General features: G+C 39.5%; 2 protein-coding genes across 2 annotated transcripts; one reads left to right on the top strand and one right to left on the bottom strand.

The window, feature by feature from the left end:
- Nucleotides 1-8,385: 8,385 nt before the first annotated feature.
- On the top strand, nucleotides 8,386-25,686 carry rspo1 (R-spondin 1). Its single transcript, XM_038710864.1, has 6 exons — nucleotides 8,386-8,784; nucleotides 12,252-12,998; nucleotides 15,057-15,251; nucleotides 17,521-17,664; nucleotides 19,259-19,483; nucleotides 23,375-25,686. The coding sequence occupies exons 2-6, from the start codon at nucleotides 12,902-12,904 to the stop codon at nucleotides 23,596-23,598; spliced, it is 885 nt and encodes a 294-aa protein (XP_038566792.1). The 5' UTR covers nucleotides 8,386-8,784; nucleotides 12,252-12,901; the 3' UTR covers nucleotides 23,599-25,686.
- A 14,546-nt stretch (nucleotides 25,687-40,232) lies between these two features.
- Nucleotides 40,233-68,915, bottom strand: fhl3a (four and a half LIM domains 3a). Its single transcript, XM_038710862.1, has 6 exons — nucleotides 68,677-68,915; nucleotides 46,891-47,063; nucleotides 45,638-45,812; nucleotides 42,821-42,990; nucleotides 42,430-42,616; nucleotides 40,233-41,567 (listed from the first exon to the last, which is right to left on the bottom strand). The coding sequence occupies exons 2-6, from the start codon at nucleotides 47,044-47,046 to the stop codon at nucleotides 41,416-41,418; spliced, it is 840 nt and encodes a 279-aa protein (XP_038566790.1). The 5' UTR covers nucleotides 47,047-47,063; nucleotides 68,677-68,915; the 3' UTR covers nucleotides 40,233-41,415.
- Nucleotides 68,916-72,089: the final 3,174 nt, after the last annotated feature.

The raw sequence follows: 72,089 nt of genomic DNA, 5'->3' as shown, positions 1-72,089 counted from the left end.
TTTGCTGAAGCCCACCAGACTAAACAGGTTCAAATGATGTTGAGTAAGAACAAAGTGAGCATTGGTAAAGCTGGAGAAACACAGAGAAAGTCCAGCTCACTACCCGTTTCGTTATCATCCGATACATTTAGCTGTGCTGAAATTGCTGAGCCTCCGGTGAAAGATAGACAGATAGTAAAGATAGTTACTGAAAGCAGCAGGCGAGCTAATGCTGTAGCACGTCGGCTAAATGCAGTAAATGTACCGTGATCATGTAAGGAGAATGGATTAGTTCAACCTGCAGCTGATAAAACTATTTCTGTTACGTTGCAGTAGGGGTTTACCTGAGTTTCCAGTATATTGTGTGAAGCTATCTCCCTGCCTGTCTGTAGCCGCTGTCACTCTGCCTTTTTTCCGGGAGGATTGTGCTGATTTGCGGCTGGCTGCACTGAATGAAGTAACGTTACGGAGCCGGTGTTGATCTGCCTCTGAGACGGGAACACTGAAGTAACAGAGCCTGAAAATGTCTGAGTGAAAAGCCCCTGCATCTCCCGACACAACACGAACATACGTTTTGTTAAAAAAAAGCTGGCGGACTGCCAAGTAATTTTCAGGTGGCAGAGGTGTAGCTCTGCTGCTGGGCGCATGATGTAAACACGTAAGTGCAAGCCCCACCGGAAGCCATAGAGATTGCATAGCAGTTGGAAAAAAACTGCCTTTACATGATAGTCTATGAGAGCCATCCATCTTCATCCGCTTATCCGGGGTCAGGTCGCGGGGGCAGCAGTTCCAGTAGGGGACCCCAATCTTCTCTTTCCCCAGCCCTAAGTGGGGGATCCCGAGGCGTTCCCTGGCCAGTGTGGAGATATAATCTCTCCGCCTAGTCCTGGGTCTTCCCCGAGGCCTCCTCCCAGCTGGACGTGCCTGGAACAGGAGGCATAGGTGACCATAGGTGAGGGTAGGAACAAAAACTGACCGGTAGATCTTTTTGTCACGGTACGGTAAAGCGAGTACAATACTGCCCTCGCTGCTCCGATTCTCCAGCCAATCTCCCGCTTCAGTCTCCCCTCACTCGTGAACAAGACCCCGAGGTACTTGAACTCCTTCACTTGGGGTAAGGACTCATTCCCTACCTGGAGGTGGTACTCCACCGGTTTCCTGCTGAGAACAATGGCCACAGATTTAGAGATGTTAATCCTCATCCCAACCGCTTCACACTCTGCTGCGAACCAATCCAGTGAGAGCTGAAGTTTACGGACCGATGATGCCATCAGGACCACATCATCCGCAAAAAGCAGTGACGAGATCCCATGCCCACCGAACCACAACCCCTCCTCACCACGACTACGCCTTGATATCCTGTCCATGAATATCACAAACAGGACTGGTGACAAAGCGCAGCCCTGGCGAAGGCCAACCCTCGCCTGGGAAGAGTCCAAGTTACTGCTCAGTACTCGGACACAGCTCTCGCTTTGGATGTACAGGGATTGGTCATACGCCTTCTCCAGATCTACAAAGCACATGTAGACTGGATGGGCATACTCCCAAGCCCACTCCAGGATCCTTGTGAGAGTAAAGAGCTGGTCCGTTGTTCCACGACCAGGACAAAAACAGCATTGTTCCTCTTCGATCCAAGGTTCGACTATTGGCCAAACCCTCCGTTCCAGCACCTTGGAATAGACTATAGGCTGAGAAGTGTGATACTCCTGTAATTGGCACACACTCTCTGGTCCCCCTTTTTGAACAGGGGAACCACCACCCCAGTCTATGAGAGCGATTTTTTCAACCAGATTGAAATTGCCCCAAATATGCGGGACTCCGTGAAACATGAGTTGACGCTGATTAGACAACGATTTTCAGCTTTTCAACTGTCTGTCAAAAACAGTCACAACTAACTAACAGTGTGGTAGAAAGTGTGAGAAAATTCCCCTGCCTTTCCTTATTTGGTCATGAGTTGCCCGATCGCCCAAATGAACAAACTGCCCCCGCTCCAATGGTAAATAAACTTCTTTCCCTGTTGCAGTGAGAAGTATCTCCAGGGTATGGTCTGCACACCGTGACATCACTGTTGGGTGTGTTAATGGGTGCAATAGGTACACCTATAACCACACCCAGTTACATCCATCAGTGATGCTGTCCCATCAGATGTGAAACTTAAGAAAGAGCAGTGAAACATTGCTTTACAGCCTGGTATTAAGTTACTGTAACATTGTTTCAAAAAGGAAGACTATATATGAAAGTCAACACAGTAATAAAATACGGCCAGATATCATGTACTATATTACACATATACATATTTTAGAGCATATAGCCTATGAGTATCCAGCTACAGTATAAGGAAACTCCAGTTTTACGAAGTTTAAGAAGAGTATCTACATTGTCTGAGCTCCACATCTGGATACTTCAAACATCTGTCAAGCTATTTGCCTCATACATTTGCAGGCCTCTTTCACTCTCTGGCTCAGTGATGTTATGCCCCAAACCTTCATGACTTGACTGTCTTTCACCTGGTCAGAGCTAACATTGGCTAATAACCTGAAAATAAAATTATCTCTGCCGTAATTCAAATCATACGGACCCAGATCAAATTGCAGATGAGTATTTAGAATCCTTTGCAGTGAGTAAATTACATTTGTTTACTTTGGGGCTTTTCTCTCAGTTGAAATCTTAGAACATACAGCTCACCTGGTTCAAATTGTCTGAGAATAACACAAAATGTTTGTGACATCCAAGAAGAGGTTTCAAAGGGGAATTTAAAATAAATGAGTACGACTTCTCTTCTGACAAAAGAGGCTGTTACTTCCTAAATAAAAAAAAAACATCTATTGCATTTTGCATGCTAAGTCTGCCCGCTGTGTTTAAATAGTGACTAACATGTCAGAGCTGCAATACACAGTGCACTCATTCAAAATTACACTTATGAATTTGACATCTCTTCACTGAGGCAATGGTAAAGAGGGAATTTGCTGTACATTTAATCGATTCAAGATTGATTTAGGTGTGTACAGTGTGTAGTCTACCTTGTAAAGAGCAGTGAAGGATTAGCATCACACATTCTTTCAAAGTAACCAGATGCCTTGAATGTATAAAAATAAGGTGATATTCTGGTTGTTTATTTGAGGACCAATATGGCAAACACATGTTGGCAGCAGCTAACTCTCTGGGCACGTTGTTTTAAATGTGATCAATCTTTATTTTCAAGTAGTGGGAAGAGTTTCAAAGAAAAGGCTTCCCATAACATCTGAGCTACACATACATCTTCTATTCACTTGACAGGGTGGCTTTTATTTAAGTGTTCTCAATCATAATGTTGATGTTGAATAAATCGGAGTGATAAATTGCTGTGCACATGATGTTTATGACTATTCAGATGGCCATGAATGTATTGCAAAAATGGAAGAGCTCCCTTCTTTAGTAAACATGGCTTTGATAGGGTTTCAGAAGCAGCACAGCTACAGTAGAAACGGAGGTTCAACTAGAGTACTATTTTTGAAACAAAAGCCTTAACCATACACAAAATTCTACATTTTACAAATACTGCACACAGTTATTTATACACTTTTTAAATTTGACTGGGCCAGTCATCAGTTTAAAGACAGGGAAAGAAAACATTTTGTATCCAAACAAATGATGCAGTAACCCTTTGAGCCAATCACAATTAAACAAAATTTACCCACCCACACGACCACTACTCCATAACCAGTTGTACCAATTCTGTGAATGCTAGAATTGGTACAACTTCTTTCTTTCTTCTTTTCACTCTTTCATGAATTTGGAAGAATATTTTTCCATCTTTACCATTCAATACATACAATTCTACCTTTTTAGGGGCAAGGCCGCATAGTCTTTGGAGTTGTCAAGGGCAGCAAGGTCAGTCACAGCTGGGGGTGTTGACAGAAGGTCACTCTATATAATGATGTCAGACTAAATGGTGCGCTATATTCAATTTTTTTTGTATTCATTTGAATGGCCAGAATAACTTATATCTACTTTATTAACAGCAATTTAAAACAATTTGAGAATGTTTTACTCTAAAGCTGACAGCAAACTTGAACAACATACTGTACGTGAAAGCAGCCACAGCAAAACAGTCAACAACACGGAAATAATGTATAACAACTGCATGGAGATGAAGAGGGAGGTACCCTCCCTGGACATGGGTGGGAGATGTGACCATGACCAGTTCATGATAGCCCTGTGAGGAAACAGATGTTTCATAGAGGAAAGAATATGTAACGTGGATCTATCTGTCTGTCTATCCCTGTTAACAGACGCTGCAGTTTGCAGTGTAGATCATACATCAGGGAGCATGGTGGCCATGGCCTTCATGGCCTCCTTGAAATTCCTGCTATTGTCTTTACCTAAAATATTTGTTTCATATGTGCTATATGGGAATATTAATATTGCATTGATGAGTTGGATGCTTCCTTTTCTTCCTCTGGTGTGTCAAATTGCACCTGCTAATGAAAACTACAGTGAAAGTGCATTAAGATATTTGAATCACAAAAATGAGAGAACACACAACAACCAAAGACAAGACACCCAGATGTATGCTTTGGATGCATTGTACACATATCATTCCCTAGAACATGCAGATTTTCAGTTGATCCCAACATCCCTGAAGATGAATTGCCAATTTCTAGTCCTGTTAGTGGTATCCAGTAGTGTTCATAGATTTAGGGTTACAACGTGTAACCATCCATCCATCAACACTGTGACAGAAACAGTGTGTGATCTCCCAGTGTGGATTATTGTGTCTGCACTTCACCAGGACAGAGTAGACAAGAAGACTGGTGATACAATAAACAACAAGCACAAACAACAGTTCCGGATATTTTTCTTTGTTTACTTATAAAGTTACAATCGGGTTGCATAGCAATAATTATCCCACGTACGAAATTCCATGATCAAAGTTTTCTGTTGCCTGCTGTTTGTCAAACACAAACAATTCTAAAACCTGTGCACTTCTGACAATAATGTGATCATACTTGCCTGGAATTACAGACAGATCACAGCTCCAAACACTTTTTTTTTTTGACAAACCATATGTTTCATTCTGAATCCCATTATTGTTCAAATTAGCCAGTTATGAATTTAAGGTCTTAATAAGTAAAGGCTACAATTTGACGTATTGCTGATGATAATTTGGATTTCGTTTTGTAAAAATGATGTGCAGTGTTAAAGTTTTAGCCTGAACCTGAGTCTGTCCTTCCTCCATGAGTTTTATTCTAACACTTTTTTTCATTTTCATGTCATTTTTTGTAAAAATTCTAGCCAAAACTGTAGATATTTGGTTTTATTCTTTAAAAATAGAAAACACTACTCCAGTGTGAAATTTTTATTTTATCCAGACATTTTTATTAAGTAAAGCCGTTGCTGCCAAGAGGATGAAATTGCTATGAATGGCTCAGCTTTGATAATGAATAATACATTGGAAAGTACACACAGTACTTTCCTCATATTTTATAGTTCCCTGCCAATCATTCTTTTTCTGTCCTAATGGGTGTGTTATTGCTTAAGTTTGTGTGTACTCTGGATATATGATAATAGCCCAGGTTCATGAAGATTTCTGGGGAGATAATTGACTTTGGAGCAAGCCTCAGCTGTGGTTTTGTCAGGCATTACGAGAGAACTGAATGTGAAGAGCTTTTGGATGAGGAGTTTATGACACGTTACAGCACAGAACAGCACGCACACAAAATATGCAAAAACCCTGTTTAACTCAGCCATTGATGTCTGACACATCCTACAAGAATTGCCAAGTCTGAAATAATTTTTATGGGGTATGAAAATATGTGTTGGAAGAATTAACTGCCTTGAAAACAAAGCCAATCAAGTCAAGTTACCTCGGACAACAGCACAAAAAAAACCCAAGACAGAAAATTTGGACATATTTTTGGTTGGACACTTTTTTTAGCATTGATTTTATGGGCAATAATTCATAATACCAATACAATTATAAGAACTTATATTGTCTTTTAAATTGATGATATATCCCAAAATAATCAATAACCATAAATAGCTTTTTATAATTAAATAGAAGGGTGTCATGAAGCTTTTTAGCACTGTGTCCCTTGCAGAAAGAGTATTAATGAAGGTTTAAAAGACGTTCATGGAAGGTAAGGCTTCCAGAGTGTTTCAGAAGGGAATGAATTCCCTTATTGTGAGAATATTCTCTTGAGATTATCAGTATTTCAGAAGCAAATTAACATGTCTTATGTATGAACTTTGACATTATATTTCCCTTTTATATTCAAGAAAGACAGAATGAACAATTATCTTTTCTGATCCCATTTGAGGTTTGTTTTTACATATGTCTAGGAAGGGAAATCCAAACCTGTCATATACATGCTCAATCTATCATCTATTTTGCTTAGTTTAAAAACTGTATGATGTGAAGTTTAAATGATGACCGATTGCAATGTATGTTTTTAAAATCTGCTCTTTTTGATTTAAATTTTTTTGGTACAGTGGTATTATTATGTTTTTCTGACATTCTCACTGTTCTGCACAGTCACAATGTTGGAGTCATAAACCTATCATTAGTCATCATTAATCCCCGGGTCTCTCTTTAAACGGGCTGCTCTGCAGTCTACCCTGGAGGTATTACATTGTCCATAACTACTACCCTTGGCTTTTAGGTTATGAGAGAAATTATGACCTTAATAAAGTCGACTTTGCAATATTTGCATGCCTAAGCATCTTACAACTGATACAAAAAGACTGTCTGGCTCTGTTAAATGGCTCTCCTGGGCTGTCTCTTGGCAGGCAATGGACATCTTCATGACTTAATGGGCTGTCAAAGTGACTCCAAAATGCTTAAAGAATGAAGTCCAACTGTCCAGTTCAGAAGTGCCACTTGTCATTTACCTTCCTAATTTAAAATAGAGCATACACATAATGTATTGTGAGATTCCTTCTGTTGCTTCAATAGGAATCTTTGCATTCATCACTTTTAAAATTCAACAAAATAATATGGTTACCCAGACTGTTGATAAATATTTAGATCAGAATGTACCAGTTAGCCGGTAGAATAATGTAGCCAGGCATATCTTGAATTTTTACACCTGAACAAAAAAGACATACTGAAGCTGTGGGTATGCTCGACTAAGTCAGTTCAGATTTAAGGTATAGTATCATTTTTATTTTTTTAAGGCAGGCGTCAAACTGCATCACAAGCCATCATAAAGATGAAGTGATGATGTGCTATTTTCAGAGTTCTGGCTCTGTTTATTTCTTGGCGACTAGACAAAAAAACAAACAGCCTGCACTGTAACTTAATTCTCATGATAAATCCTTCAGCAGGGTAAGTGTAGCTGAATGTAGCTGGTGTTTATCCAGTAGTCCTTCTCATCGTAACGTTGTTGATAAATGTCACAATCTCAAAACAAAGAATGTTGCTCTACATGATCTCCAAGAATTGTTGTTTATGGCCCCCTATTATATAACAAGGAAATGGAGACTTTTCTAATATGTACTATATACTGTGCAAATATACTGATTATATGTTAACATGAACAGAAGCCCTAAAGGATTGTAATTTTTTGTTTGTTTTATTATGATTTCTGTTTCCTTTCTTTTTCCATCCAGCTCATCAATGCAATATCAATATTCCCATATAGCACATATGAACACATACAAGTAAAGTAGCAGCATGAATTCATTTTTGTTCCATCTCAGAATTATGCTGACAGAAACCTTTAGATAACCTTAAACATAAATACAACATTTCCATGGATGCTGTGTGTTCACTGAATAATCATATGGGTTCAAAAATCACAGATTTCAAAAATGAAATGTTTAAAAACCACTTATATAATAATAATAATATAATAACCTGATACTTGGTGTATGTGAAATAACTTGTTTGTTAAATTAAACCCCTCCACGTCTCTTCTTGTTCTTTGCTTTATACACTATATTGTCTTTGTACTTTGTAATTTCCACCATGCCGTGCCATGCCATGTGTTTCTGTTCTGTGTCTTCCCAGCCCAGAGTAGCCTCAATTTTTCAAGCTCTATGGTATTTACCTGGTTTAGCAGGTGCTTTTTTGATTTGTTGTTATACCAGAACTCAGAAAGTCCACCTGCATGTGCAGAATCAAGCATAGGCAGATGAGATGAAACAGGTGAAATGGAAGCCACTTTACTTCACTTAATTTATGTTCTATTTGCATTTTATTTAAGGTTCTATCAAGGATGAAGGCCCAATATATAAAGAACAATCGGTGTCAAATAATATCAAATGATACATTTTAATTGAATAAGGTATTAGTCATTAAACAGCAACACATATACAAGTCCACCGCAGGTTTTTCATCTCTCAGTGAGAATTTGAGGGGTGGGGCCTATAATGCCCGCTGTCCCTGGGTTTGGATGGAAATATCGCGGCTCTGTAAGTACTTGCCTGAGTAGGATGCATTTCGACGCTCCAAAGTGGATTTAAAAAGCTCGCAGGAGCTTCATTGCAAACAGCGGTCTGACTTAAGAAGCCCAAATAAAAAGTCTGAGTGACAAATGTCATCGGAATATGATTTTTTATGCATATAAGCGTTTACTCGAGGAATACAAATTTAATCCATTGCACCTTTTCTGTCTTGTGCATTCTCAGCAAAGCCTGCTAGGAAGTTGTGACAGATGTGAAAGAAATGAAATCATGTCTTTGAAAATGATGACAGAGGAAATTTGCATGGGGGTATCCTGTAGGAGGAGTTCTTTGTGACCAAACAAGGGATTCTTATAAAAAAGGAAATTGAGTCCCGACCACTCAATGAACAGCGCATTATTCGGGGACCCTGATGTGCAGGTGGGTTAATTCTTATTTCACACATAATTATTCGAATTTATTCATTCATGCTTTTTTTAAACGTTTTTTCTGACGGAGAATAATTATCCTAATATAGGGTTAAATTTTGTTATTGTGAATCTAGAAATGTGTTTATGTAAATGTTGTTGTACTGCAATATAATTTTAATATGTTAATTGCGAAGTATTATTATTGTTATTATTGTTATTATTATTTGTATGCCTGGAACGATCCTAATTCATTTTATTCAATAACTTATCAAATAATCAATCATTTAAACTTGAGACTGTAAGAACCCCATTATTTGCCATCATGGTGTAACTTGAAAATACATTTTAACTTACCAAATATTTAACAAAATGAGTGTAATAATACTGAGTTATTAAGTTTGGGACATCATATTTCATGACATATTTTATGACAGTTCTTTTAGTGGCTAAACTGAACTTTAGAATGTGATAGAGTTTATGTACAGTCTTTTCACTCACTAGGATTACATTCTACAGGGTCTGCACACACGCTCACACTCCACACTAGCTCCTAGTCATCCTCTATTTGAGCTATAAATGTCAGCCTCCCCGGCTTCAAAGTGACAGGCAGAAAAATAACAGGACAGTGAGGTGATGGCAGAGATGTTGAACTTAGGACAGGTGGTACCGTACTTGATTTTCCTTCTCCATGAAGAGCAACTTAATGCAAACAGATGTAATTGCAGCATGGTGCAAGAGCTTCTAAAGCAAAGCTGAACTATGCTCAACTGAGCTGTACAAGATCAAACCTCTGACTGCTGGAGCTGTGCAGCTTTAGTCCTACATGAAAACTTAAAATGAGAGAGTCTGTGGTGGTTTGATTGGAGGAAGGTGCAAATGTGTGTTTCAATTGCTGCCCATTTAACCACTCACTGCCTTAACTCTTTAAGTTGCAGAGAAGAGGATGTGATTACCTGAATGGTTGAGGCTTCTGTGGGGGCTGGTGGTGCAGCCAGAGTGTGTGTCTTCAAACTCTATAGATAGCTTAGGTGGACAGGCTACTTATCAACTACAGATTTAGATTAGAAGGTGTTTAGAGAATGGATTCATGCTCAAGGAAGATGATGATGACTCTAGCTCTGTTTTCTTTCACTAGCCTCAGTCAACACCTCCTTTCATCATCTCTTTATATTCTTCTCTTTCTGTTTTTATCATGGGCTTGGATAGCACCACTAGAACTTATGGCTTGGATGTACAAATCAGAAATGTTACGAATATCAAAATACATTGAACATGAAGGGTCACTATGACTGGGCAAAATCACCCATACATTCCTGTTGCTTTGTTCGCTGCACTCACGAGCAGCCAAATTTGGGGAGCAAAATGTGCTCATTTAAAAGCCAGAATTTACCACAAATTGTACTTTTGGAGTTCATGTGGCAGATGCAACTTAAAAATAATTTGAGGTTAGTGTGGGGCCACATGCAACTTACAATGAAAGTGTGCGCCATTTTTATCCTTTGCAGCAACTGTCCTCCCACAATCTTCTCAATTTGAGTGTGATTGAGGAATTTTGGCACATATTACAGTGTTGATGATCAGCTCTTAAATATATGTCAAAAAGCCATTAGGTTCAGTCACAGGCAGAAAGTTTATCGACAGGTTGCATTTGTAACTCTGAGCTCAGAGTTGTGGCACCTTCTCAAGTTCAATGCATTCCCAGTGTGGGAGCTCCCTTTCAGGGCTTGAATAATTGATAGATCAAACTTAGGACTTAAAAAGAAGGCAATTTAATCTCCTGACTATTTCATGAGCGGGTCTTAGTTTCATTGGCCTCAGCTCAATGTGGCTGATGGTGAGGAAAGGCACTCAGTTAAATGGATGAGGGAGCAGAGACAGAGAACTTTGGAAGCACACAGGTGCCACAGTAGCACCACAATTGCCTGGTGAGATGATGGCATGTTAAAAAAGGGCCTTATGACGAACAGTCAGTTTTCTCAGTAAGTTAACAATCCATGCTGTGTGTGAGAGCAGATACGGAAGGGCTGAGGTGGGCTTTTGGCAGGTCGCACAGAGTCGTGGGAGTGCTAGGTTATGAAAGAGTCTCTGGCACATGTCTTGAGTTACTCAGTGCTGGAAAGGTTGTGTTCTGAGTGATCCAGAGACTTAGCATGTCCCATTCTCCAATCATCACTCTCTCAAGTAACCAACAGGTGCTGCAGAAGAATGGCTGTGATACTCTTTTGGCTCTTTCCTGTAAATATGGCTTGAGCTGAGAGGTGTCAGTGACATTGTAAGTCATTAAGTGTTAAGAAGTAAATAATCTCCTGGTGAGGAAGAAAGTCTAGCGTGTTTCCCAATTAGGAGAGGATACAAGTACCCCAGTCCTCTGTTAGGTGAAAGCAATGCTATGGAATTGTAATGATTACAAAAATAACTTCCTTTTTTCTGAATATGAGTCTTGAGGATTTGTTGTGTGTGGTTGTGTTATTTTCTTGACTCATTCAGCAACAAAAGGCTTAGACAGATGCCTTTAATTAACCAGTGGCTTTATCCAACTCCATGTAGCTCAAGAAATTAAGTAATGTCACGTTAATGTTTCACAATATTAGACATTTTATAATAGACAAAGAGTGCAGTTTCTGATAAGACAAGGTGTCTTGTCATCGGGACTGGAAATCATTTTGGATTTATTTATACCCACTTGAACCAGTTAGAAATAAAATAAAAAATGGATGTGATATTTATCATTTTAAAGATAGTATGTTGTGTCCTCCTATTCACAATTCCTACCCTGGATGATCAGCTATTTTAGGTCAGTTCAGCTAAAAGAAATATGGTGAAATGATTTTGTCCCTTTTATTTATACTTTAACAAAGAATGTAATATTGCCTTTTGGTATGTTTAGACGCACCAAATGGCATTGTCCTTAGTATGATTCAGAGCCACAAGCAACTCAACAGCCAAATATGGTCCTATTTTTCTTTATTGAGCTGCGAGGGAGGACCTCCCATTGCTCAGATCCTAACATGTTCTGTGTGTCCTCTTCACACAAGAGCTGTAAATACAGGCAGCGTATGACACTATCTAAAAAAGATCTCTGCACCAAATATGACAAAAGCCTTCAGTGTGCTGCATTTCCAAGAGACTTGACTTAACTGTACTTTCAAAGGGTAAACATGCTCAACTCATCATTCAAGAAAAGATTAAAATGCTGTTTTTAGTTTCCTTATTCCACGACTGATCATTTGAATTAGCCAGTTATTAGTTTAGTTCTTCTGATTATAGAGATTCCTGATGTTAAGGAGTAAAAGTATGCATCGTACTTATATTTTACTACTATATTATATTATACAACTGACTGTAGCTTTACATATATCATACACATTACCCAAAATGCTGAAGTGTTCCTTTAATCTTAGTTTACATATATCTGTGATGACCCTTCCCCTCAAACTGTTCTCAATCTGTCTTCTCTGCCCCCTTTTTCCTCCGCAGGTCTAGGTACAAGCAAATGTGTTGTATCCAACTTATTTCAGTCCGCAAGCTGTTTTAGTGCCTCCTTAGAGCATCTTTAAAAAGACACATGCTTGTGAGCTCAGGCACTCGCGGACAGCCAACCCTCCTCAAACAGTGAGTTCCCTGCTTCCCTGCCAGCACACCCCAAGCTTCATGGGTTGAACCACCAGAAGTTCAACAATCTCTTCCCCATTCTGTCCTCCTCTTCGTCCTCCGTGCAACCCCTATCCCCCACCCACCCCACCACCCCACCTCCCTACCCCACCCCCACCCCACCCCCACCCCACCCCTTCCACCCTGCTCTGTCTACACCCTTTGCCATTTCTACTACCAGCTGATGGCTTGTTGTGCCTCGGGCTTGTTTGGACTTGCAACCACAGCATCACCCTCCACTACACAGACTTGCAGACGCAGCAGCCTCTAGAGTGAAAGATACCGAGAGACAGAGGGGGGGGAAGGAGACACAGACAGAGAAAGAGAGCAGTGTCACAGGAGAGAGGAGGGATCGTCCGTCCCAGCAGCAGAGGGATCCACCTGTCCCGCAGAGGAAGCCCCCACCCCCCCACCCCCCCCCTGATCCATCTGGTCGCAGGGGGGGACCCTGCGTGGCCGGGAAGGCAACAGGGACTATGCGTCAGGGACTGGTGGTACTGGCAATGGTCTTCCTCAGCTCCATGGGTCACAGCGATTCTCTCAAGCTCTCCAAGGCAAGAAGGCAGAGACGGGGTGAGTTCTCTTTCTCAGCTTGGTTTGATCTCCTTCTTCTGCCTTTCGTTTTTGTGGTCTGAGTCACACTGGTGGATGTCTTATAAACATTTAACAAGCAAAGTAAAGATAACATTTTGTTTATTTTCTCATCATTCCTGTTTGTTTTTCCTAGGCGAGTTATGTTAGGTTCAATGTTTCCCTGAATGGTTCTTCTTTCTTCCTCCTTTTAAGATTACGCCTCTCTCAGTTTATGTAAAACCTTTATGGGTATTAGGATTGTTTATAGAGGGGGCTTTGATGGATTCCTCCTCCAAGCCATCACTCTTTGTGTGTGTGTGTGTGTGTGTGTATGTCTCTCTCTCTCTCTGTCTCTCTCTCTCTCTCTCTCTCTCTCTCTCTCTGTGATCTGTGGGCACATAATGGAATGGGTACCTGACAGTTCTAAGCTTTCAATTGGACCATGTTGCCGGTGTTGTTGTAAGCATTTTTCTGACCTCACGTAACCATAGAGATGGTGCTCAGGCCGACTTGCAGTATATCTCTGGCCTCAGAGCCTCAGTGCTGGTGTTCCTGTCAGCTTTGAAATAATTCTTCCTTTACACACAAGGAGCTTTCAGCCAATGCCAGACTCAACCCCAACCTCTGTGAACCAGAACTCATATAATACCATGACTGGCCACAGTAACAGATGGTGTTATTGAAATCACACAAGCTGGAGAGAAAGAAAATCATGTTATTTGTGTGTTAAAAACTTTTGCTGTATATACACTCATGTAGATGCACAATGACCTCATATGCTGTCACAGTTTGTCATGTGCCATTTTAATGAGGACAGAAGGATTTGGGTCACTCACCATATACATCAGCGCCCTCTACAGCATCACAGTCCAGAGTCAGTTGAGGCAATGTCATCAGATTCAGTGTGTTCCTAGACCATCCCTCCTGGAAGGCAAATAGTTGACAACAGAGGGACTTGTTTTCTTCTCTGTGGCCTTTCTGTGGTCCCTCTCTGAATGAATTCAGTGTCATGCAAAGATCAAACTGAAACCATCAGAGAGGAGAGAAGTTCATATTGCTCTTCACGACAGCAAAAACTTTTTCACCCTACCAGAGTCTACAGTGGTTACTCCCCAGTGAAATTATTACTTTTTTTGTTATTAGTCATGGTGAGCACTAAAACCTGGCTTTAATTGCTGCATTTCAGGTTACTGTTACTCACATATGGGGTAGTCTGTTCATGGGAGAACCCTTTTAACACTTTTACCACCCGACTTATCTCCGGGAAGACTGCTGTGTCAGAGTATGTATATTTAGAGCGGATACAGAGGGGAATTTTAAATCAGCTCAGATGACTGGGGTTTTGTGTCTGAATGGCACCCAGAAAAAGGATGTGCACTTTGACACACTTTTCCTAGAAATTATTTATATTACTGCTTATGTGCCTTTTCCTTTTTGGAAGAAGAGGGAATTGGATTAATGACAGTCTGGGATTACAAGGAAGTGAAGTGTAAATGCATCTACAGCGCATTTTCAGACTTAGGGGGGGATACTTGCTGTTTGGTAAAACACCGGCAGTGTTCAATTCTCAGCCATGTCTGTCACCTTTGCAGTTTTCTGATGCCCAGATCATTTGTGACTGACCCCAGTGGCAGATGTGTGGGGTGCAAGTTGACTGATTTTGACTGGCTCTTGGTTGGCAGTCAGCCCCAATTACCCAGGTTTCTCCAAAAGAAAATCTGTAAAGGATCTCCGGCAAGAAGTTTGAAGTAAACAGTGAGTAATTGTTCAAACAAAGACATTTGGCCTGGCCTCCGGTTAGATTAAGCTGCAAACATTAACCCCTGCTTGCTGGAGTGATGAAGTGCAGGCAGGTTTTTGGCTGCATCTGTGGAGATGCCAGCAAAATGTTAAAGTTCCCTGATGTTCTCATAGGCAGAATGCTGACCAATGTCCTCATTCCTCATTAAAAAATCATATCTGGCTGGAAATGTCAGCGTCTTATGTGATGATACACCATGCTGTTCTGTTGCCTACCTCAACCTGACTTATCCTTTGTCTCTGTTTACGTTTCCACAGTTAGTACTGAGGGGCCACCATCTTGCCCCAAAGGCTGTGAAAGATGCTCTGAGTATAATGGCTGCATTAAATGCAAGCCCAAGCTCTTCATCTTCTTGGAGCGCAATGACATCCGTCAGATAGGCGTCTGCCTCGCCTCCTGCCCCATGGGATACTTTGGCATGAGGAACCCAGAAGGCAACAACAGATGCACCCGTGAGTTTTACTTTGTGTTGTACACTCTTGACCAAGGAACATTTCAAGTCCACAGTGCACCAACAGAATCAGTGGGCACATTAGATTTGTCGATATGCATTTGGACTCTTTCAAATACATGTAGGCTCGAGCTAAGTTGTTGGTAAAAGCCCACTCTGTAAAAATTCACACAACTGATGTCAAAGCAACCTTGCAAAAGTGTAAACGATCTGTTTAGTTTTTGGCTCATCGTCTCCTGTTAATGTACAATAATGATATTTGGAGGAACTGAGTATCCCTCTGCTTATCTTATATCTCCACTTTGCTACACTGCCAGTTTGTGTTTAAAAAAGATCCTCCTATGTCTTTTATGTCCTTTCACATTGCTTCATCTTTTTAACCAGTCTTTGATACTATTTTTCATGTTTGAGAGTGAATAAAATGTCTGTATCCCCTTATAATTGAAAGCACACTAACAAGATGCAAGTGTAATAAATAAATATACCACTTGATGAAATCCTTCTGTTGGTGCTACTTATCCCTGTGCAAACGTAGCCACTGGAGTAAAGTCAGTAGAATTTTGTATTGAAGGTATTCATTGGGTAAAGGCAGGTTTGGCTCATTTGGAATATGGGTGAAAGGGTGGTCACATTCACAGTACTTACCATACTTATGTAGTTGGTTCTGGTGGCACCAGTCCTGTACAGACGACAGACGACAGACTTTACCAGTCTCTGTCGTCTGTTTCCCCTTAGGCATGTGCAGAAAAAACAGGACAGAACAAACAGAACAAAATCCCAGCAAAAACATTTCTAATGCATTGTTGTTTCCTGTTTTTAAAGGATTTCTGTGTTTTATATTTGGCCTTCATGTGCAGGGTTCATGCCAGGCCACAATCCATGTTTATTATGCATTCACTTTTACACATATTTTATTCTAATACACCCTTACTACCTATCAAAATACAGTCTGTATTTATAGTCTCTGAAGTAGTTACGTAAAAGGTTTATTTGAATCTGAGCGTGTCTAGAATTACTACTGATTATTCTTTGCACAGTAAAAGATTTATTATCTCAATAATAATTCAAAGTATTTCCTCATGTGGCTTCAAGGTAGTTGTAGGTGTAGATGTTGGTGGGCAGCTACACCCACACATAAATAGATTTTATCTTTATCTGTATCTATATCTATAGATATAATTTTTCTTGTGAGGGTTGCAGCAATGCAAATGACACAATTTGAATTATTTCCAAAATTGTAATTTTCTTATCCAAATATTGGAAAACTTGCAACAAATTCAATCCCACGTGTTGCAGAATTCTTTCACTGTCCTGGTTCGTTGCAGAAAGGGCTGAATTTCCTATGCAAATTCTTTTCGGAGGCTCTCAGTGGCTAAGCTGGGTTACTATCCAATCATCAGACTTTATATTTGCCATCCCAGAATGTCTTGTTAGCAACATTTGTCTTACATTATAGGGCTGCAAACATCAGTGCTGTCAAATTTAGCTGTTTGTTTGGCTTAAAAATAGTAATTGGGAGCAGGAGGCAACATTAACAATATTAAGATCCCAGTGTGGATTCAGCCTTAGATCATATTCTGAACCTTGGCATCAGGCCAGCTGCAGAGTAGACATTCTTAGGTTTAGCACACATGCAATCAAGTCTAGATCTGAATGTGCCATATAGAAATAATGACAGGAATTTACAGATTTCCCTCTTTCTCTTCACTGTTTTTTTAAGGGGGTAAGGAATTGCCATTCAAGATGAAAGCAAAGCCTTTTGGAGTCTTTTAAGATCATTTTTATTATTTAAGATTTCTGGTCTTTATCCTCCTGTGTTTGCAATTACCCAAATTTCAAGAAGTTGTTTGTTTGACTGGAGAGTTAAAGATTTTAATGAGTGTGAGGTGTGGAGCAACTCACTCATGAGAAACCCACTGAAGCTTCACACCCGCTTTCCAAAAAACATGGCCTGTGGTGCATGTGTTTTTAAGAAAAGAGTGTTACTCCCCCTACATAGACCCCTTGTTGTTAAATCACTAATAAATCTCTCAGAGGAAATAAAATTCAAGTTCCTCTTGTCCTCTCTCTGGAGAACCATTTTCTTTTCTCCCTGCAAAAACAATGCAATGAATATTCTATTAAAAGAATAGAGGTTTCTAGTTCCACTAGAAATTTTCCAGAACAAGAACAAAAATTTGAAGTCAATAAAATGAAAACACCACATCACCAGAGTCAATGTGTTTTTAACTGATTATATCCTCTCTTTTTGTCTCCCCTGTGTCTTTCAGAATGTAAAATAGACAACTGTGAAGCGTGTTTTAATCGCAATTTTTGCACAAAATGTAAGGAGGGCATGTATTCACACAGTGGACGATGTTATGTCAGCTGCCCTCCAGACCAGCACACTGCCAATGAGACCATGGAGTGTGTCGGTGAGTGACCTTTAATCTTAACCGTTTACTCATTTCAAACTTTATCCATAGTATCTATTAGCGCTCCTGTAATGAATCTTAACATATTGTTTGAGTGCCTTTCACTTACTGAAGCAGCACAAAATGTGACCCACATGTTGACCCAACCATTATTATCACTTCATCTGAATAGCCATCTATGTTGTCTCACCTGGAAAACTGGAAGTAAAAATCACAAATTCTCTTGAACTTTCCCTTCTGTTCTTGTTCTCCTTACTTTTTGTTGTTGAAAATACTTCTGTCATAAGTTACAAACAACAGCATTAACAATGAAACCCAGGAATCTTGGCACACTGTGACCTAGAGGCTTGAACAGACTTTTTGGGATTAGTTGTTGTTTTAAGTTGACCCTGCTGGTCCACCAAGACTATAAATTTGAACATAAAAACTAGCCTTTGTCATGAGTGCAGTATGCATAAAGCAACATTATGTAACATGTGGCTTCTTGTGGAATTTGGCACCCCTAAAATTTCAGAGTGCAATTCACTGATGTTGTAAAAAGGACAGCTGTACACGTGTATTTGTTACAGTTACATTATGATCAAAAACTAACAAATCGCCAGCATTGCTAACACAGCCAAACATCAAGAAAGTGTGACAACACAAGACATAACAGTATTACTTACTAGTATAAGTGTGTATACAGAAAGAATGCCAGCTTGGTGTCTGTTTTGCAGCCTTTTATTTCAAAAATCTCTTGCCAACATCCAGCAGCCTCTTGCTTGGCCACTCTCTTTTTCTTTTCTCAGCTTCCTCCGTCAACATCCTCTGTTTATTCGCCTCTGCTAACGTTATGTTTATAGAGGCTGCTAAGCCCTGTTATGTTGCATGCTCGCCCGGCTGTGGCGCCGCTCTCCACCTGCAGCAGTATAAGGTTGCTTGAAACTTGGGTGGCAAGCTAGCCAACAAAGCCAGAAAGCAACTGACTCAAGAGCGCTTACAGTAACGTTTGCAGATGTCTGAGTGTGTTATCTAGTAATTTTGCTAACATCAACTTGAGATCTATAGCTAGTTGACAACTTTGCTAACACAGCAAAACATCAAACAAGAGATAGCAAGCCTGCTAATAAGTTATTATTTACTAGTCCAACAGAAAGAAGACCAGCTTGACATCTGTCCTCCATCTTTTCAGCTCTGATTCTTCTGATAGCTTACTGAAGAGTCGGTGTGCAGTAGCAAGTGCAGTAACTAGCGCAGCAAGCACAGAGTGGCAATGACAGAGTCTCCTTTCAACCTATTATAAGTCAGTGTACCATCAAAATGATGTTGTTATATTATATATATATATATATATATATATATATATATATATATATATAATACATAATGTTGCTTTAATATTCATATGATTTGTCAGTTTCATAGCAACTGTCTTCATCTGTCCCTCTAAAAAAGTGAAAAAACAAAACAAAAAGAAATTACTTTCGGATTTGTAAATTCTCATTTGTTGAAACTGCTGAGCTGTAAAAAAGCAGACAGGAAGTGACAAACGTGAAATGTTGGAGCCGTTGACCATTGAATCACTACCTTAGTCTCTGTCCCATTTTTTACTCAGGTCAGCGTACTGCAGAATGCGAACTTGGCGAGTGGAGCCAGTGGGGTTCCTGTATGAAGAAGAACAAAACATGTGGATTTAAGAAAGGCTCACAGTCTCGGTTTCGCGGGCCCCTTCCACAGGTCCACAGCTCAGACACCTCCCAGGCCTTTGCACCCCCACAGACCTGTGCTCCACAGACAGAGAGAAGGAAGTGTGTTGTGACCAAGGCGCCCTGTGTGAGAGGTAAATATAAACACATATAAAATTACATTAACAGATACATTGAAGAGGAAATTATTTATAGTAAGCACTTCTAATTTAAAGGTACAATAAATAATGGTTATAATCAGATGGCAGTACTCAGATTACGATGTACCATACTCCACTAGTCCATGTGCTTCATGAAATGTCTCTACCAGTTAATATGGTGACTGATGGAACCATTACGCAACATCCAAAGGCTTATATTCCCGCCAGTGTGTCTGTGACCCGCAGTGTGTTGATTGGGTTTGGTTTGGCTCAGTTCACAAAAGGATACAGAATCTCTTGACTTCTCAGCATGTAAACAATAAACTACATCTACGAGCCAAACAGATGAAGGGCGGGCATTACGCACTGCAAAGCTGGACATGGATCAGAGCTAGAAAGAGCTATTTGTTCTGAAGACCATTGAAGCATGAGGTTTACATGGCCATGACATGTTTGCTTGGGCTCTTATCATCCACACAGCAGCTTGTTCTCCTGCAGGTTAACAGTCATTCTCACCAGTAAATGGCCATTATCAACTTTCATAACAGCTTGTTAGTCGCGCTTGGCCTCATTTGCAGCTAAGGCTACTTAGCTGACAGATCAGCTAATTTGATAATGATGGATCTAACCAAGTGGTCCAGAGTTTATTGGATAAAAGTGCAACAAAATAGCAATGATCCTGCTTATTTGTTTGGTAAAAATTTTGTCCTTAGTAGTGAGGCAAATAATGAAAAAATTTACCAGCAGTGGTGCTGGGATGATAAACTTTATTAAACACAGAAATAAAACAGAGCTGTTTAACAGTTAATCCAAGCTAGGGTTGCAAAGGGATTATTGCTAATGAAGAGTCATTAGCAAATTTATTTGTCTCTAAATGTCACCATATACTAATACTGTTTTGCATAATGTGCATTATGCTAATCAAAGTTGGAAACTTACACTTATTTACAAGGACTAAGAGAACTGTAAACGAGCAATATTTAAAGCCTTTATTGGACGATGGCACGCTTAGGGGATTTCGGGCACAGCAGCAACATTGCATAACAATATTTGCACAGTGTTGGCAACTGTACAGATGTTGCAACATGTAACAGATGATATCCCTGGATATATGTGAGTAAACATGGAGGAGGCTTGCATATTCAGGCACCATCCTCTACTCTGAAACTACTCTTTTAGGGCATGTGACAGCATCATTTCAGAAATAAGAAGCAAATTTACTCTCTATGACACCTGAATCCTGTAGAGAATTTTAGCCTTGAGTTCAGAAGAATAATTAACAGTAAAATATTATAAACTACCCTATGAAAACTGCTATGTGTAGGTAGGTCATACCAGAAAGCCAAGGATAACGTCTGGTGTCACCTGACAAGTGATGAGTCATACAAGCTTTGTGGATTGTGAAACTGTTGATGTTAAGTAGATTTTAAGTTCAGTTTTTCCTCTATTTTGCTGCTAAATTCTTTTTTATGAGCTGCATAGGAATGATTTTTCCTCTGTGAGGTAATTCATGGGTAATGGTACCATGACTCCGGTAAACCAGTTCATGTGGGTAATCTCACTCACTGCAAAAAGAGCACAGCTGTGGATTAATCTGTGGGAGTTGGCTGGCAGGCTGGCTATATAAAACACAGGGGGCAGACATTGTATAACATTAGTGATTTAGTGGCCTGCAGATCTCACGCTTTGTGTTGATTTGGCTGCAATTTTTTTCCCCTTTTCCTGAAGCTCCACAAAAGGGTCTCACGCGAAAACAGAATTTTCTGGATGTGTTATTGCATTTGTCAGGCAAAATTGTTTAGCTTGGATGGGGAGGATGTACAATCAGGGCTGTCATAAACTGATGGAGTCCCCCCTCTCTTGGCTCCATTAGTGATTTGTTAGAGATGTAATTAAGTCCTTACACAGTAAGCACATCAGCTCAGATGCTGCAGAGTGTGTGTGAGGACCCGTTACTTCACTCAGGCTTCGCTCTCGTTCATTGTGCCTCATTGATATAAATTGAAACTATGACTGCTCAATATTAAATTCTTGTTTGAATGTACCTCATAAAACTTTAGAAATATGAATATTTATTTATGTTATTTCAGGACAACACATAAATGATGAACATTCTGGACATAAAATCGTCTTATATGAACTCACCAAATAACGTCAGTATTGTTTTCATGATTTTGGCACTAATGGCTCTTGAAGATGAGTTGTTTGCGCACTACTGTGTGGGATTGAGCCTTCTAGTTTTCAGTTGAGTCCAAAACAATTGTGACTCTGCATGGGTCTGCGGTGAATAAATGTTTTTGTGTTAGGTCTGTCCACATTCAACTACAACTCTACTTCATCACCGTATAATGATTTTCACTGGCGGTGTAGAAACATGTTTTTGATAGACTTTTCTTAACTTTGCACTTAAACCAAAGAATCAAAACTGTTTGTATGACAAGTTTGAAAATGCTGGTAGGGAAATAAACACAGACCTACAGTTATTACTGCATAGCAGTAGACAAACATGGTGGCGCCATAAACCCTGCTATTGTCAACTGCATAGTGAACACTGTCCAGCCCTTGGCATGTGTTCACTCATTTTCCAGGATGTGCAGAGACTCTTAATGCACAAGTTTATAACAAGCATCCTCCACCATAGCTACACTCTCTCAGATATACAAAACTGAATAATTTTGAGTGTTGCCTAAACCATAGCCATCTGACACTAGACCCAATGTCCATTTCCACTTTGTGTCAGTTCTTCATGTACTTATGGGCCATTATTGGGCCCTTGACAATGGTTAACTCATTAGGCCAGAGGTGATTTTAGAGTGATTTATGTGACAGAAAATTGTGTCACTTGACTGTCCTGAGTGCTCTTACAGTCTATACATGTGCTCCATTTTAAAATCAGCAGCAGAGCCAAGCTCTTTCCTCTCAGTGTGGACATTAACCACACTGTGATGGATGTTTGTATTTAGAGTGCAATTATACTCTTAAATGTGTGCCAGCTGTGAATCCTAATGCATGAGTACCAACCTGGGGAGTACTAAGTGATTAACTGTTGAAACAGAAAGTAACAAGCCTTAGAGTCTGCAGTCATTCTAGCAGCTCTGTGAGGCTTTACTTAGGCACAGCAGTGCTTTGAGCTAAATGCTAATGTCAGCATGTTAGAATGCTCACTGTGACAATGCTAACACACTGATGTTTAATAGGTATAAGGTCCAACATATTAATTTAAAGTCCACCATATTAATTTGGTGTATCAGAATGACTTTCACATTTAGCACTAAACACAAAGTTCAGTAAAGGCTGATGGAAAGGTCATTCATTTTTCAGGTATTTGGTCATAAACCAAAGTACTGGACACATTAGAATTATGACCCGATGGTGGCCCTTGAGCAAAGGTTAAGGCATCACCAATATATCACAAAGTTATTACGATTCTTCCTGAGGGGAACATGAATGTCTGTACCAACTTCCTAGGGAATCCATATAATAGTTGCCAAGATATTTTGCTCAATACAGCAAATGTGAACCTCATGGCAGTCCTACAGGAAAAGTCAGAGGATCACCAAAATTACTTGGATGTCTCTGCAAAATGTCACGGCAATTGATCCAACAGTTGTTTAGATATTTCATTCCAGACCAAAGTGGTGAACCGAATGACTAATATGGCTAAACATTGCGTCATGTTGGCACGTATGAATAATTCGAATGTGCTTGGTTTACACCTGTTTTGCCTGTATTAAAAACCACACAACCACAAGTCCTGATCCAAAACACGCCTCTAGCTAAGCAGAGGCACTTCTTCATACAACATCCGATGATGACATCTTTCAAGAGTTTATTTGAGACATAGTATAACCCATTAATCATCTTTTCGATGCATTCTCATTTCAGAGAGGAAGACTAAGGGAGACCGACAAGATGATCCTAACAGGAGGGACAGTGCACACGGGCGAGGACGAGACGGCAAAGATGGCAGTAGAGGTGGAGGAGGTGGAGGTGGAGGTGGAGGAGGTGGAGGAGGAGGAGGTGGAGGAGGAGGTGGAGAAGGGAAGAGGAGAAAAAGTCAGAGCAGGACCACCACTGTTTCCAGCATCACAACCAGCTCTGTCTCCTAAACTCCATCATCTGCTGGATGGGGCTGAGAGAAAAACAGACATGCCTCACCCAGCAGCATCTGCCATAGGCAAATATCAAAGTGATGAAGGAATGGATAAATGCTGCTATGCATTGTTGAAGATGCAAAGAGAACTGGAGGATTGCTGCAACGCAAAAGGCTCCTCCGAGCTTTTTGAATAGATGAACATATCTGGAAGATACTGGTGTCTTAGTGATACTCAGAAAGACTTGTTGATTTTCATTCCACTGTGAGAGATCACTGTTGGACTGCAAAGCCACATTGAAGATTGTGCTTCGACACAGTTCGTGTAATGAACCGACCTATGTCATTTCTTGAACTAAGAACAGATTCCTGTTTCAAATGCAGCATTAAAGCTGGATGTCTGATAATGAATGAAGGCTCTCTTCAGTCTCCTCTGGTCTATGATGTATTTTGTTCCAGTGCGATTGAAATCACAATCTGTTCTTCATTTGTTTTCATGTTTGTGAGAGGTGGCAGATGGATTTTCTCAACAGCCGCTGTATGTTATGTAAAGACAATGAATAGTATTAAGTCTTTGTACCTTTATATCATATTGTGAGATGAAACAAAGAGAAAGGCACTGGAAATCATTTGTGGTTGTTGAGGAAAGAAGGTCTTCGATATATTATTTTGACGAGGGGATCTATTACAAAACAAGCCTAAGAGAAGAGGTAGAGGAGGATTACTGGGTGCTCAGCTCATATCCTCCTCTGGTGTCTTGACACAAACTTTTGCCATTTGATAGCTTAGTTGTTTGTTTCAAATTAAACATTGGTGTTTGTATCAGAAAATAGCTCTGCACAGAAAATGAGGAATAAAAACATGAGTATTTGCTTGTGTGTGCCTTTGTGCATGCAAGTGTGTGTGTGTGTGTGTGTGTGTGTGTGTGTGTTGTCTCTACCAAAAGTGTGGGTGTTTCTGTACTTTGAATGCATGTCTGCACATAGAATCAAGTTGTTTGTCGATGGAACTTAGAAGTTTGTACACGTGTGTTAGTATTGGTCTCATAGATTTAAGGAATAGGGTCTGGAAAACAATATGAGGGAAATGTAAATGCACGGTGATATATCGAATATGCAGTAACTACAAGCCACTGATTATTATATAAGCCATCAAATCATCAGCTGCTCAGTAATCATGTCTGTTTGCAACAGGGTCTGAAGATTTTGCACAACTATAATGTTTCCTACTGCTCAAGTTGCAGAACAATCATAGCATTTTACACATTTATACTCCAAAAGCAGGCTTCATAACATTGCAGATACAGAGAAAAATGTTTTTCCTAGAATGTTTTCCATGGGTCTGTTTGCTTTACACAAATATTAGTTTCAGGAGAAGTTACACACTACATTATTCATTCATACTATGGATTGTGATACTGAATATGTCAAACTGTGTTTATCATCAAACATAAGAAGTATTAGTACCATCATGTATAGCTTATTCTGTGAAAGCTTAAATAAAGTTCAGATGAAGTTGATGAAACTTAATCCATACACTGATTTTGACATTAGCTTGTTTGATTTCAGTTAGAATGACTTTTGTATATTTCTCTGCAATTGATTCACCGTTTATTTATATAAAGTTCTCGTATGGTATTCTATACCAGTGGTACACTTTATGTCTTCATGTACAGTATGATACATTTTACACATAAGGACACATTTTATGAAGACTTTACTATGTTGTGGATAATTTTGTTATCCTATAACTCATTTTTCATATTTTTGGCTATATTTCTATCGGTTATCATAACATTGCTCTTGCTAAGTTAATAGCTGAGATCTGGAAAGTCAGTGAGCCTGATGGTGCAAGAAAGGAGTTATGCAATCATACAGGTTTTAAACAAACCCAATGGTTAGCCAGACTTTTTGAAAGAAAAATAACAAACAAAACAAAGGTAGACAATAAACTTTAGCTACTTATAAAATAGAGGACCACAATGGAAATAACCCTTCAGGCTTTATTGTGTTTTCACCCTCTGTGATTTTTGATGTACAGTATAATGACTGCAGTGCAGTGTTATGTGTTTTTCAAACATCCAATAAAATCATTAATTCAGTTAGTTACGCACTTTATTGTGGAAAATTGCCTTCACCACACAGTGTTAAAATAATGATAATAATACAGGAGAAGGATGACATCAAAGGGCAAGGGCACAGCATCAAACAAACTAATCTAAAATACATAAATACTGTAATTATGCAAATAAAGTGAAATTAAACAAAAGTACTATAAAATAAAATGGATTACATTTTAGATGCACTCATTTGCAGTTTTACCTCCAAATAAAGTAGTTTAGATAATCTGGATAAATTTCCAAGCCAGTCTGATTTGTTTCTCATGTTTTTGCAGATTTCATTGTAGCAATGTTACCATGTTTGCAGATGTCAGCAAATACTTAACAAGTAGTTGTAAAGTAGTACAGTTACATAACCAACAGAATAATAGCCAAAACCATCTAATGAAGACCCAAATTAACAGGAACGATCATAATAATTTAATAATTCATCTGTCATTGATTAAACACTAACAGTAATTATTCACAGACTAAGCAAACACATGACAAGAGAAGAAAGTCTCAGTCAGTCAAGACTATTATGACAACTTTGTGAGATATTTGACAGCAGGCCTGCCTTCGTAAATTTATGGGCACAGACAATCAATCAAAACCTCAAAGAATCACAAAAGAATCAAATGGGAGTATGATGCTATCTACCCCCAGTCAAGAGCTCTCAGTAGTTATAGTATGGCCTTCTTCAGGCTACAGGAGGCCATCTTGGGAGGTGGAAGAACCTAGATGGTGTGATTGTCCCGATCACCAGCCAAATGCTGGCGCCTGGGCAGAGGTCATAAAAGCAGAGACAGAAATAAAAACTAATGGTGTGTCATAGCCAGTAGGGAGGGGGTATACCATGCCTTGGCCCCACAACAAAACAGCCGTTTCTCATTACCAAAAGGGAGGGCAGGGGGAATGGTAGAGTATGCACGGTAAATTACACATTCATCGGTCTTCCTGACCATAAATTCTTACCCTGCCTCCCTCACCTCCCACTCTCTCTTTTTTTACTCTCTTGTTCCCAACTCCTGTGTTTTCCAAGAGAAATGAATGGTAAATCTTTGGAGTATATGGGTGACCTTGATTTGCCAAGATCCATAACACTGAATGATTTCATTACTTTAGTTTGGCCTTTAAATCAGAGCCCAGGGAGTGCATCGCGTCAATAGAGAACACCCAGTCCATGTCAGGTTGACTTGACTGTTAACAAAAGGGTACCAACAATATCCCAAAACCCAAAATCAGATACCACTGTCTAACTGAGTGGCAGTCTTTAAATACTAAGGTTACCACAAGACTACAACTAAATCTAATTAATTCATGTTTTCTAATGCTGTTCATTGTTTATGAGTCAAAATAATCTCAACTCAAAAGTTAAATTTACTAGCTTTTTCAGGCTTTGCATCTGCATTTTACAGTTTTCATCAGAGAATGGCGCTGGCTCAGGTGTTATTGTGTGACTTAAGTGTGGAACATCAACTGAAAGATGTTGTTGAAAGTTGTGAAAATAGTAAGTGGACATTTGAGTTGAGATGATCAAGTTTCAAGGTTGCCTTTATCATCTACCAAAAGAGAATATCGTCCAGGACATAACTGCTGCATAGAAAACAAAGAAAACATGGAAGGTAAATGCTGATTTTGTTCAGCAAAGCTTTGGCTACAACATCATTTTCCAGAAATTATGTACCACTTACTCAGGATAATCCACAGACCTCACTCTAAAGTTTTCAAGGATCTATTTCTTTTTAAATTTAGCAAATACTGGCAACTGTCTACAGCAAGGTCTGTGCATTATTTAAAGTAACAAGGACATGTTTCTGGAAAGACATGTTGCTGTTCAGATATACAAATGTCTAAATATGATAAATTATAATTCCATTTACCACCATTGACCTATATAAATGGAAAACTGTTATTTTTGGTTGACCTGACCTTTTAAAGTATTACTCTGATTTCAATTCATTGTTCCATTTTTTGAGTTCCTTTATAATGCACAGCATCAGTGACATAATTCTTGCAGAAATCTCCCTAAAATATTCATAGTCAAATAGTCATCAGCCAGGTGAAAAAGAGGTCTGGGGTACATGAGGCCACTGGAGTCTCTATTTGAGTCAGCAGTGACTGCCAGCAGCATCTACTGGACTCTTCCCTCCCAGTGTAGTGGCTTCCAGCTCTTTTAAGATTAGCCTTTGGAGATGTTCTGTCAGCAATCCCACTGATCCATGATAATTTCCATCTCTAAAGCTCCACAACCATCCTCTCTCTATGGCTCAACATCTGAGAGGTTGAATCTGGAAATCTACAAAGAGAAAATGTCCTCTTCGATTCTAAAATATTCCAAAGAATTGTACATCAACACTGACAGCCTGGCATGTTTGATCGGCAACAGACATCTGTAAAAGTAGGGCTGCTAAATCACAATAACGAAACTATTTCATGTTTTGACGAAGCCAGCACTCTTTGTGAGAAAAAGAAATCTACATCTGATGATAGTTTAAAGGTGTAGTAATGTCACTTGAAATGGAAATCATAAATGAGGTGTAGTGGCAATCTTTCTCAATGCACTGTACCACCACTATTAAGTAGTCCTCTTGGCTTTTAAGCTTGACACACAGGAACCTTCGGAGGCAGTAACTTCTGTTCAACAAAGTTACAAGACTCTCTGTATGTATGTATGTATGTATGGTCAAAAACTGTGTAGCTCCTTGGGCTGCTTAACCTAGTCTGCTTAAAGGGCGGTGACGTCATCACCTGAATACTTAAAGGACCATTATCAGTATCAATATGGCTCTTACATGAGGCATCAGGGTGGTGTAGTTAGTGCAAATTTGGAAAACTAGGGTTCAGTGTTCAATGCCAAATGTTCAATTGTCCTTGAGAGATTCACTGAATTTTTTTCACAATCATCTGTAGGGTTTGTAGCTGACTCTATGCTTGACGCTTACTGCAGAAAGAAATATAAACAGTAGGATTTCCCAGGGAGAAATAATGATGTATAAAGCAATTATTTTCATAATAAGCAAGTGGAAACCCAGGATATGCATGGGACATGCAGTTTGTTTAATGAGTCTTAATTGTTATAAAGAGTTTAATTTAACACAAATGTGCCTTAGGCTGAGGAAACGGTCAGAGACTCCTGGTACAGGAGAAGAAATGTGATACTTGGTATGTGCTGCCCCCTTTTGGAATTAATCAGTACTGCATGGGAGAAACCTAAAATGTCTAGCTGAGTTAAGGTGTTTTTATATCCCGTTGGGGACTTTAACCAAAATGCACACAAACCAATGGGGACACGTGTCACCGTGGGGACAAATATTAAGGTCCCCACAGGTAGAGACTGCTTTTTGAGTTACAATTAGGACAGTGTTAGTGTAAGGGTTAAGGTTAGGGGTTAGGAGTATAGTTGTGATGGTTGAGATTAGGGTAAGCATTATATTAATGAGATGGCCCCACAGGGATTGAGGAACAAATGTGTGTGTGCATGTGTGTGTGTGTGTGAGTGTGTGTGAGAGAGAGAGATAAAAAAGAGAAAAACTCTGAAATCGTTGTTGTTTTCAACAAATTTATAATAATAACACCCTTCTTTCATATGATATGTTTTTTTTTAAGAACTCGGGTCATTGCATGCAAATTGTAGTACTATTTATGTTTCAGCACAACTGCAAAAGATCTTTACATCAGTGTATCCAAATGGATTGGTTCACTGTGTAGGTAGAGATGTTCGTGGCAGAACTAGGTAACATTTCACCTCCATTTAATTTTATATTATTTACACAATAACATATAGATTATGGTGCATTTATGGTGGTATACAACTGCAATAACCACAAGAGGGAGTCATGAACACATTAAACACTTATCCAACAAATTAGCTTTTGTTTACTGATATATGGAGAGACAGGCATTGTCATCTGAAATTGATGTTTGGTTAGCTGTATTATTCATGAGATCATAGTAAATGTCATGTACAATTTGGACAAATCTTTTCCAGAGGCTTGCCAAGAGAGTTCGAAAAGTTTTTGGACAGGGACAAAGAGCCGCAAAGACAAAAACAATAAAAGAGGGGATAACAATGAATTCAACCATAACAAACTTTGTTGTTACAGTCCATCACTGTACTGGGAATGACCCGTATTTTATGCTTAGTCTCTATGTTTTACAAAGAATGTGTTTATCTATTTATTTTTCTTTTTTCCAGTACATCAATCAAATTTAGTCACAAACAAAACTGTTACAAAACGTTACATTTTTATGATGGCTTCTGCTGGTGTCCTTTTCTAGCCTGAACATCATTCTACACATGCCTTTAGAGGTTATGTAGAAATTTAGGAAATCTGTTTACCAAGATCTACTCTATTATTTCAGGATATTTACAACATTAATAAACTGGCCTCTTGACATTGCATGTCCAAGTAGAAATCCCTTCAAATGAGTGATATCAAATGTATAATCACTAGTTTACTAGTACTCACTGTTCTCTTTTGCAATCAAAATCCAACTTTTGTACAAGTTCTCTTTTTTACACTAAACTCAGATTCTGATCACTCCGCCACAAAGAGCTGGAGAAGCTTACCTGCTTTTTTTCCCATGCTAAATCTTCTTGATGTTTTGAATTACAGTCAATCATGGTCAATCCACTCCTCAAACATTCCAAACATCTCATTTACGAACAACTGTTCCAATGAGCTGCTCAGCTGCCCACAGCAAAGGACTGTAGTTACACCGGGATGCTCAAAGATGGAAAGCAATGTAACTGCAGGAATATTATCCTATTTTGAGATCATTAAATAAAACAAGCATGCTCAGCAAACTGCTATTTTACCCTTTACCCTTAATTAATTTAATCTTTTTTATAAACACATACTGATTCAAACACATCCTCAGGTCTAAATGTTTTCATTGACAACCTTCAATCCCACTGAAGCAGAAAAGTAATCAAGAGGTTTTTCGTTTCCCGTCAACAGCTTTGGCTCATTTGATCCATCTTTCATCTGCCTCACTCTTGGTCTGATTGAGACTGCTGTATTCTTTCCTAACAATCACTAGAGAATCACTGAACTGTGAACGAAGCTCAGCTGTTGCCATTACCTTCTTTTCACCCACTGACAAGTTGAATCTTCAAACATCTGCACAACTGAACCTCAATGTTGGGTGAAAAGCAAAAATTAAACTATGAAAAACATCATAACCAGAAACAAGGTCTTGTCAGGGACAAATCTTTGTTTGTTTCTCTCATTCAATATTGCTGCCAAAATTTAGTTTTGAGCCTCCAAGATTTCTTGTTTCAAAATCAATATATTCATCTCCAAGCATTACAAGTAAACAAATATCTCAAACCAAGCTGAAAGAGCAAGAAAGATGTAAGCTAAGATAATAATTTGCTGACACAAAGTGCGTTCCTCTTCAGGAACAAAGAAGAAGCCTTTACTACATACTGTACATTTCTAGCATTATATGTTTTATGTTTTTTGCCAGAGCAATTACTAAGAACAAAGCTCAAAACCACAGTCACACAATAGATGTGACTAACACTCATGTGGTCCGAGGATGTCCAAGTCTAAATTGCTTTATAAGAATTTATCACATGCCTAAACTCCCACATTAATAGACTGTTTTAGTTCCAAAAGCACATCAAAGCCTTAAAAGTGTAAAAATGTATAGGGAGGGAGAAAAAGGCAGCAGAACAAACAAACAGTGTGTCCTAACACATTTTACACTGTAGAATGTGTGAAAGGCAGTGTGGGTGTTAAATCCAAGAAACAATGCATATGCATGGATAATGGCCTAAATATACAGAACATTTACTGCCTATTTATGAGCATGAGGTGATTTTCTAACACAAACTTTTCTTGTAGAATTTATTGGTGGTTGAAAAAATAAATATGTAAAATTTTGGCATCTAATTTTAAACACTGGTTTGGAGATGAAGTACAAGGGAGTAAAAATGTAGAAAAACTTTTCTTTGTGGACGTAACCAGGATCAATTTGTCATTTATGCTAATTGTGTCTATACTAAAACAAACCTGGACCTCTGCCCTTTTCAGGATGCATGCTGGTTATCCAAATACTGATGTCCTGCCCCTTGTACACATGCCTCTCATTATTTGTCTTTTTCATGTCTCCATTTTTTTAAAGACAAAAGCTGAGGATATCCGTGGCAGGGGTTGGGGGCTTTAGTGAGCGGGCATTAATTTGCTCTCATTCTATGGGTCCTCTAATGTATTCAACAGGGAAAGGTACTCTGTCAAACGTGAAAGCGAGGGGTCCGCTCATATTGCCTTTTTTGCATATGTGAGATCATCCCAATTGCAGTGTTTTGGGACAATGTAGATTTTACTTTATAGAGTATGTATGTGATCATTTACTGTTGTGTCCGGTTTGAATATTAAATAGTACACCGACTAGGATGCCATCCAGAGTGGCATTTGTTATCAGTCATCCTCAGGAAAGGAGGGATTTTAACGGATGTCGGATCAGAGCGGTGAACACATCCAACCCTGAACTCTGGAAAAACAAGGCCTTGTTTTCCTGCTGTGAGCGCTCATTACAAGACAGTATAAGAGCTTCCCACAAGTAAGCACAACTCCTTGACCTCAGATGGGAGTGAATGAAGAGGATGAGAGCTTGGGCCAAGCCACAGAGGCAGACTCCAACCCTCGCCAACAAGCACCAGCCTTGTGAGTGTCAGTTTGGGACACAGATGTATGTTGTTGTTTTTCCCTTTCTCCATCCACTGCACATAGACCTTCAGTACACAGAGAGACTCCACAGCTGCTCTGCTGTGGAGTCTTACTTTATGTTGTGGTACAGTACTTCGGCCAAAAGAACACAACAAATATATAACTAGTAGATGAAAAGAGTCTCTCTTGTTTACTCATCACTGCTCTGGGAATTACTGACCTGGAAATGACACGTTAACTTACATTCTCATCTTTTTCTAGGTCTCTCTAAACCTGCAGGTGTTAAGAGTATAATACAGTCTGCCCCACCAGGAAAAGACAAAGAAGACTCTTTCATGGAAGTGGCTCTGGTAGAGTAGTCTAACTCATGAGCTAACACACAGTTTGTAACTCTCTTCTGCTGACAGCAGACAATATACATACAAAAGCAATTATGAAAATAGAAAACAGAATTAAACTATGTTCAATGGAGCAGTGCTGAGGATGAATTTGAGTTTAAAAGTCTGATAGCTTGGGGTAAAAAGCTGCTCTGAAATCGATAAATAAAATATTTTTTACATCTCACTTTCCACTTCTGCCTGAATGCGTGCAAAAGAAGGCAATGGCTTCGCAGCACACTGTCAGTGCTAACACAGCTACAAGAAAGCACTTAAGGTAGAAGAAATGTGTCGGTGTAGCAGTCCTTTAAAAACTGTCAATTACCAAAAATAAACAGAAAATATAAATGCCACATATTAAAATACTAGCGATAAAATTTTCAGAACAAAATCAGTCCAAAAGTACAAAATATGTATGATATTCAACCAAAAAACAGAACATAAGTTTTCACAGAGATCAAATTTTTACTGATGATCATGTATGTTACCTCTTAATATGTCTTATGCAATATTGTGTGAAACTGTAAAAACTGTTCAGGTGAGTAGATTATCAGTGAACAGTACATGTCAATATATTTCTTTAAACTGCTGCTCAATCTGCCATACATTAGCTTATCAAATGGAAACATCTCAGAATTTATTGTTAAACTGCAAAGTGACATGTTGTGTATCTTAATTTCATTTGGACTCTGCATCACCATTTTCCAGCTTCTCCAGTAGCAACCATGAAGTTAAGTAGTCTGAAGTATGCTGAATGACCAATGAGAGAATTGTCTCTCAGACATTTGGGGATAACCCACATCTGCTGAGGTTACATGCTACAGACATGACTGTGGTAGACGGGTGCATTTTATCAAGTGAACACCTAACACTAAACTGAGTAATGATACAGGCCGGGGGAAAGCAAGAAAAAACATGGAAATGTATGTCTTCATCTGTGGCAGCCTCCATGTTCTACTATGGAAAATATTCAAAAAGTAATTCCTCTGTCAAAACTCTGTAAACACTAAATCTATTGTGTTTCTGATGAATTAACATGAACTGATGTTTGAACAGTATTTGTGCTTTTTGGCTAGGTAATGTCTATAGGTTGCCTCTGTTGCCTGTTAAATAAATTCATAGCTCTTGCCCCTTAGACTCTAAATGTATTTCTACTTTGACCAGTAATTATGCACTGTATGGTCAAAAGGGTGACTCTAAATATCTGATTGTTGAGTTTTTTTAATAAATCAAATCTCAGTGAGACAATTTAATTGCGAGACAGAAGGTAATCCCTTTAACAACATAGAGAACAACACTTAATTCCCACGTTAAACTTGTCTCTACAATGTTTTATTGCACTCACTCGTAGAGTGACTCACATACAAAACATAAGCCTAGTGGAATCTCTTGCCCCCCTCACTGGCTTTGTGCTGACAACTGAGCTGTAGACTCACATACTCAGTTACACTCATTGTGTATTGATAAAAAGGTTTTATGAAACACCAGCTGATGGAGCTCCCAATGGACCCCTAATGTATAAGAGTTCAGATAAGTAGTTTCTTCTTGGAGTCATCTTCAGTGATTTAACATGGTCTTAGGAATGCTTACTCAGCCCTTGCTCACCTATCTGCAAGAAACAGATAACTAACTAACTAATATAACATTAACTTCACTCAAGGTTGGAAAGTCAAAATAAAAGGCATGAACTCTGGTAGGAACCAGGAAAGGAGCTGTTAAATATTAACTCCAGATATACTGTTAGAGTGAAATAGAATGAAAATGATGATGAGAGATGTGGATGTTGATGTATTTTTAGTGCTGTTGTACCAGTCAAATTATGACTGAGATTTTAAATATTGAATGTTAACTGCAATTTGTCTACTTGCCCCCGACTTGACTCTTCAATGAGGAATTATTTCAACAGCTCTAAAGGCACACCATAGTTTGAGGTGCTGCCTCAAACTATGGAGGAAATTCCCCAAACTGTTCAAACTCCTGTCAAAACCACATCAAGGATATGAACAACTAAAATTATTGTTGTCTTGAAAATAATTAATTCACAGCAATGTTTTGATTCTATTGACTTCAAGCAGCAAAAAGCTGAAATGGCACACCTCACACACACACACACACACACACACACACACGTATCACTCACCACAAGTGTGTTTCCAATCAGTAATCAACAGGTGCTACACTCTTGACATAATTATTTTTCCACCAGGTGTCTGAAGACAGTCAGTGGGACTAAAAAAAATGCTGTGAATGGATGATTATGAAATGAATAAACAATATGTCAAGTGCTTAACGTTGCCCTGTATAAGGAATCATACCAAATTCATGTCCATCACCTCATCCTGATAAATGAAACTAATGAGGTGTATTGCCTGCAGTACTTGGGATACAGCAGGCTGTGATGCAAACAGTAACATTGTATAACTGATTCATGCAATAGTGTGCTTGTCTAGACATCAAACAGGATGTGAGCTCAAGTTGCTGCAATACTCACACCGCTGGTTCAAGCTTGATCAAGTTTCTCTCATTATGTCTGCCTTGATGTTTGGCACTGAGACAATGGTGTATCCAGAATGTAGTGAAATTAATGAACAAAAGTTTGCAAGAGAAAGCATATTTAGACACAGTACTCCCCAACTGCTACAAAGGCCCTACACATCCACACAGGGGTTGTTGCTTACTGTAACGAAGGCCCTGCTCAGTTTGCTAATGGGCAAAGCTATGTTGGGAATTACCAGAGGTCACAAAACTTCACAGACTAATAAGAATTACAAAATATGTAAGAGTAAGTTGTCCTCTCCTAGTGTCAGAACTCAGGTAGGAACCCAGAAGTAGACTGGAAACATCAGGTACAGTTAAGGTGATTTATTTTCAACAACATTGTTAACAGGGAAAAACAGGCAGAAGAGTGGAGGAAGGGAGTTATGGGCTTGAATCCAGAAGTGCAAGGGGTAGGGCAAGGCTGGACAGAAGAGAAGCTGGAGTGAGAGGTTTTAGTTCAGTGAGAGCAGTGAGTGAGCAGGTTGGCAGATCTTGGAGACAGGGAGATTGTAGGTTAGGGAAGCAGGCAGGAAAAAAAAGAAATACAACTGACAACTAAAAGCACTGGTAGCTAATAGTTTCAGAGCTAGACCACAATGCCAAGACATACAAAGTAATCTTAATGAACCGGCAGGGACTGGATGTCTGATTTCTCCTCTTGTAGGAAGCTTGATTTGAAAACTGGGTCAAGTTTGTGATTGGAGATTGGTGGCAGGTGAGGAAAGACACTAACACCAGAGAGCCAGGTAACACCCACAGACTCCACTGAAAGGAGAGAGAGAGAGAGAGAGAGAATAACACAGACAAAAACAAATATAGCCACAAGCAGCAATGATCAGGATCCAAGCAAGTCATGAAAAATGCAACATTTGACATTTTCAGAGGAGATTAAGATGCAGATTTCAAGAGATTAAAGTGATAACAGAATTTAGTCTTTGAGATAAGTGGGGAAACGCAAACTTGATTTTTACAGCATCACCTTGAGATCAGAGTGTCATTATATGTACCCAGACTACTGGGTGAATTGTTCAACCCACCTGCAACAGTTTGTGTTTAGGAGTTTTAAATTTTAAGCTGCACAAACACTTTTTAGCAGAGAAAAATTGGAAGAAAGTGTCATGGGATCCAAATAAAATAGAGAACCTAAACTCACTCTGATCCAAAAACCCACATTGTCAACAAGTCAGACTCAGTCAGCTGGGGATTTGAACCAGAGTAGGTTCCTAACTGACTGAGCTACTGGTGAGAGGGTGTTACCACACACCTTCTCACAAGTTGAGGTAGTGATGTCACATGTGCCAGACCTGGATAGTTTTGTCACTTTAAACTTAAAAAGCTTACAACTGTCAAGATGTTGGTGAGAAAATCCTGACAAAAATCACACATCATTTTGCCGGTTTTGGGTGTGTGATCCAAAACTGAGCCAAAAAAGCCTATTGTGCATACTGTACAAGTTATGGCAAGATACTGAATATCACTGTTGACTCACCGTTTGACCGATCCAAAAACCCTTTGCAACACTCAGTATCGGCCATCCATAGAATGTCTCTGTTGATTTTGGTAGCGTTTGAAGAAAGACTTGTGGAGATATAGATGTTATTTGAATTAGCACATTCTGAAAAATATAGAGTGACTGACTTCTGAATTGACCATAGGTTTCAGTAAGGCAAACATTTCTCACATATCAGTGGATGTGCTGAAATTTCAGCTCTCTAGGATGTACGGGAGAGTTTGCAAAAACAGGTATTAGAGAAAAGTGGTAAAAAGTCGCATAATTTGACATTTTAAGAGCAGAAGACCATTGAAGAAAAGATGCAGATGAATCCAGAGATTAAAATGATGAAAGGAGATTTACTCTAAACAAAGCCATTTTTGAGATAATTGCCAAAATGTAAAGTTCATTGTCATAGTGCCACTTGGAGGTCTATGAGTGCCATTTTTTTGCCTGAGTAGTGGCTGGAATTTGCAAACCACCTGCCAATTTTGGTGAGGTTTTGTCCAGTTTTTGCTGCCCAAACACCAGACTACTTTTAGCGGAGAAAAAGAAGGAAGAAAGAAAGAAAAATGAGAACAAAAACAACTCACCCAAATGCAAAAATAAATAAAAACACACTCACTCCTTAACCAGCTGTCACAGGGCAGGACTCATAGCAGGGGGCTGTGACATGTAGCAGGTGCAATAAAACTGCCAGGGTAGGAAAAGAACACAAATTCTATTATTGTTGTCTGTTATTTTAAACTAATCCCAATTTTAACGAGGCATTACTGCTACTGCCTTGTCAGTGTCCCTTGCCAATATACCTGCACACAATTTCCTCACAGCATAGATTTCATGTGACCCCAGTTGCTTCTTGACATTTTCAGTTTGAAAGTGACACACTTCATATGCTCCTGCCAAACTGCAGGATGTCTGTCTTTATATCACATCAGGCATCAGTTCAATTAGGCTCAACGCAGTTTGATGCATACTGAAGGACATTTGATTTGTTTTTGTTTTCAGAAGGCTGCTTGAAAAAGCTTTTATGGAACACTTTAATTGTTTCACAAACAGGTATTGCATTCGGTTTCTGCCACATATAAACATCTATTTAATTTAATCTAAACATGTAAACATAACATAATTTCAAATTACATACCAATCGGATTAGTTATGTAAGACAGCTGAAAATGAATGGACATAAATAGATAGATGCATACAATAATGGAAGTATTTTCATCCTCCAGATTTGAAAACATCTTAGAGAGCCAAGATTGTTAAACTGAATGCACTTTACAGATATTTTTTTAATGACTTTTACCTTGCATTCTGGGGATTTACCTCCCTCTGAAACGGTGTTTAGTGATTCTGATCTCAGGCTGAAAAGTGACTCAGCTGGGTGAAAACGGGCAGAGCAGACATCTGGGAATGATATGGATGGGGTCTGTGCTAATCATCCCTCACTGCTGTTTTTATGGAGCCAACTTTCTATAAACCTTTGGGATCTGAGCCTGTATTAACACATTTCTATCACCATCACTTCTCTACTTTAGTTGGCGCTACCTTATAAGTACCTATTCAGGAGCAGTGATTCATGCTGTACTGTCCTTCTATAACTGTAATAATTTTATTTATGTCATTTTTAAAGGCCTGGTGGTGCATGGTGTAGTAAAGAACAGAGAAATGTTTGTTTATAATCTAATATTGAAAGTAAATGGAAATTTATTCTCTACTATAGTCAATAAATTTTGGATTGAGGCTTGAACGTCATTAGCTCCTTTAAGCATTAAAATACTGTATATTGATTAAGTATAGGTTTCGTTTGTTCTGTTTATCAAATGCTGCAACAGGCAATGCTAATACTGGTCCACAAATGACCACAAGTAGTAATTACATGTTGGACCTGACCTTAAACCCAAAAATCCTTTAACATGGTGTCTGTATGAATGTATCTAAATACTTTATTTTTATTTTCTTTATATGCAGTCTATGGTATGAAACATAATCTGTAAAAACTTGTGATGCTAAATAGCAACAACATGCTACTGTTTATGATTGAGTGTGTATTTTACAAAGGTTAGGCATGCAAAGCTACGCTTGTAGTCTCAATAAGGAAGCTAAGTGTCCTTCAGCAGAGGCTGATATTGCAAATTCTATTTTAAATAAAGTATAAATTTTCATATGTGCAGCTTTGATTAAAATACGCTGAGCTGTGTTTATTATCTTTTTGGTGAAATTGTAAATTACATTACTGGCCGACAGCCTAACATGTTATCTCAACTATAGATTATAGACTATAGCTGATGAAGTCCGGCTAGGTCTGCTTGTGTTAGTCTTGTCCTGTTCAGAGCCTAAATAAAAGTCACTGTTTATTGTTGCATTGACATGAGATGACATATTAGTGAAATGTTAGGCCTAGCAGCAACATTGTAAGCCTTACATGTGTTGTGTGAAGTGACCAACCTCTAGTAAGAGAGTGTGAGAAGTCAGCTATGCAGCTGTTTGCTCACTTCAAATGAATGGCCATACTTTCTCAGACATGTCCTGCTTTCCAGGAACTTCTGTTGGGTAAACTTAGTTCTGGGTGACAGTGATAACAAAGACATTGGACAAATTCAAGAAGAAAGAGTGTGAGAGAGCATATTGTTGCTGAAAATCATAAAGACCATGAGACAGGAGGCAACTTGTTAAATCAATAAGTACATGTACCATTTGATTCGGTTAACATCTCCACAGCTGATCCTCTGACCCTTCTTGCGAGCCGCCACCTCCTCCTTCCAATAAATCCAAAGGGGGCCGTGTGTGGAGCTGACCCCCCAGTGAAAGTGCCATGGAGCAACTCCAGATGTGAACATCCTCCCTATCTTTCTTTCTCCTCTCTCTCTCCCACACTATTTTCTCTCCCACTTCCACCACCAGTCAGCCACCCCCCACCCCTTCCCTCCCCCCCCCATGCAGCTATGAGTTTTCCATTTCCTTTTTTGGTGAAAAAATCTCAATTGGAGGCAGGGAGGAGGACATTTCACCCATGCCGACAGGAGAGTGTATCTGGCGGTCTGTGTATGTGTGCTTCATCAAGGCGATGAAACCGTCGACTCAGCATAAACAATAGTGCATATATATCTATACACACATTCAAGCACACACACATATACAGATGTTACTCTCTCTCTCTCTGTCTCTCTTGCACACACACACAAATATATTAAACCTACGGATACACACAAACACTTTTTTTTGTCTCTTTTATTACATACGCATGGATTCTCTTTCAACCACATTCTCACAGTCGCACACTTTCATAGCCTTCCCCCTCTGCGCGCTCACACATACAGATTTTTCCTAGAAAGACTTTTTTAAACACACCAGAAGGGTTTTCTCTGGCTTAGACAGTCCACAGAAAGCTATGATCTCATAAACCAGTAATGCATATTTCACTATAACCGCAAATACACATAGAATATAAAACTGCCCAGCAAAGATCTGTCAGTGTACATTTATTTAATAGGACTTCACAAACAAAGCTAAACATGTAGCATCAGTTATATCAATTATCATCTTTTTGTTCTTTTACAGTAAATTCATACTGTCACAGCCTCAGTGGCATATTTTCATCATCATCATCTTAAAATGTATTTGCCAACTCTGACTCACCAGCATCAAAGCTGAAATATTGAAATATAGGTATTTTTATTTTTACATGTTATGAACTGACAATGAAAGAACAAAATACTAAGTGTTAACAGCAACAAATCAGGCAAATCATGGCAGATGACAACATGCATACAATACACAACAGTATTGCATTTAAGTTTGGCTTGGGTTATAAATGTTGGTTCTTTGAGCCACGGCGATAGAAAGATTAATTACAACAAATAAAAAAGACAGAAATAAGAAGAAACTTCATGTAAAAATAAGTGTCATTGCAAAGTTCAACAAAAGCAGATACGTGACAGTGAACTGTGTGCCATTTTTGTGAAATTGTGTTTTTATGTGCACATAACATGGTAGCAAGAGAATATTTTAAACAAAGTGCATATGACTTTATTGATCATAACTACCATAAAATGACAACCTCACTGAAAGCATAATTAGCAAAGTAAAAATGTTCTTCTTGTTTTTACTTTCAGAAATATTTTCATTAAAATGCTTAAAACTGCAGTTATAAGAGCATTAACAGTACCTCCACCATACTTTTAAACACAGACTGTAAGGTTTACATATTATATTTTACCAGTGTTCTGGGTCTTCTCTTTAAAGTCAGAACTCTTCTGGAAGTGGCATCTTTTTTGTATAAAATATGAAGAGCAAGTGACTAGCATTTGACGTTTTTTTGGTTCAATAGTACATAACACAAAAGTCATGTTATTCTTAAGGCACTCATACACTATCACAAAATCATTAACTTTCTGATTAAAGAGGAAATCTTTGTGGTGGTTCATTCAAACAATGCAGCATCAAAACATTTTGCGCGCTAGCTCCTAGATGAAAATCAGACCCAAACAGGGACCACAAGGAACTGATCTCTTTATATAAAAACAACCTGAGAGGCAGCATTTGTTAGCCTGTGTTACCTTCCTTGGCAATGACTTGGGTGTCTTGAAATGCTGTGACGGAGGGTAAAAGGTAAGTCAAGGGAAGGGTGAGGATGTGGTAAATGACTCTATAGGTTGCTGTTGCAGTCGCGGCATAAGATCCTCTCACCATCAGGGAAAAAGCCAGCGCCCACCAGTGAAACTGAGCACTGGGAGCAGGTGAAGCATGGCTGATGCCACTGGCGATCCTCAAATGAGATGTACTTTCCTCCTCCAAAACCTAAGACAAGAGGAGCAATGAGACAGATATTAAACTGAAGTTGCAAATCATGCTTGCTTCAAAACGTAACAACTCACAAAAACAACTTTGTCCAATACATATTGACTTTGAGATCCCTGAAAACTTGGCTTATTCATGATATTCATGCAGTGCTTGAAAAAATTGCACACGGCTGCTTGAGAGCCACCCAAGCTTCTCTTCTCCCTCATCTCTGACAGAGATTAGCAGGCAGGCGAGAACGGAAAAAGGTGAGTGTCGCATAGTGCCCAGAGAACCTGATATAGAGAGTGCGGAGGAGAGTACCAGCAGCTTGGGAGAAGTCCCGGTACGCAAGAAAATGTCCCGGTACGCCAAAGAGAAAAATGTCGAGGTGCCGGTACTGTGTACTGGTGCGTTCCGGCCCACTTCAAGCACTTTATTTATTAAATAATCACACATCTAAGTTAAAAACATATTTATGTATTATTTACTTTTTATTATTTTATTATTTACTTTATATTATCAAAAACTAAGTTAATCTGCTTCATCAGAGCTGTTTAGTTGTGGTTTGATCAGACTTGATTGGCATTAACCAAACAACCCAGCAACTAGATCAGATTCGGATTCAAATCCTGCTAAGTCCTGATTGGCGCACAGAAGAATTTGACACCACATTTACTCCTGTGATTTACTTAAATCTAGAGGAGTTTGAGAGAATTCAACCAGGTGGCTTACAATGTAAAATGCAGAAATTGGCTGCTGATCTTGAGTCAATTTTATTTATACTATTTTTGGTATTTCTTAACCCTATCCCAATATCAAAAGTAACACCTGGAGTAGCATAATCAGTATTATCATGTAGAACATTGTGATGTAATCTTGCCTGTGATTGGTTTGCTGCAGGCCTCACACTTCTTGGCGTAAAGGCTGCCAAAGCACTTGAGGCAGTAAGGGTTTTCGTCTCGGGAGGTGAAGTGTTGACCCGCCAGCTGTGTCTTACAGCTGGTGCACACAAAACACTCCTTATGCCACGGCTCGTCCCGATAGGTCACACCACCTTTAGCCAGGGTCTGAAAAAGAGACAGGTCAAAGGTTATGTCAAGATTATTTTAATTCACTTCTAAAATATATTCTTATGCACGCTCATGCAGACCTGGGATAAATCCCACTTATGTCTCGCATGCATTTGCATTTTTTTTTTTGACTAAGTACCATGCGAGGGTCAGTGGGAATTTAACTAAGAATTCTGCTAGTTAATTAATAACGTTACTGACCTTTTTACAGCGTGTGCAGCGTGGCGCGAACTTGTCCTCATAGCAGGACACACAGTAGTGTTCATTCTTGTCCGGGATGAAGGACTTCGAGCCAATTGGCTGTTCGCAGCTGTGACAGAGGAAACAGCCCTCATGCCATGTAGCTCCTGCATACTCCAACTTCCTCGTACCTAGCAGGGAGAAAGAGAGATGACAGGAGGCACAGATAGAGAAAGAAGGATGGAAAGAATGATAGAGAGCTGAAGGAGACTTCATAATCTTGGACAATGTTGTTCTGTAGAATGAATCTTTTAAACATCTTCTGGTGGTAATTTTATTGACCTATGAAATAATACACATTAATTGCATGAAGTCATATAAAGCTCATTTTGTTTCACTAAGATTTATTTTATTTTAAATCATAATACCACAGGCCCCACACTTCTTTCCTACTGCTGGAAACTGGCGGCAGGCCTTACAGAATGGGATAATGTCCTTTTCCCCTCTGTGTCCCCAACCAATCCATCTTCTATTCCTTAGCTGTTGAGTTTGTTATTATATTGCTGGGTTTATTCTATGGTGACGCAGTGGTTTTGAGTGGGGCAGTCTTTTTTGTACTGCTGCTGTCTGCACATTGCTGATGTTTCACTGATTCAGGTTGTGTTCTGTGGTGTTCTCTAGTCAAAAACTAAACAAATTCCATGCTAAACCACTCCAGGTTATAAGCTTACATGAAATACAATGGCTCACCGAGGACAATATTAGCAGTTAGGTATGTCTGTTTGACAAATAGAATAAAATACATATATCCAATTTTTGAAGGTAATTTCACAAGCATGCCAACAAGCTTACCGGTGTGGTATACAATTCTGGAGAAATCCAACACCATGACAAATATCATGATATAGAGCGAACAACAACACAGCAACCAGCTCCACACAGCGATACTCACAACTCTCCTGCTACTATAGGTAGCATCACAACAACAGCATATCTTAGGGAACTAGAAAGTAAGCTCAATGTCCGTGGTGAAGAAATGTAATGTTACCCGACACACAAATCATGGCTTCAATGACTGGAATAGTGTTGTGTGGCTTGGTTCGAGCCACTTTATATGTTTCCAATTTACACACTAGATTTTTTCTGTCCACACAGAGAACGGACAGCTAGCGGGCCAGGAGGTATTTGCTAAATTTGACAAAAATGCGAGTACTGGATTAGAATCGCATTTAAAGAGAAATATTTGGTGTAATATACAGTAAGATGCAAACCAATTTAAGTCCTTACACTGAAATACCTCTACTACACTGGGAAACAAATCCTACAGTAAGCTCTATGCATAGCCTCTATTATTGCTCTGAACTGTCTCTTTGCCCTACAAGACATTTTGTCCTTGCACTACATGCTACTATGTGCTACAGTATGCATTTTAAGTTTTCAGCGTGTCTTTTCATCAAAGTAGTCCCTATATATATGTATTCTTGGTAATCAAACTATAAAATAAAGCTTAAATAATATGCTCAGTCACTGTGGATGGTGACAACGACAAAAATGCCATCCGTGTCAAAGGACTTTCCAACAGAATACACTGAGTGACAAAACAAGATGACAATTGTCTGGGAAAAGACAACAAAACAACATCCTGTGTGATGATCTCTGGCAATTGGAGCATTGCAGCAGTTTTATCAAAACAATCTTTTAACCAAATCATCTTTGAGAAATACATTTACTTGGTATACTTGGTATAACGTTTCTTCTCTCCTTTTTTCACCAACAGAAACCATGTTAGCCTAGCATCTACTTGTTAAACAAAGATTAGTGTGTTTGTGTCTGTATTTGAGGATGTACAATATTTGTGTATGTATGATGGAAAGGAGATATGGCTTGTTAGTTATTTTATTTAAGGAGAGGTAACACTATTTAGAATTCCAATCAAAGTACATCTGAAATTTTGATGATACAGAGATCTTCAAGAGCTTGCAGTATTGTATACTATTAAAACCCAGGAGTTTCCAAGAATTTCCTCTGATTACCCTGTAGCCTATAACAATTTTTCTTCTCTAGGTTTGAGCATAACATGTAACTTGTAATACAAATGTGTGATCTTCCTTAAAATCAAGATTGCCTACAGTAGAAATAAAGGGAAATGTCTTATTCTTCCTGGAATCATTTGCTCCTTTATGAGGGTTGTGTAAACTGCTACAGGGGTGCTGGAAGAACTGACTTGCTTATCTCTCTATATCAGTCTGCTGGCAGCCCACCAGCCCTAGGGATCTGGCTTACAGACAAGTCAAGCAGACTGGCAATTACTCTGTCACATTCAGCCTTGGCTGCTGCTCAATCGAGGACCCCCTCACCTTTGTATCTTTCTCGTCTCCCTCTTTTTCAAAAACCTTTTTATATCTGCTTGATCTGCTACTTTATACTAATCATTTGTCCCGGCTTCCTGGAGTTTGCCATGTCATCATTTTCCAAAGTAATTTGCCTATCTATCTTGAAATTTGAATTTGTGTACTACATGGAAAGTAAAATGTGGTACAGTGAAACTAATGCTTAGTGGCTGAGTGAAGTACTATAATATATGGCACTGTCAAATGCGTTATGTGCAAGATATTTCACAAGTCACTCCCTCTTTTGTTTTATTTCATTTTAATCAACTCTCTCTTCCTGGATTTTAAGCTGAGCTAGTTCATGGTTCAGAAAGGTGAGAGCCAAGCCAGAATCCTACTTCTCTAACCTCTACCGCAAGACTATAGTTGGAGTCATTTAGAGAGCACAAAGTAAGTCTTAAATCTCAACATCCAAATCTCGCTAGGCCCAAATGCCTTGCACATTTACCTGGCATGACGATCTTGTCACAGGCTACACACTTGGAGGAGAACTCATTACAGTAGCAGTCATTGCAGAGCAATGCATCATCCTGGCTGGTGAAAGGCTCATCTGCCAACGAGCGATCACAACGGAAACAGCGGAAGCAGTGCTCATGATAATGTCGGTCCTCGTAAAAGAGCTCCTTGAATCAAGAGGAGACAACAAGGAATTGGAATTTCATAAATACATCACAAAAATTGAAAAACCTTAATTATTAGGAGTCTCTTCCTAATTTATTTCCATGTTTAGACTTACAGTTTTAGTTACAGTTGCAGTTTCAGAATTGCAATAACCTAAAGGAGGCAAATTAGGAAAAGACTGCAAGACTAAACAGCAACAAAGACTTCTGGTTACAACAGGAGCAGAGTGGAGAGTTGGATTGGGTCAAACTGCCCCGTGTAATGTCTGCATAGGCAGTAACGAGTATGTGGTTACTCTGTGTACATGTACATACTGTACCTTGTGTGTGTACTGTTTAAAACAGGTCTCACAAGGATGTTGAATTGAGTGTCTTGAGGGCACTGAGCCATGAAAATGCTGGCATTATTTATCGTCCACTGCATGTTGATAACTCATTTGCCTTCTTAGCTAAGCAAACTACTAAGCACCATGGCATGCCCCATTCTGTAACTCCACTAAGTAGCACGTGTCATCTTCAAATGATCCACTTCTTGTTGGTGTTTTCCATTAAGGAAAGATTAAATTTTAATTGTGGGCAAGAGGGAGACATTCTCTCATGCTGCATTTTTACAATCTTAGACAAAATTAGCCCGTTGGCTTATGTGGACTTAGCGGAAATTGCCTGTATAATTGCATGTTAAATTAGCCTTTACTATGTCTTTCCACACATAATATAGGACATGCCTCATTTGACATGAATTATGCATCATTAACATGACATAACTTCTGTTTTAGCTATCCAAGGCAATGTCAAAACATGGTAAAAAAATAGCTTAAATCTTATTAGCATAGATGTTTGCTGTGCTTTATTTTTGTCAAATCTGTTAATATGTGGCTCACAGTGTAGAAAGACTAAGGTGGGGTTCATTCCAGTGCATGTATTACAGACAATACATTTTACCAGAAATATTTAGGTTGTGTTTTTTTTTCTTTTACTCAAATCTAAAAATTATTTTGCAATTGAAATTCTGTATGTACTGCTCATGTTGTGCAGCAGATAGATGACTGCATATCTGATCATATCAGAATAGATGCTTTACCCTTGCGTCATGGCCAATCAGCTCTTTGCACTCATCACACGTGTTTGAGAACAGGCTGTCGTAACAGGGGATGCAGTAGGGACTGTCATCTGACTGGATGTACTTGCGGCCATACAAAGACTCCTTGCAGTTGTCACAGTCAAAACGGTCAGCCATTGTAATTTTCTGTAAGCCTGGAACACAGAAGGGAGGCACTTGGGTCAGCAACATTTGAAAAAAATAACAACTACCAACAAATCCAAAAGAGATGAGACAGACAACAGAGGGCTAAGCCAATAGGGGAGGAGAAGAAAAGGAGGGAGAAGGTTAAGGAATGATTCTGTCACCTTTTCCGGTACAGCAGTTCTTTGCCAATATTTGTGCTGTTAAGACTTCGGCTTATACCAACGATGAAGCTGAGCTCAAACTAAACAAGTAGTGCAAGTGGGAGCAAGTGGAAAAAGAAAGAGAGACGGAGAAAAAGAGTGAGAGAGAGAGCAGCAAGAGAGGCAGGACAAAATGCCTATTAACTTTTATTGCAGTGTGATGAAAGTGTGGTTGAGGCAGAGGGTGGGGACAAGAGGGGAGCTGTCACTTTGCTTTCTCTCAGCTGTCACTTTGCTTTCTCTCAGTAACTACCAAACTTGTTCCTGTCGCTGTCAACTGCATAAAATCTGCAACCTAAAGATTAAAGCCCCAATGCAAACTGAGCAATCTCTCTCTTGACTAAGTGGGAACAAAATAGTGTCCCCTTGCATGTGAAGCTCACACATCACACACCTGCAAATATTTATGAGGCATTAATCTATTTGTGAGCAGAGCGTGGACTACCAACAACCCCATGAAGAGAGGGGTTTGTGAGAGTTTGTGTGTCAAAATCATCAACGCTTGAAGCTGTTTGAACATGACTACCTAACAAGCATCTTCCCTTCAGCATCAACACGCATATACAGATACAGGGGTATACTGTACATGATTTTCACTGTGCAATAGGCCCCTTAATAATGACTGAGCACACAACAAAGTGACAGAATAACACTGTGAGAGCATTATGGCAACAATATCAGGTTGCCAAAACATTACGGCATGGCTGGAGGAAAGCCCAGTGATAAGTGATACAGCTCCCTCTGGCAGAGTGCACTGCTGGCTATTCATTCCCACCACCCAGTAATAATAATCACCTCTGCTATGATAATCAGTCAAACTTCAAACTGGCCATGTGCTGCCTGTCTTACACCCACACACACATGCACAAAATCCCCCTATGCAAGTGCACAAACAGCATATACACAGAACACATAGAGGGCATGCAAACACACACACACACAAACACACACTCACACACTAAAACACAGGGTGACAGAAAAAGGAACAAAGACTAAAAGCCAAATCACACAAGATCCATCATCAAAGAAAACATTTGTCCCAGACTCTCATGTTTCATCTGTCGCAGCCCTTTGCCAGACAAACGCTCTTTATGAGTCAGGGTGATAAAGTCAAGATCCAACAGACCTCACCTGCTCACGGTCCTCATATTTAACCCAGTGACAGGCTTTTTGCTAACACAACACCACTTCCCCAAATTGGAGAGAAACTCTCAGCCCCCTTTGATGATCTTAAGATACACATTAGAAAGTGTAAATGCTCGACAGCCCTGCAGCCATGTGTATACACTGGCTGACACCACTGGACTGCCATATCTTGCTATCTCTTGACTGAATGGATATATCTTTAGTATCTGATGTCTCATAATATAGCATCCATCTGGAGTTCATGGCAAAATATCAGAATAAGCAGCTGTGGTTGGCCTGTGTAACGTACTGCAAGGTGCTGAACTTGCAAGTCGTTTGTTGCAAGTTTTAACATCAATTTCTGTACATTTGACACACCATCCGTCAGAAAATTTCAGCGACGTTGTCATCAGCCCACATAACCACAAGGTCAAGATTAGATCAGCAGAGTATGGAGCTGAAAATGAGCACTGTGACCTTAATGTTATCTGCAGTGCCAGGTAGGTATGTGCTGCCTTTGCTTGCCAGGTAAGAGAGCGAGACGAGGCATGATTCACAAAGCCAGAAAGCCAAGCTATGACGTCTGATGTCAGCTTTCATTTCCAAAGCAAATCAGGCAGCTGTTTATCACCCTCCCCAAATATGTATCATCCACATATCCACGTACTAAAAGGCTGTGGAAAGTACTTTTTCAGATAGGTAGCGATTTATACAGTATGTTATGTACCTGAGATGGAGATGGAGGGTGTTCCTGGTTGCATTGTTCTGTTTTTAGTGTTGTTATACTGTAGTCTTCAGAGAGGTGTGTTTTTGAGCAAGAATAACTTGTTTGCCCGAAATCAGGTTAAGATTGAGAAACAGAGAACTCGCTAAAGCACAGATGGGATCATTACACACAATTGTAAAGATTCCAAAGCCTGATACATAAATATGTATTACTATAGAAATCAGCATATGGGTTTGTTTTGACCTCCATGTTTTGAGTGTTTCCATTTCAGAGAGATTCACTTTGAGTATCAGTGTTTGAGTTGCCAAACACTGAAATGAACTCCTGATGGCACAGGCTCTCACAGAGAGGGGCATGACGTCAGTGTACTGACCCTTTTTGTGTTATGGAGGAAGACGTGATTGTAAAAATTGCTGACCCAAAACCAACTATCCCGAATTGAAGAGAAGAGAAGAGAAGAGAAGAGAAGGATCTGGGTCACAATGGACTCCAGGCCACAGGCCATTTCTCACAGGGCTTTGTATCTACTACTGCTAACTTCCCGGCAAAGTCGATCTCCTTCATGTCCAGGACCCAGTGACTAAGAACCCCACTCTGGGTTAATAACATTCCCAAATACCAGATCTGTGACTGAATGTAGCCCCCTGGGAAAAGTGTGGGCTTCAAGGAAATCACTGACTCCACACAGCACAATGGTCCAGAAATATTGTTATTGCAGCACAAAGTAGGGATCTCTGTTTAATATAGGCAAAAGTGGATTCCATTCTCTATAATGATCCAGAAGTAGTTCATTGGAGAGAGACTAAAATATATATTAAATGCAGCTATATGGGTCTATATGAATGACTACAGAAATGTCACTATCTGGTTTTCTTAACCTGTGCGAGGCTATAGTCGGATGGATGAAGGACATTACAATGACATTCTGATTGGTCAGTCGATTAGTCTGTCAAAAACAAGGTATTGCCAAAACAGATGGATATATTTGCTGTGAATATTGTTGATAAAACAATCTCACAATCTCAACTCAAGGTCCATTTACTGGCTTGTTCTGATGCAGGTGAAGTTTGCTCAGATGTCATGGAACTGGCAAAGTAAGCTCATACTCCCCTGAAGACAAACCCTATGATTTCTGGACATTCTGTGCTTACACCAACGTCAAGCCAAAATTAAGCACAGGTGAGCATATAATCTATAATGCTACAAAAATGTCTTGGCACATGTTCCCAAGTCTCATTTAAATTTAATGACAGAATGGCCTTTCCCGAAGGACAACATTTTTAACCCCACCACAAAGGCTTAATGAGTCTAAAATCGTCAGTGTGTTGTTCATTCCTTACTTTGACTTTATACCATGGCCACTGAAAATATTCAATTCTGAATGGCAGGAAAATGTATTACCTTTTAGTAACCGAAAGCCTATGAAATACATGTTTCATTGCAGATCTAAATTAATATGCCAATATTAAACTGTACGTAAAGACAGCAACAGTTAGTCAAGCTAAAGAGCTTGGTGCAAAGGATTAGCTCCAACAATTAAGCCAAACCATTACCAGCTCCAACATTGAAGTCATGTACATATGAAGGCCTCAGTAATTATCATTCATTAATATAATATACTTTATTATTAATTGGGCCACTCTGTATAATGAGTACTTTTACTTTTTATACTTTAAGTATATTTTGATGCTAATGCTATTTTTGTACTTGTATTTTTAATGCATGACATTTATTTATAACAAAGTATTTCTACACTGTGGTACTACTATATTTGATTAAGTAAAAGATCTGAATACTTTTGCACTGCTAACTTAATAGTGTGGGTTGTGATGAACCTTGAATCTTCCCGGGGCGGCAAACAGGCATTTAGACTTTTCATTTGTTTTCACACATGCATCTATAAGATAGCAGAGGAATGCCAAGGCTACATTCTACTAGTCATCACAACCCTCCCTGATTGGCACAAGATGGGTGAAGTTCAGGGCCAGCTGTGAGACACCACAGACCAACCGACCAAAGCAATCAAGCAGACGATATGCTGTTGCCGGGCAACATAGTCATGGTTGGTTACTGAAGGACTAGCAGACCCAGTCCAGTCCAGTCCCACAGGCAGGCCTGTTAATCCCCAGCCCAAACTTTGCTTACGCTCTGGTTGATTCCAAATGAACAGTCAGCATAGCCTGCTGAGAACAAGAGTGCCAGTTCTCCCCCTTCCCCCTGTGCATTAGAAGAATCTGCTTGTAAAATATCTGTTTTACTAGGGCTAGACAAAGCACTTGACATCATGTTACATCAACAGAGGAAGGGTATCATCTTGACCGCAGAGGGCAGATGACAGATGGCTGTGTAATGCACAGGCAAAATGACAACATAACAACAAAATGTCTTCTTCTCCAATGTCTCTCACTGCCATTAAGTTCTACTTTACACTAGAGGATAAGAAAACTGTAAAAAATGTATATGGTCTAAAATGTACAGAAAATGTTCATGAGGGTTGTTTGTGTGTGTGTGAGAATCAGTGCTGCTTAAGGCGGGCTAATAATTAAAATATGGCCACAGGACAAGAGCACACCACAGTGAAATCACACCGATTATATAATTATATACATTAGTCAGCGGGTGTTCAGTACTTAACAGTATACGTGTACGGACCACGACGCATCATGTACAGTATAAATACAAAGCAGCAGTGTAAATATTCATGGTGCACTCATACATACATCTTGCTCAATGGCTTAAAGAAAATTATTCCTGAGATCATGGATTACTTCTGTTTTGAGTTTTCATACTTTCATCCTTAATACACCTACTTAAATCAATTATTCAAATATGTTTGTACAAAACATATTCTGCAAATTGAATCTTAATCTCAGTTTAATCTCTACTGGACATACTACGTATATACAGTACCTTAAATCTTCATTTGTTATATAACTGATCTTCAAGCAACAGCTCCATATACAGTAAATTACTTTGTTCCCAGAAGGTAAACAGAAAACATGAAATCTAACTCTAGGTTAAAGTAGTAAGTAAGTACAAACTATTTCCATGGCATGCAAGGATGATTTTATATGGTTTTCAGTTTTGTAATATATGCTTCAATGAAATTAAGCCCTAAGGATTTTCCATGAGTCTATGAAGTTAATGTCAGCTGTCGTTTTTGTCATTCAACAGCTTAGTCTGTTTTTTCTCCTTTATAACAAAAATTATGATGTTGCAGGGGCAATGTGGGAATGCCATATCTCCTACATTAAAAAAAAACTTTGTGAGGAAGTACAATTGTATCCACCCTGATAAGACATCATGACCATTGGTGGAAATAAGATCAGTCTGACAATTTTAAAAACGGTTTAGTTTATTGCCAAGTGGGAAACTGTACAGAAGTTGTGGCTATTATGTCGTATGAGATCTGCAGGCAATACAATTAAGAAACCCTTCAATACCAGTGCAACTGCTCTATTTGTTAGGTCTGGGTTTATAGGTCCATTGTGACTGCTGTGCTTTTATGTCCAAGTGGACACTTTAACAAGTGTGGATTTTACTGTGCGTAGTAAGGTCTTATTTACTTTAACAAAGTAGCGGCTATGAAAGCCACTTAGTCACCTTTAACTGTCTGATCTTTTGGCAGCAAATAGACTCAGACATTAGAGGAAGGACTGTGTTGTTGAACAGGTCCCCTTAAAGTACACATAGTTCCCTTTTACACAGGTCCCAGAGAGAGTGATGAAGGAATGGAGGAGAAATTAAACAGTGGGACAAGAAAAAGAAGAAAGAAAAAAAGTTGCAGAAAGTCACATTTAGAGGCAAATGAACACTGGAGCAGGAACTTAAACATATGACAAGTCTTAAATCAAATTAGAGGAAATGTGAAATGGCTGCATTTGGATAAACACATACCATCACATAGCCCTCTGTCTGTTGCATGGACATCTTCCAAACACAGTAAGGCTCTTGGCTGGATATGAGATGGAGAAAAAGTACAGCACTGGACACTTAAGTATATCATTTGAGGGCCTGGTTGAGCATATCAAAAATAAAGCACAATGTCAAAAGAACACTTCAGAAAAGTTAATTTGTGTCTCAGTCCAGTGGCCACTTGAAAGAAGCCTGATGGAGATGTCGTCTGATCTTATTTATTCCAGCGCCTTATGACCATTGAAGACTTTCCATTTGGTGACTAATGCAAAAAGGCATGAATTGCACAAGAACTTTTTAATGGTTCAGAACTTATGTTTATGATACAACGTCAGATGGATTACGTTCGTGTTTTTCTTTAAGGGACTAAAAACCGAGGTCAGGTCCTTTAAGAGAAGCTTGCAGATCCACATATTCTGTGAGCCTAGTCACTCCACACAAGCTAAATTACATCAACATGACTAAAAGTGGTCAGAACCATTAAGGTTACAATAAAACAACGCAAGAGTTGGACAAATATATTTGGAAATATATTTTTTGTGTAACTGTCAAATGTTTGGAGTGTTGCTCCTGCTGGCTTTCAAATAAATGTGCAGTAATCTAAAGGACACACAGAGGCAATGAATCTTATCACAGGAAGAGGAGGAAATTGCTCATGAAGGAGAGATAATGCTGCAGCCCCATTCATAAACAGATGTGCTTTTTTAAACAAGCTTACGAGTACTGGTTATGGAAATAATTAATTATCACGTCAAGAAAGAATTTTGTTTACTTTGAATTCATTAATTTATTTTAAAAATCTACTAAAATGGCAGTTTGTTAAAGAACCATGCTGTTTAATGTAGTTGTGACAATGATCACAACAATCTAAGCCAGAAAACCAAAACTGCAATCATCATCATGACATTTAAGACCGTGAGCAATCTGCAGTCATCAAAGTTTACAGGATGGGGTCGGTACTCAGCTACTGTTAAGATGCTGTTGGTAAACAACCAGTGGCTCTACTATTAGTGTTGTCATCTCTCTGTCTTGCATTTGAGGAGAACCTGAGCCACCCACATTCTCAGGACACTACATGAGGCTGTAAGCAGGAAGCTACTGAGAGCAGTTTCATTTACTTTAAACAACATCAATGAGAAAGCTACTGCAGGGCGGAGGGGAGTAGGGGTGGGGGTTGGTGCGGGATCACCTTATCCTGCTCCTCTGTGAGAGCCTGGGTCAGACTTCACGATAGAGTATAGGGTGCAGGACCAGACACTGGAACGCAAACCTGTTATTGACCCTGAGCATTTAAACACCGTCTGGTGTAGAGTGGGAGGCGACAGAGGGCTCAAATGAAAGCCAACATCATAAACAGAAAGGAGGAAAATGAGTACCTGCAGCAGAAAATGTCACCATGGCCTTTGTAATTTGTCCCTTCTTGGCAACCTTTAATGACCATGCAAGTGTTGATGTCTTTTAATATTAGCCTTGATTCTGTTGTGTAGCACACACAGCAGCATTAGAGGAGAGCTCTGAGTGAATAGCAGCTGGCCTGAAAGAACTGTACGTCAAACCTTCTGGACTCAATTATTAAAAGGATTTGATATGATGATTTAAGTGTGTACAAAAGATAAACAAAAGCACAGCACAAGCCTGCACTGACGTATGTTTAGTTATACTTAAAACATAAATTTGTCATAATCCGACACTCACTTGGCACACCCAGACTTGAGGACGTGCTAGCAAGGAGGACTCCAAGTGCATATGGATGACAAAGCGCAGCTGAAATTGTCACATCTCAACTGTCCCCTTCTACAAGCCAGTCTCAATCCCAATTTTCCACAATACTCCATCATCACCAAACAATAACATCGCAATTATTCTAAATCATACAGTACTGTCCCAACAACCATGAGGGAAAGTTTGGAACTTATAAATGAATCTGAATTTATTTTTATATCACTGTGTGCGGATGGTCAAAAGACTACATTTTTGGCCTACATTTGTCTTTCTTTGAAAAAAAAAATGCTGCCATACATTAGTGCTTCACATCTGGTTTGCATTGAGGAAACTATGCAGTCAACTCCTGTGTGCCAGTGGAGGTTTTGGAGAGTCACTGCCTGGAGAATGCAAGAAAGGTTGTCTTTTTTCTCTCTGTGTGCTGGTATTTGCCGGTAAATGTTTAGATGGCAGAGGGAAAACTGGAGCGAGAGTGAGAAAAGAGAAAGCAAATCTGGAAAGCAAGCAAGAAAAAAAATTCTTGACAGTCTGCTAGTTGATCTTTGGATAGGATAGGAGAGAAAGGTAAGGAATGCAGAAACAATGGAGTTAAAGAGAATGTGTGATAAACAATTCAACAAAAGGATTAAAAGCTGATGCCTAATGAAGAAAATTGGACCGTCACACAGATAAGGATTCTGTATATAGTAAATGGAAAACTGAGAAAGGTGGACACAGGATAAAAGTTACATTTTCTGGGGGTCTCACTGGTGTGGCCTCTGGTTATAAAATAAATAGGTTGAGTAGGGTTGTTCTAAGGCCTCTGCACAGCCGTATGACAGGAAGAGTATATTATTTCTCTTTGAACAAACATGGCTAAGTTTCCCAGGGCAGATTTGTGCCCAAAAATGGTTATCTTAGTCACTGTCCTGATATCTTCACATCCTCCCTGTCATTCTCTACCCTGTGATCCATGGGATAGGGCATCCCTTTGAAATCTGAAGCCTTCACTGTTTAGTGGAGACCCAACTCAGTTTTAACACCTATTTTGTTTTGCTGAGGACTGTGGACCTGCATATTGTTCGAATAAATGTAATCAGTTTGAAAGCACCCTGTCTTGCACACATACTGTACTTGTGAACACGTGAACACAACCCAGTCTCCACTCAAATCTGAGCAGAATGAGAAGTATGCATAGTGAGGTCAGGGTACTTTCACTTGCAAGCTGGGTGACTCAGTTTTTGGTTTGTGAGCCCCTGGAGAGGATGTTTTCACAAGACCAACCTCCAGAGTGGGAACACAGACAGCCCTTCTGATCTTCAGTGACAAAACAGAAATATCAACCTTTGTCTGTGTTTGTGCCCTTGATACAGGACAGGCAGACACAGCAAATGTCTCGCAAGTCACCACAGTGGAAAAATACTTCTTTACTGCTACTATAAATAAAACAATCTTCTTTAAACTGTCGTAGCTGAGAGATTTAGGGGTCAATTTGGCCTGTTTTGATTTACACAGCCCTGATGTGGATTTGAGGCACGTGCCTTTGAACTGTTGCTCTGGAGTTTTAGACCATAAAATCTGATCATAGAAGATACTGAGGATGCTTTCACTTTGTTGGCTTTTGATATGATAGACAATAAGTCCAAAACTTTTCTCTTTTTCTTGACTTTCTGCTATGGCTATGTCCTAATTGTTCAATTATGATAAAAGTGTGTGTTGTTCAGCTTTGTAGGCTTGATATAAGACCAAATGCTGTCCGTTGTCTATCGGTTATTGCTGTGCTTTGTCTGTGGAAAATTGGGAATTTAACTCTCGTTTTATGGTAAGACAGATAAAAAAACTCAAATAAAGAAATAGGACTTGAGATTCTATCTCATACACATATATTATATATATATATTATTTTAAATTTTCAAAAATGTGAGCAAGGTGTACCATCCGTAGTGGAGGGAAGAATTATAAAAACCTTATATCCTGCCTTTTTAGCCGAAATGATTACCTTTGCTCTTTGAATGCAAATATAATTAATTCTAGTTACAGTATGGTCTGAAACAGTTTCAAATTCATACTTACAAGATTAATTTGTTATACAGTTGTATAGTATATATAGTCTATATAATTTCAAATCTACTAATTCAACATAAATAAAAAGTCCAGAAAACCCAGTAAAGAAGATGATAATGACTGGATCGTCATTTTGACTTTAACGTGTCCTGACCACTGCTGTGTACATACAAGCTTCGTCACTATTAGTAACCCACAGGGATTGAACACCAAGGCTAACTGTGAACCAAAAGCCACAAAATGGCTCCTACCGACTGGTCATTCCCAGGTGGTCTCCTAATGTTGCTGAGTCAGTGCTACTAGCCAGGACATCAAGGAGCTGTGCTAAGGTTTCACAGGCTGCACACTTAGCAATCTAAGCACACCACACACAACTGTGCAGTACACACCCACAACTGCTAGCAATTATTTATAACTCATTCAGACTTGTGGCTCGTGGCTGCAGTGATGGCACCTGACCCTGAGGTTAATGCCCAGAGAATAAGGATATTTTTTAAGCGTACATCCCAACATCCCCTAACATGAATATTCAGAATGTTGTTATAAGCAGGTGTTTCCAATCACCAGGTGCAGAGGGCTTTCATATGTATTATACATTATAAGCAGTTTGAACAAACTGCATTCTTGACAACAGCTGCACCAGTTATCTCCCAAAAACCCCAACAGAACAAAATACTCACTTCTCTCCCTGACTCCATAACCCTGAGAAGATGGTTTCATATGAAGAAAAAAAAGCATTGCGTTGCCTCAGAAAACTGAGGGAGGACTGCCAAATGTGAAACGACTGGGATGAATGTCTAAGAAGTCATTTCCAGTATATGCTGCCATTTTTCCCTTCTCGGGGACATCTCCCTGGCAACGTGTAAACAGTGCCCTCATTCCCCAGGACCATAAACCTCTTGGCAGTGATGTTTAGTTTCATCCTGCGCAGTACTGACTGAGGGCACAACCCAGCGTTTTATTAGGGATGCTGTGGCAATGTGAAAATTGACGTTTTGTGCCATAAAAAATATTGAACCCATCGGGGAACTCAGATACTATGTTAATATGTTCCAAACTTAGACCATTCAGGGAGATTTAGACTTCCTAACTGTTTCTACAGTAGAGGCTGTAATGTAGATGTTACAAAAGCAGGCCAAACTTGCCTGAAATAAATTTGACAATTCACCAGTGCATACAGTTAAATGTATGCTATTATATGTGTTTCAAATCACCACACAATAAAATCCTTCAGCATAAAACCAAAGATCTAAAAATAGATGTGATAATGTGTGTTGACCTCTGAACTATCCCTGTGCACCATTTTCCGGTCATAAAAACATAATGTCTTCTTCCTTTACTCTGGTATGTGCTGTGAGAACCAAATGCGGGTTAATTTCTTACTGGGCAACAACCCCTTTTACCAGTGTGGGGTTTATAACAATGAGGAGTATAAGTCAGTATGCACACACACTGGGCTCCTTCCTGTTCCCCCAAACAGAGACATTTCTGGGACTTCTCAGAAAGACGGTCACACACATTTGCAAACACATAGTCCCAATGAAACACAGGCGTATTATGTCTAAACACACTGACACAGTCCTGCCGAAAGACAAAGTCACAGAGACACAGACACACCTGCAGCCACGTCCAGGAGTAGTCACATACCATCTGCAGTATGCAGATGTGAACACACAAAGCTGAGGGTAGATAGAGGGATCAAACAAAAATAATAAACACAGCAGCCAAACTGGGGGAAAATGGGTGACTTGTGCAGGAAGAGCAGAAACGGTGAGTAGTTTATTTAAATCTTTGTGGGGACTTCCCGTCGACTGTAATTACTGCTGATATTCACAGTCCCCAGCTTTTTTTCTAACATATATGAAGCTGATAAGATCAAATTATTTGATATATTTTTTAAATGAGGTTCAAACAAAGTTGGAAGATCTTGGTTTTAACAATCCAAAAGCATCAAATAGATGATGAATTCAAACCATCCTGACACTCCTGGACTGACCAAGCCACCCTCCTTAGTTGTCAATCCTCACCAGCAGACCAGAAGACGGAACATTTACTTATTCAAACAATGATGTCATCATTGGTGAGACTACTGGAAAGAGAGATGCAAACTGCAAAGGATGATAAAAATAAGTTTCCATTCAGTCTCTACAGGATATACTATACATTCCCCCCTGATAATTAGGAACTCTGCAGCAAAAAAGGAAACTAGCTGCACTCTGTATTAACATATCTCTCTTGACCCAATTTTTATGATCCCAGAGAGGGACCACCTTATTTTCTTCTTTGTCACTCTCCCTGTTTGCTTTGACCTCTAAGTAGGATACTGAGGAGTGAATAACACTCACACACTGATGAATTGCTACATAATCAGGAAGCGCATATGTGTTGTACACTAGTGGAGGTTAGTCACCTAAGGGTCATTTATCCCCCTCGCCATACCGCCAGGAGAATGCCCTGCTCTGAAATGCAGCAGGCAGGCAGTGTGGCTGGAATGAGCTCACTTCAAAAGGTGTCCATAAATCATGCTGCCATGCATCCTAGAACTGCCCCCACCCTCCACTCTCCAAGTCCCCCAGTCGCTCACCCACCTACCCTTTTTCTCTTTCTCTCTGCTGTCCTCTAGTCTAGGTTCAGACCTTGCGCCTTTATGAGTTACTAGCCTTTCATATGTGTTTTGAGCTTCTTCATCCACCCACACTGCCAGGATGGTTGAATTTGATTGTGTGGTAACCTAGCAGTGAGCAGGCCATGGGGAAATCAATCATAGCAGAAGAATAGGAGAGTGGTGGAGTGGTAGTGGTAGATGTAAACATGTACTCACCTAAAACCGATTAGCATTCGTATCAAAAAGCAATACTCCCTTTGGTAGACAATGGATTTATCTGATGTTCATTTAAGTCTCAAGAAGAGCTATAAGTTCAGAAATCCTATAGCTAGTTTCTCGACTTTGCCAGAACAGAGCTGCAATCCGTCAGGTCCTTATCTCACAGTGTCACACACCGGGATCTCTTTATCATGCAGCCATGCAAAACACCATTCATCTTCCCCACCTAATTCATTATCAGTGATAAAATGCAAAGTTGCAGCTCCAGTTGTTAAATGGAGAGACAACGTGAAAACAGGTGCTTTGGTAAACACTGATAGCGTGGCTGAATTATGTTGCATCCCAAGCAGACCTGTCTATCTCTTTCAGTCTATTAACCACACTCGTCCGACTCTTGTCTGACCTCATTCTGCTTTTATCCTGCTTCTGCTTTATTATATAGGAGTATTCTTGGCTTCGAGAGGTGTGGGAACAGTGCTGAACACAAAACAGACACAAACAAAATGAGACGCTAGCACAAGGTTCCCGCCACGGCTCCACAGATTCTTCATTGATCAAGCGACGTGTAAATGTGTGTCACACGTTGTGTAACTTAACAGGATATATGGCTCTGCCATGATAATTGGACAGAATCCAGTGGTTGGTAGATGAATGTTAAAAGCAACACGGCACCAAAACACTGTGCTGTGCAGAGGCACTGTAATACTCCTGTAACAGGTCACCACAAGCATGATACAGTGTGACCAATGACCATCATCATACAAACTTCTCATACTATAGGATAGTTTTTCTTCCATTTTTTCTTCGGCAATCATTCAACCTTAAACAGTTTCCACTCACCACTGTTGAGAAAGCGTGCAATGGGATCAGGGATGGGGGTTTTTAAGGGGGGTTGAATACTTCCACAGTGAAGTCATGGTGCTTGTGTCACTGGCCCTCTGCTGTGCTTTGCTCACCGTCTGGCCCCCATTTTACCCATTGATCTAATTTCCATTGCCAACACTGGATGTGGTTCTGTTTGAAGCTGAATGTTTAGGCCCATTAAAGCACTGACAGAATTGCAAACGTATGGTGGACCTTAGGAAAAGTAAAGAAGAAAACAACTTAGTTATGTTTGCCAGACTCTTGAGAGGATTGGAGTAAACAGAATGTACTGTTTTGAGCAGTGTTCAGTGAGGTAGAAACTCTAAGACCCTATTTACACCTGGTGTTAACAGGTTTCTTGCATCCTAGCTCTGAGCTAGTTTAAATTAATGCCTGGCATGAAAATCTAACAAAATCTGAATTCTCTTTCCCTCATGAGATGACAAATGTCACCTCTTCTTATTATATTTAAAATTGAGAGTTCTTCTGGTCTATCTGAAAATCTCTTTTGATTGTATCTTAATGCCCGAGCATCCTACCATGCTTCTCATTGGGTCTGCATGTAACAGTTTAGTTCCTATTATATTGCGCCTACATGTAGACCGGTTGCACTTTGCTGCTGCTTATGCAGCCATCCCTGTAGGTGGTTTGCCTAAATGCCTAAGATATATACACTACATCAAGCTGCCAGTTGTAATGATGGGGGTCTGTATCTGTCACATAATCTCCAACATCACACCTGACAGATGACTTTATTAAGTGCAGAGTGAAGTTCTTAAGTAATATTCCAGAAGATTTTTCCATAGACACAAAAATATATTTCTAAGGCTGAAATTACCATGGACGACAATAAGGTCCAGACATCTGTAATTTTCCCCCATCAAATAAAATAAAATTCCTTCAAAGGCACACCAAGTCACTGTTCTTCTTCACTGTATCATCTGTGCATGCATTTCTGAACCGCATGCACAGCATCAAGTGCACTTGTGTGAAGCCATCTATCCTATTTTACAGCTGTGGAAGAGAGACGAGACAGTATGGTTTGAAGTTTTTTTCATATGTAATAAAGTTAATTTATGATTATTGATGTGTTTTTGTAATCTCTGTGAACTGTGGCGAAAACCGCACCAGAGAATGGAAGCATCACATGACTGCATTTCTTAAATACTTAATGTAGCTAAAAACACTATGTAAAAATAAAAATGATTATTGTTTTCTTAATTCATGCTAACTTACAGCCTTAGTAAATTCAAAAGAGTCGAGTTTTCTATGTTCAATTTCAGGGAAATATATGGATTATAAGACTGTCTAGCTTCATATATTTAAGATGTATATACATAGTAGAAATATCTCGGAAAATGCAGGAGAGGACTTTTGGAGTTTCAAAAAAAACTGATGACTTTTATATCTTTGGGGGTCTACCAACACCAGATGATTATACTAAATAACGGTCAAAACAACAACAACAAAAACAGCAAAGGTGTTCTCTTGCGCTGGATGTCTTTGAATCATTTATTAATTGTGTTGAATGTAAATGCAGTGATCTCCCTCTGGACTGAGTTATGTCCGATTACTACAAACATCCCGAGCTCCATATGATCTGCTGGTTGTGAATATGCTGTCAAACAAAGCAGTACTTAACTGTAATAATCTCACTGCACCACTTTAAAGAGCTTTAATTACATAAGGTGAATAAGAGCTGATGCCGGATGGTTCGGGGAGTCACAACATGTTCTTTCTCTTGTGTACATTTGTTGTGATAAGGATAAATAGTTTCTGCACACTAATAGAAACTTTTCCAAGATTGAGAGGTGGTACACACAGAGTAAACTATACACAGTAGGGACTTGCATTTGTCTTCAATTATGCTTTTCTGTGACAGCCCGTTGACAGATGCGCCCACAGGCAATAACAGTGTGCTCAGGCCACTCCTCTCTCTATCTCGTCCTTTCATACCCTTTCTTAATTTCAACTGAAAAGGCCAAGAAATCCCTCCTCAGCTCTCTGTCACTTTTCTTTGCTGTTAATCACTGTCATCTGCTCATTGAAAAGCTGATGTCCGTTTAAAGCCTACCAAGAACACTTTCTGCCATTTATGGCTCCTCCAAGGTACGGTACGAGGGCTGGTCAGTATTACATGAAGGTGAGAGAACACAGGGAAGCAAAGGAGGCCCACAAACATCCTTCCTACTCGTCTTCAATGCAAATTTGACAGCTTTGCAAATTAGTTCCAAAGTGTGCCCTAACAGTGCCAAGCGCACTCTTCTCTCTGTGACTGACATAAATCCACACCTCGGTGTATGTAGCAAGTCTGGCTTGTCTCAACCTGTCTACTCTGTAGAAACTATTGTCTCTCCAACAGAGCCACAGAGACGAAAGTGAGAGGGTGAGACAAAGTCTGTATGCCTGTGCCTGTAAATACTAGAGAGAAAAAAAGACATAGAGAGAAAGAAAGATGATGAGAGAGAGATGGTGTAAGACATTCTGGGTAAGGAGTCACATTCTTGATCACTCACTAGCTCCATCATGCACAGCAGGCTTTTTAACAGTGTTTACTTTCAGCGAGGGGAATGCTCTAGCTCACAGCTGCACTCCAAATAAACAGTCTTGTATTTATCAGTGACAAGATAATACACATCTAATCTGAACAAGTAACAGATTTTCATGCAGTCCAACAAGTCAGGTCCTTCTGGTTTATCCCTGGGAGACAGTTGTGCAACACAAAGAACATTTGCACACATTTGAATAAATATGAGAACATTCTCAACACAGACACCTTGCCATACACCCACACTCTCACAATTGCACTTCGTCTGCCATGATGTCACTGTCTGATATGGGAGGCAAGCTATTACGTGTTTGGGAAGCAATCAACACTAATGCAGTTGGCATTGTGGCAAACAGAAGTTACTAGCCATATAAAGACACAACTACCACAGCAGCAGGGGGTGAACGTGGGGGTACAGCAATGGCATGGTGGAACAAACAACGCACATATACAGAGCCAAGGCTAAATTACTTCTCCAAGACATCTGTTATGAGAACAAAGCTAGCATGTTGCTGTGAAGAAATACTCTCTCTGGGTTTACAGTGTTTTGAAAGGTGACATTTTCAGCCTCTGTTGTTTTTGCTTTGTGAGGCCTGCTGTGTCTCATTGCATGGTTAAGGAGTACATTGCCTTTTGGTCTCAAATTATTGTACAATTAAGCCAGTGTGCAAGATCATCCAATGGGAAGGCACGACATTGCTACTCTCACAGAAATAAAACCACTCTATCACTTCTATATCTATATTCTACAATTATACCTTCAGGCAGACGGTTGCTGTTAAATTGTTGTAGACTTGATCTTGGTAAGGGTGTCAGTCAGCATCAAAGATGTAGTATTAAATTCTTTCCTAAGTCTACGAAAGGGAAAAGCATATAGCAATTTAATAGAGATCCACTTCTGACAGAAGCCATGATAATTATAGGTCAGTGGACCAGCGATTGCCTCAATATTATCCAGAACATTACTCTCTTATCCAAGATATGAATATGTGGTGTTACAGTATAAAATGTAAACCTTGGTTCTTTACTTTGTCATCTCTTTTAGCAGAGATCTATCAGGCGAAATAACTGTTCCTCACCCAACATTCTTCTCCTCCAGTGCCTCCATTAACCATAGGTTATCCTATGATTCAGCCATTAGCCACAGCCCAATGTAACCATTAGTTAAACGAAATCACAATATACATCACATTACTAAAAACCACAGCAATTTGTCCACAGACTTTAAATATGTGCTTCCCTCTCAATCCTCACTTCTCCTTGCTACTTGATGGGACTGGCTTAGTTGGTTTTGGAGGCCAGTTTTATCCAGCTGTCATGATTATTTATGGACTTTTGCAACATATATTCCCTGTGTGAAATTTACTGTTTTGCCATAACGTCTTTTCTGGGTGCCAATGTATTGGGCAAACAGTAACATTAAGCAATTATATATCATTTTACACAAACAGTCTTTCAACCCACAGCATAGGTGAGGGAGTTCTTAGGAAGTCCAGTTACCATGAGCGAACCAAGACAGGGTAGTTGGTAACCGTTGCATGTTTTGCATCATAGCATTCTTTTATCAAAACCTGTTAATTTATACACGTCTGTTGGAGAATGACCATACCCTCCTACCTTCAGGCAAGGGTGCAGGGAAAGAGTCACAGATGACTCACACGTTTCCTCAGTACAAGTTCATAACATGGCAGAATGTGAATCGACAGGATTCCTGCACCCAAACAACATCTGTTTCATGCGAGACAGTGTAAAAGAAACATAGATAAGGTAGAGGGGTTGCCATTAATTCACTGTGTAATAAACATAACAGACAGATAAGGCAAAATGGAGAAAACCAAGTGAAAGGTGGCATGGGACTAGTCTGTACTAAACTTGTAAGTTTGTAGTTACGAGGCATTTGCAGTTCTGTGCTCACAATGTGGTATTTCCTTTGAAAACTGCATTTCCTTTGAGAGTAGCAGGTAAGTGCTAGGTTTAGACCTGTAATTGTAACCCTAGAAGAATGTAATTACCTCATTAGCATTACCTTTTACACTCCTTAGCCACCTATATAAAGTTTATGTTCTCTTTACATAAAATCTCACATGGAGGGGACACTGTGGCAGAGAGTGTACAGAGTGGGAGAAAGAAAAGAGGGAAATAGAGCAAGGCAAGATGACTGGATTGTGAGGGGGGCATATTACCTCCCACAGGGGCCCTAGCTAAAAGGATCAAGTTTCAGACGTTTACCAACAAAGCATCCATGGAGGAAGTCCTGCACCCCTCACAATAACACCACAGCACCTGGCCATCCCCTCACAGGAAACCTGAGGTCACGTCTCCCCTTTCAGGGAATTCAGACACACTCCTGCTGCCAGCCACGTGCCCCCACAGTCTGATGAAGAGGGGGCTGACTAACAAGGGAAAATACATGGAGACAGACATACAATAAACTAAATCTGAATAATGAGAAGCTGAAGCCATATGATTTTTTTGTTTGTTTGTTTTCACTGATAGAGTTCACAGAAGTGCATGAGAGCTGTGTGCCAGACAGGTTCTGTTAACACCAAAGCAGAAAGAGTTCCAATTTCCCTATTTTGGTTTCACATGAAAAACAGATTTGATGTTTATTAAATCAGTTAAATCAGCTAAAAGCTAGATTTTGTTGCAGTGTTTAATTTTAGTTGGAACCACATGAATAAGAGGTTAAAAACAAGGTATGCACCCTAACAGCTGTGCTGGAATGTTCAGATTAAGGGAAAAAGCCATTGATGATTAGAGAGACACAACAATAAGTAAAACTCTTAGGACGTAACCAGCAGTTTGGTGAATGTAGCCTTACACATATTGTGAGAAAAACTACTGGAAACAAAACAAACTGTGTCCAGTGTCCCCTGAAACACCATGGAGGGACAGACAACTGCAGAATGTCAAAAGAGAACTGCTTCAACAGAAATCTAAATTCTCCCTAACCACCTGCAACCACTTGACCGCTGATTCTCCATCATTATCGTTGGCCTGGTTTCAAACGATGCCAACCCATAAAACCCGCCACAACCAGTCCGAGTCACTTAGTTGCAGTCCAACTGCAGTTTAGATCTGGCCGGGGTCCAACCACCACACGGTGCTAACCTTTGGAAAACACTGAGACCTCCGAAGAATGTGACCATGGTCAATGAAACAGAGGGAGAGAGGAAGAGGAAGAAAGCAAACAAATACATACAGCCCAGGCTCTGTCAAGGCAAACTTCCCAGATGCTAAATGGGACAGAATGACTGGCTTTTGGCTGCTATGGGATCATTTATGCTTGTTACTGTGACAAACAGTTTATGTAAAAATAACCTGTTATGGTGGTGAAAGGGCACTGTGATGTCTAAGAGGCAAAATTCATCCATGGTGTCATTTCTGTAGTAACAGACAGAAAAAAGGAGGTGCAGAAGTAAATCTGCTATTGTGAGTTGATAAATTGTAGCTTTTATTCAAGCCATAACTTTAGTATGACACACATTTTAAGAAGCAGATTTATATAAGACAGTTTCTATTCTGTCTCCATTTTAAATCTAACTGTCTGAATCTATATTTTGTTTATATCTATATTACCAATGGATCAAGTAAATCTGTAAAATTAAACAAGTTGCTCAGTGACAAACCCACAGAGAATTATCACCCATTTGGTTTTACAGCAACTTTATTTTTTATGTTCAGTCTCACCACTCTCATCAACCTTATTTCCAGCAGCAGTAGGCAGCTGTTTTCAGCCAAAAAGATCTGACAAATCCACAGTACACTGCCTGCAGAGAACCGAACACGGAGCAGATAAAATTAACGACTAGTCCATGAACATAGTGGAACATTTAGAAGCTAAAGACACAAATATTTCTCCCAGCGGGTGTTAAAGACCAAAAACATTCAGCAGGTGGCCAGAAACACAACTCCAAATGAATGATAACGTTTCTTGTAAGCTGCTGGATATAATGAGAAATGTTTGCTAAAATGTTTGACATATCATCTTAAAGGTTTATGATGTGTCAATGTTGTGTATTGAGCTTTTTTCCGTTGCCCCCAAGGTTTAAAGAAGTATGGCTTTTTATCAGAAATTTTCAAGTCATGCCTACCATGTTAATGACTGAATCACTGTATGTTACACATTTATTAAGGTGACAACAATTACCAAATTCCATTCCTGGAAAAAGTAGTTTTACAGTAGCACAAATTCTAGGACTTTGAATTTTAATATATTGTCAGCACATGTATCAAATGGGTATCATATGCTTAAAAATGGACTGTGAAGATTTAAAAAAAACTCTTAAAAAGTTAAATAAATACTGTTTCTGACATAATATTCTTTTTGTGTGTCTGAGTAAAAGTTCTTCTAACTGGAACCAAAGAAAACAGGACAGTCTCTCCTCAACAAACGTAATGAAAAATAAACTAAAAGGTGGTACATTCCCAAGAAAACATCTTGATAAAATGTTCCATTTTGGCAATCCCCAAAACTTTTCTTTCCCACGTGCCCAGTGCACCCAGATGACGCAACAGGTGAAGCACCAAGAAATTGTCATGAGGTTGTAACTATTACTATGTGTTGTGATGTGATGATATACGCTAAAACAGACCTAGAAGCTGCAGCACAGACACACCCTTCCCTGACACACACTGCCATATCCCACTTCCTGCCGCTGAAGAAAAGACAAGTTTAGCCTGAGGGACTCTCTCAGGCCTTCACACACCTCTCAGCTGGGAGCTTCTGTGACACAACAGTTGTTCCTTAATCCTTCCTCCACACAGTTCAATGAGTCACAGTCTAGTACAGTCTGTTCCTCCACTAACAGGATTTTTTAATTTCTTTTTTGCCGTGTGTGTGTGTGTGTGTGTGTGTGTGTGTGTGTGTGTGTGTGTGTGTGTGTACGTTATATTACAGAGAGACATGACTGCAGGTATGTGACTGTGAGAGAGAAAAGAGAAACGCAAAAATGCTAAATAACAAGGAAAGCAGAAAAACAGAAAATGGTTGGACCCCCCTCACTTGTCATAGGAAGTGGTTCCTCTTTTGTCAGGGTTTTAATTTGCAAGCTTCTCTCCAGTCAATGTGTTTGACTAAGGCGTGGAGTATTAAGGCTTGTCATAATGTCAAGCCCACACCTACTTTAATATAAACATCCACAGATTTTAACTAGTATTACTACTAACACATAGAGAGTAAATTTGATCTTAAGGTGTTAAATTACACATGTATAGATCATAATTACTGTGCACCTATCAGTACTACTACCACTATTAGTGCTACTAATAATAATAATCACAATAACACAAATAATTCAGTTTTTCTTATTGTTTTTAAAGTGCTGGTTTGGGCAAACTTTGGCCTGAGGAAACAACTTTTTTCTATATACTCTAGCTATAGGCTACAGTTGCTAGTAATCAAAACGTTTAAAAGTTAATGACTTCAGTCATTGTTTATGTCATTCATTTTCATTTGAATACCACAAACACAATCACTATGATGCTTTGACTAGTTTATTTCCCCATCAAATAAAACACTTTTGTAAGTAATAACCCAATGGACATGAAGAGTTTTCATTGTTTTGTGAAGCCTCACTGAGGTCGAAGAGGTGAACACTGAACGTACAAAAGCTTAGATAGGTAGGCCTATTAATCAAAAGTGGAGTCCTACCAGGAGTAATGTCTGAAGCCTGGAGGCAACTTCTGCAGCAGCAGTGGTAACCCGCCTCCTGCTTGCTCTCTCTCTCTGTCAGCAGTACACTCGCTCAGGTCAGGTCTTGGTTCAGTTTGCGGGTCGATAGTCCGGCGGCTGAGGAGCGTCGCTTGTCGGCTGTAAAACTTTTTGTATTTCTTCTGACAGTAGTCTCCGGCGGAGTGTGATACAGTATACCGGCTACATTTGTCCTACTACTGAGGAAGTTGCTGGTGAGTCACAAGATCCCGCCCCCCCCACAAAAAAATCATTGCTCCCTCCCTCCCACTCTCCAGCGACTTCAAACAGGAGCAAAGAGAAGTCCAGTCAGTGGAGGGATTGATGGGAGCTCTGCCTCTGTGGCTCCGCTGAAGTTTGTGTACAGTCTGTTTTAATAGAATTATGTTTAATTGTTGGTGCTGATTGGGATTGGTGGATAGACCAGACATTATTTTAATGCGGTTTCTGAATAAGGGAGTGTTGACCACTTGGTCCCTTTGAACTTCTTTTAAACGAATTTTGTCAATCAGTCAGCCAATAAATTAATCAATAAATCAACAATCTACATGATAAACAATGAAAAACTAAAAGGTTTTGACATCTTTAGTGATGTAACACCTGAGTTTGCAGATAAAATTCAATGGAATTACAACAGGTATTCGTCACACTTTGCTCTGAAAGTCTGTCTCTTTATGTGACCACTTAATGTCAATAAAATATCAAAAAGAGAAACATCAGAGATTGGCTTTAGAATTAGAAATAGATTGTGTGTGATCATAATCAGATTAAGTTGAAAGATCAGCACAAATTAAGGTCAGTTTTTTTCTGTAGTTTTTGTCACTCCTTGGTTCTAATTGGGAGTTCGGGAGTTAAAATGTCCTTCAGTCTAAATGCTGTTTCAGACAATATACATATTCAAGGCAAAACATTAAATACATGTACATATTTAAGCATGTAATTCAACGGCAGCAAACAGCTGCGGTATAAATAAAACACATCAGCATTCAAATTTCCATATATCACTGGTATCTCTGTATTCTGTATGTACTTCGCTCTTTTGACTTTTGACTATCCTTTGTACACTGACATTACCATACCTATTTTACAGTGTGGGTCCTTTCTCCAGTGCTGATGTTGCATTTTTGTGATGACTCAACAAGTGGGAGTGACATTTATCCTGGATGCAGCTGGCGGCTGTTTTGTCATACATTGAAGAATTCTTCAAGATTCTGATCATTTGAGTCATGTGTGTGCTTACCCTATTAAAACAGTATTGTTGGCAAAAGCACCACCCTATATGATAAAAAGGATTGTTACACTACTACTCATAGCATTAATGATTCAGAGTGGTTGCCATGGTCATGGAGTGATTGCTTACCAGTCATTACACTTTCTGTGGTTGGTCTTATCTGCTGTAACTCAAACAGAACAACACTGGAGTTTGACCGATATGAGATTTTATAGGCTAATATCAACAATGTAGTCACCCACAATAAATATTTTGTGTTGTTCTTTACAAGGAAATCACACGAATTCAGTGTTTCACAAATAATTGTGTTCATGGAGGAGTAAAAAACATCTGTAAGATCAATTCAACTGTTGTCATACATACATGCAAAGCTCCTTTGATGTGTTGTCCAACTAGGCAAAAATGTTTAGAGGTATTCAGGACAGCCACAAATGAACACACGAACTATGTCATAAATACACAATATTGCCAAAAGTTTTAGTACATCCCTCTGAATCATTGAATTCAGGTGTTCCATTAACGTCCATGGCCACAGGTTTATAAAATTGAGCACCTAGGCATGCAAACTGCTTCTACAAACATTTATGAAAGAATGGGTCACTCTCAGGAGCTCTGTGAATTCAAGTGTGGTACCGTGAAAGGTTGTCACTTGTGCAATAATTCCATTTGTGAAATTTCCTCACTACTAAATATTCAACAGCCAACTGTTAGGGGTATTATAACAAACTGGAAGTGGGAACAACAGAAACTCAGCCACGAAGTGGTGGGCCACATAAAATCACAGAGCGGGATCAGCGCATGCTGAGGCGCACATGGACGAGTCTGGGTTTGGTGGTTGCCAGGAGAACGGTACTTGCCTGACTGCAATGTGCCAAGTGTAAAGTTTTTTGGAGTAGGGTTTATGGTGTGGGCTTCTTTTTCAGGGGTTAGGCAATAGACATTTTGGACAATTTCATACTCCCAGCTTTGTGAAAACAGTTTGGGAATGGCCCCTTCCTGTCCCAACATGACAGTGCACAAATCAAGGTCCATAAAGACATGGATGAGCGAGTTTGGTGTGGAGAACTTGACTGACCTGCACAGAGTCCTGACCCCAACCCGAGAGAACACCTTTGGGATGAATTAGAGTGGAGACTGCGAACCAGGCCTTCTCATCCCACATCTGTGCCTGACCTCATAAATGTGCTTATAGAAGACCCTCCTAAACCTTGTGGACAGCCTTCCCTGAAGAGTTGAAGCTGTTATAGCTGCAAAGGGTGGGCCAACTCCATGTTAAACCCTACAGATTAAGAATAGGATGTCATTAACCTTCATGTACAAGTTACGGCAGGCGACCCAAAACTTTTGGCAATATAGTGTAGCTGTGTAAAGAATGAAAGACCGCTTGCAAGAGAAACTCAAACCCTGCCCATTTTCTTGCCTATGTACACCTGGCCAATTGCTGCGTGATGTGGGCGTGAATACTGTACTGTTGTCCTACTGTTTACATCATTCATCATATGTGTAAATTCTGTTAAGCACACCGGGCAACCTAAATTAAGCATAAAACACTATTATGTTTAAATTTCTGCAAATTTGATTGATTTGGCACCAATGTTATGCACAAGCAGCTGCAAAATATTACGCGTGAAATATCTTACACACAGGCCTTTTTACATAACTGCCCATATGACTCTTGACTTTCATGGTCCTGTGACCACTGAAAGAGTGTGATCCTTACTAGTCTGACCCCTGTATTCCCCACAACCCCCTAATTATAAATTCTAATTTTACACTCTGAGGCGTGGTCCTGTCAAACTGTGTGCAACAAATTAGAGGATAGATGCCTGTCAATTCATCATGGCAGAAATGGCCTGATGACTCCCTCTCTGTCCCTCACAAGTTATTTTTTCCTACAACATAAAATATCTCTCTGTTTTAGTTTTGAAAAACAAATTAAGAAGTTGCATTAACCGAGGATCTCTTAGACAAGAGAACACACAAAACAATGTCAAAATGGAAACTATATAAATATAAAAAATGTAAAATATTCTTTGCACAGAAAAGCTAATCAAATATAACTTTATTATTAAGATATTTTCTATCCTTGGTGAAGAATACAATACAATTTAAAACATACTTTACCCTTTGAAGCAGCATGTAA

Source organism: Micropterus salmoides, unplaced genomic scaffold, assembly GCF_014851395.1.
Source record: "Micropterus salmoides isolate LMB-PRFRI ecotype aquatic unplaced genomic scaffold, ASM1485139v1 Ms_hic_scaffold_11, whole genome shotgun sequence".
Classification (NCBI taxonomy): domain Eukaryota; kingdom Metazoa; phylum Chordata; class Actinopteri; order Centrarchiformes; family Centrarchidae; genus Micropterus; species Micropterus salmoides.
Note: the sequence above shows the minus strand (reverse complement) of the source record. Positions and strands in the feature narration are given on the sequence as shown.

Excerpts from the sequence above, each read along its gene's own strand:
- rspo1 (XM_038710864.1), top strand. The coding sequence starts at position 12,902 with ATGCGTCAGGGACTGGTGGTACTGGCAATGGTCTTCCTCAGCTCCATG. Across the intron at positions 17,665-19,258 it reads TGAGACCATGGAGTGTGTCG|GTCAGCGTACTGCAGAATGC; the intron begins GTGAGTGACCTT and ends TTTTTTACTCAG. Across the intron at positions 19,484-23,374 it reads CAAGGCGCCCTGTGTGAGAG|AGAGGAAGACTAAGGGAGAC; the intron begins GTAAATATAAAC and ends TTCTCATTTCAG.
- fhl3a (XM_038710862.1), bottom strand. The coding sequence starts at position 47,046 with ATGGCTGACCGTTTTGACTGTGACAACTGCAAGGAGTCTTTGTATGGC. Across the intron at positions 42,991-45,637 it reads TGACAAGATCGTCATGCCAG|GTACGAGGAAGTTGGAGTAT; the intron begins GTAAATGTGCAA and ends TCTCCCTGCTAG. Across the intron at positions 42,617-42,820 it reads GCTGCACACGCTGTAAAAAG|ACCCTGGCTAAAGGTGGTGT; the intron begins GTCAGTAACGTT and ends TCTCTTTTTCAG.